This window comes from Pleurodeles waltl, chromosome 6 (assembly GCF_031143425.1).
Source record: "Pleurodeles waltl isolate 20211129_DDA chromosome 6, aPleWal1.hap1.20221129, whole genome shotgun sequence".
NCBI lineage: Eukaryota > Metazoa > Chordata > Amphibia > Caudata > Salamandridae > Pleurodeles > Pleurodeles waltl.
This window is the reverse complement of record NC_090445.1, coordinates 810,722,310-810,794,398: the sequence shown is the minus strand read 5'-3', so window position 1 is coordinate 810,794,398 and position 72,089 is coordinate 810,722,310.

The following is a 72,089-nucleotide window of genomic DNA, read 5'->3' as shown; positions in this document are numbered from 1 at the left end:
CATTTTTTGCTGTTTCTCTGCGTGCTGTATTTTGTAGCACACATGGAAAGAGCAAATCACCATATAAGATTGTTTTTGTGCAGGAAGGTGTTCTTTCCTACACAAAAACAATCCCCCTCTCAACGCAGCCATCCTTGTACTACGCTGCAAGGGTGGCTGTACTGGCGCACGGCAGCAAATTTAACACCAGCACAGGGGGAAAAACAGGGGTTTGCCGTATTCTAGTAAATACAGTGCATTGTCAAACCCTAGCTGTGCCATAATGGCCTATAGTTTTGATCTGTTCACTTTGTCGAAAGCACATGTTAGGTCCATGAAAGCAAAAAATGCACACGAATAATGAGTGTTAATTTCAAGATCTGCTCTAGTGTTCCTAGGCCCTAGCGAAACCCAGACTGGACAGCAGAAATACCTTGTGATTCTGTTACCCAATCTTCTAACTTTGCTAAAATAACTATGCCTAAAATCTTTACCGAGCTATCTAGTAAAGAGATTGGGAGATAGCAGTGAAGTTGGCCTTTGTCTCCCTTTTTAAAAATGGGGACAGTGATCACCTTCTGCCATGTCTTGACAAAAGGAACAACTATTGCAGATCTTCTTATATTAGTAATTAGTAGTCCCCAAAACTTGGATAGAATTCTGTCCGGACCCTAAGCTTTATCACACAGACTGCTTTGTATGGCCATAATGACATCAAAGACCTCAATTGACCTACTCAGATCTACTGCAAACACCAGATCTTGACCACACGACCAGCAAGGTATGTTGTGTTTAAAATAAGTCACACATTGGTGAGGGCATTCAGGACTGTCCTTTGGCATGGGAAAGCTGTGTGATAAACCAGGACAACCGCAATGAGAGTAACACAATGATTTACATCCATATGCCATGATGTTTTCATGTGAATATTGTTTTCATGTAAGTGAAGGTTAAAGATATGGCACTATTCGTGCTAACGATTGCTCCTGATATGGAATTTAACTTTCCGCTTGTTAAGTAAATGGCAAAAATGCCTTTTAACAATTCTAAGTGTACTTGACCTTATCAATGATCAGACATTTCTTCTACTCTATTGAAAAGAGTAATCTCCGCATACAGCACAAGGGTTTTGAGATATGTTTACCTAGAATGCCTACTCCATCACAATTTAGTCTGCACAAAGTAACTAACATCTCTTCCACTAAATAATATTCTATATTGTTTTTCAAGCAAGTGGAATAAGTTTGACCTTATTTCTGTCACAGATGTGATTCAGTAAAATGCCAAGCTCCACCAGTGTAATTACATTTGATAATATGTTTGGTTTATGTAAAAAGTTTTTTTTTTTTTTTTTTTATTGTTTTCTTCTTGTACTCTCTGTTGGTCACCAGCACAACAAGAATATAATCTGAGTGACATTTTAAGCTAGGTGAACCAGGAGAGGTTCTTTAAGCATCGCTATGCCTAGTGCAAGAAACAGTGGCAAGGCCTCAAGTTGATGACCCGCCTTTGACCCCAATACAGTGGCCTATCCATATTGGATGGGGACCTAAAGGCCAAGGAGCAGTGACAAGGTGGGTATATTTATTCATCTTAAAAATATGCATGCTGTCCTTAACCAATTTTTGGAAGTATTCAATTTGCAATATAGTACCACAATTCTAATGGGCTGATTTAGAGTTTCACAGATGGGTTACAGTATCACAAATGTAATGTATACCCAGTCACATTCTTACAGGTGACATAGGACATAATGCCTTTGTATTAAGGCATATGGGATATCCCCCATGTTTAGAGTAACCCCTCCACCAAACTCTAAATCAGGCTCCAAAAGTTCAAAAGAAGTACCATTGGATATATTAGATATCGCACAAGATTTAGATTTCACTGGACAGCTAATTTCATCACAAATATGACAGATATCCCATCCATATTATTACAAATGAAACTACATATAATGTACAAATAAATGCAATGAGACAGACAGGATGTCTGACACATTTCTGACTCAGTAACATAGCCGCCAAATATTAATGTGGTACAGTGGCAAAGCTATATCTAACTTTACTAATTTCATACCTTTTACTGATGGATTATGCCCTGTAGAATATTTCCAGCTTGCCCCTTTATAAAGTAGTTCATGAGGTTATCCTCTGGGGCATGTAAACAGTATTTGTGGAATTGTTCTTTTGCAAGGCTCTAGAAAATGCAATCTGGTGAGCACGAGCAAGATTTAGACTCCCCTAGCTTAATTTTCTAACACAGGCCATTGTGGTCAGAAGGCTGCTGCTCAAGTAGAATTGCTGCTACTCAAGTAGATTTTCTACTCAAGTGGCAGCAAAATCAACTTGAATAGCCATGCACCCTTGCATAAAGCAAGGTGCTGTTTGAGCTAATTATTTAGCGCTGCTCATGCTGTAGGTGCTAAACTGCAGCAGGAGCTGCATATTTTCTGGCCATTAGTGGAACTCCACAGAATCTGACAAATTTTTTAAGGTAAGTCAGTGGAATCCCTTTGAGTGAAGCTCCAATAGTTCCATTCAGCCCTACTTAGATGTATATTAAACGTGATGTATTGCCACTGCTGAGTTATAATTTAGGTTACGTGACATGAATATTATTAATTGACCAGCACTTCAGCCTGTATCTTGTATAAGACTTACAACCTGGGAAAGTGTGTGGACACCCAATTTATTAGAAAGATGGCCTAGGCAATGACATGCACCAGGTTTTTTTTTATTTGGTCAAATTAGCTGTTAAAGTGTGAGAACAGGTATGTAGAAATGTGAATGCCTGTCATGGTTAACAAGTATGCACCAAGTGCAGAACATTGCTGTCAACAATATTTCTAGAAACAAAATACCAAAATGTGCCTGAGTTTCATTTTACCAGATAGTCCTTTAAATAGATGGTAGAACAGACATAAATAATTTTCCAAGTGTACAAAAGCATATGTAAATTGTAATGCATTGACTAAAAAGTATGTAAGATTGGTAGTTTAAGCCCAGATTTAGAGGTTGACACTTTTCTCTGTTAAAAACATGGTGGATATCCTGTCTGCTTTGTTCTAAGAACATTATATGCAATGGCACTTGCGATAAGGAATAGGGGATATCTGTTATTTTTGTGATGAAGTTACCTGCCTGTCAAACTCTATTTCAAGCCCTTTATTAAATGTGACTTGACTTAAAATTAGTTAAGTAACACATATAGTGCATGATCTAGAGCTCTGCAGACGAGTAATTTGTCACAACAATGCTGGCTATTCTATCCACCTTATTATATCTGCTGCATAATATAATACACTTGGTGTTAAACTTGGCATCCTTGGCGTGGTCTCCTCTAAATTTGAGCATCTGTTTCCGAGTTTGTTGATGTATGGTGGACTCTGTTTTTTCTGTTTTTGTTACTCTGGGCACTTCTGCTGGCTCATGAGCTCAGCTTGAGAGAGCTGGATCAGAGGAGCCACTCTTGTAGGGATGGTGGCAGCAATATCACAGTGCAGCCAGACAGGAGTGTGCACAGTCCTAAAGACCCTGTGAAGGATTACAAAAAGGAGGATGACATATTCTTATTGTTCAAGGGACATGAGTCTGCTCTCCATATGAATCTGGTCTCTGAAGCTCATTGGGCGGTGGGTCTGTGGAAGCCCTTTGAGGTAGAGGGGAGGGATACTCTGACATCATTAGGGGATCCTCAAAGGGCTCACCTACTCTATCATGAAGGATGCCCTACTCACAAGATCTGGTCTCACCCCTGATCAGTATAAGGACAAGTTTAGGTCCTATAAGAGGAAGGAATCCCAAACATGGTTGGAATGTGTTGATTCTTTTTGCAGGTAACTGGATGACTGGGTGAAGGACAGTAAGGTGACAACGTATGATGTGCTTTACAATGAAATTGTTTTGGACAGTTTATGTTTTCCAGAGCTGTGCCACCATGTAATTGACAGCAAGCTGACTGACCCCTGGAAGCTTGCTCAGAAGCGGACCACTGGGAGAGCACCAGGGTCCATGAAAGGTATGGGGGAGACCCCACCAAGGGTGGGGAAGGTATCTCTCAGAAGAAAGGGGGGTAAGTGTAAACTGGGGCAGTTCTCTAAAAGGACCCAACCTAGTTCCCAGGCTAAGGATTCCCAGCCCCCAGTGAAAAGAAGTCATGGTTCTCTAAAGGGAAACCTGTGGAAGGAGGTCCCCAAATGCCCCAAGAGTACACCGGTACCCACTGGTGCTCAGTCCCAGGGTTTGGCTAGTGTAGTGCTTGGGGAGGAGTTGGTTTCAGGTGGGTATGAGCCAGATGAGATGACCCTGGTCTTTCTAGGGGACAGTGAGATGGTCCAGAGAACAAGTGCCTGAAAACACTAAAAAGTACAGGAAGTGGGTGACCATTAATGGACAGAGGGTGGAGGCTCTGAGATACACAGGAGCCAGTGAGACTACAGTGAGGAGTCACCTGGTATCTGAAGAGCAGATAGATCCCCTGTACTTCACAAAGTAGCTGCAGTGGACAACTCAGAGCACCTGTGCAGAGTGGCTCAGATTCCCTTTGAATGGGGGGGGGGGGTCTCTAGTTCCTTGAAGGTAGCTGTGAGTCCAACCATGCCTGTGAATTGTTTGCTTGGCAATGACCTGGAGGATTCCACTTGGAAGGAGGTGGAATACAGGCCACACTTAGAGATGTTGGGTCTGCCTGGGTGCATATGCATATCCACCAGGTCAATGGCAGCCTGTCAGGGTGGTCAGGAGCCCCGGGAGCCTGAAACAGTGGTCCAGGGGACCACCAAAAAGAGGAAGGGCAAGAGGCATGGGAAACTGGCCCTAGAAGTTCCCACGGTCCGAGAGGAGACGGAGCCTGAGAGTGACGCCCCAGAGCCTACAGGGGAACAGGTGGCTGAACTGGGAGAGGTCCCTGAGCTGTCACAGTGGCAGCAGGAAGGGGGAACAACCAGGGAGGCATTCTGTGAGGCACAGAGGACATGCCCTACTCTAGTGGGTTTGCAGCAGCAGGCTTCAAACCAGGCGGCTTGCAAGAAGCCAGGATCTCACCTGATTTATTGGGAGGAAGACCTCCTGTATAGTATGCCTAAGGTTGCTGAGCCTGGGTCAGCCTGTGTGCTGGTGGTACCCCATTACTTCAGAGCCTTCCTACTTGGTCTGGCTCATGATATACCTTTAGCTGGACATTTGGGGCAGGACAAGACCTTTGAACAGCTTGTCACCCACTTTTACTGGCCCCTAATGCACAGGCACTCAGATGCTCATTACAGGTCTTGCCAGATTTGTCAGGCAAGTGGCAAGAGTGGGGTGAAATGTAAGACTCCCCTCCTACCTTTTCCAGTGGTCAGTATCCCCTTTGAAAGGGTCGGTATTGACATTGTGGGGCCTCTGGAACCCAAGACAGTCATGGGCAACAGGTCCATCCTGGTGTTGGTGGACCATGCCACCTGGTACCCAGAAGCAATTCCTCTCAGGTCAATCACTTCCCCTGTGGTGGGTCATGCATTGATGGGGGTTTTACCCTCATGGGGTTCCCCAAGGAAGTGGTATCTGATAATGGGAAAAACTTCATATCTACTTATATGAAATCTCTGTGGCAGGAGTGTGGGGTAACGTATAAATTTACCACTCCTTACCACCCCCAAAGCAATGGTCTGGTTGAAAGGTTTAACCGTACCTTGAAAGGCATGATCATAGGCCTGTCGGAGCCCTTGAGGCAGGAGTGGGACGTCCTCTTGCCATGCCTTCTGTTCGCCTACAGGGAGGTGCCTCAAAAAGGGCTTTGATTAAGTCCTTTTGAGTTACTGTATGGCGACCTTGTTAGGGGACCTTTGAATCTGGTAAAGCAGGGCTTAGAGAATGCCCCCAGTAAACCTGCTTGCCTTCAGAAACCAGACTGCCCGCTTCAGAACTCTTGCACAAGAGAACCTGGAAGTGAGCCAAGCAGACATGAAATGGTGGTATGACCACAATGCCACTCTGGTCGAGTTTCAGCCTGGGCACAAAGTGTGGGTAATGGCACCAGTGGAGCCCAGAGCACTCCAGGACAAGTGGCCTGGGCCATTTGAGGTGGCAGAATGCAAGAGTGAAGTTACCTACCTGGTGGACTTGCTGACTCCCAGGAACCCCTTAAGGGTCCTGCATGTGAATCGTCTCAAACCACACTTTGAGCGGACTGAATTGTCCATGCTCCTAGCAACATATGATCTAGCAACATATGATGGGGTGGAGAAAGAGAGCAAGCCTCTTCCTGACTGCCTGACTGTGGGAGAGAAAGATGGGTCTGTGGAGGGAGTGAACCTCTCCCCCTTCCTGACCTCAGAACAGCAGAGGAACTGTCGCCAGGTATTGGGTCAGTTTTCCTCCCTGTTCTCCCTGATCCCAGGGGTCACACACTTCTGTACACATCATGTGGACTCTGAGGACAGTCCACCCATAAAACAGGAGGTTTACAGGGTGACTGATAAGGTCAGGGCCAGCAGCAAAGATTAGGGCAGTCATTATGATCAAGATGGGAAAGACCGTACTGCCAGCGGTCGCGGTAACTACCACCAACAGGCCAGTGGTGCAGACCACCAAATAAAAAAGCTTAGGAGAAACAGTCAGCGGCCCATCCACTCACCGCAATTATGGTAGCACCATCGAAGACGGCAGAGTCCATCTTCAACCCGGCGGAAAGACGCAACCGGACCACCGTATAATGAAAAACCACACCGCCGGCAGTTCAGAGGCGTGAACCACTGCCATGCAAAGCCCGGCAGAAACAACCTATATAAAGGGAAACGCTCATCTGAGGCACACAGAACATGCCAATGCCAACATGGAGCGAGAGTTGGAAATAATCACAGTGCTTCTCCTTGCTCCATTTCAAAGTCCCGGAAGGACAAATATAGCCCACACTTGACCCCTACGATGAAAAAGAAAACTCATTTGAGAATGGACATCTATGGGGTAGCCAGGCACCTCAGGGTTCAGGGGTAGGGGGTGGTGCGGGTGGGGACTCCGATTTGGAAGGGGGGGTCTTGGGCGCAGGCTCTGGAGCTGGAGAGGGTTTGGGCTTGCCCTTGGGAGGAGGAGGAGTAGGCCTGGACCGAGGGGTGGCAGAGGGACTAGGGGCAACATGGGCCTTCTTCCTCACTGGGAAAGGAACACAGGTATGGGTAGGGCAGACTGTGGAGGACTTGGATGAGGAAGGAGTGGGTTTCCGGAGGCCAAGGGAACATTTAGGCACAAGATGGGGTGGGCCAGTGGGTTCAAACAGGCCAACACTGGAGTGGAAAAGCTTTCGAGGAGCAGCTTGAGGGATCTTGGAAACAGGTTTGGGAGTGGAGGTTGAGGGAGTGGTGGTATGAGGTGTAGGTTTGCTGTGCTTGGATGCAGGTGTCTGTACAGTATGCCAATGTTTGGTGGATCTGTGTGGAGTTGATATCTGTGAGCATTTCTGTGTCCTGGGAGGAGGGAGGTGCACAGAGTGGGGGAGGTGGGTGTTGTTGTGTCTGCCTGGGAATTTTGGGTGTGTGCCTGCATGTGGTGGGATGTGTGGTGCTTGTGTTTGTCTGTCTGCTTCTTGGGTGTTGATTTGGGTGCATGGCTGTCTGCATGTGTGCTTGGGATGGGAGAAGGGAGTTGGGTGCTGGAAGGGGCGGAGGTGATGGGAAAAGGACGGAAAGACCAGGGACACTGGCTGCCGTCAAAGAGGAGGCCAGAGCCTGAAAAGATCTCTGTAGGCCAGACATGGCACAGTGAATTTCGTTCCAAGAATGCATTGCATTGCTGCTTCTCAGATTCCAGCCCCTGGCTGGCATTCACAATGGTTGCCTGACCTACAGAGATGCTCCTCAGGAGGTCACTAGCCTCCTCAGTGAGGCAGCAGGACTAACGGGGGAAGGAGATGATGTGAGTGGGCATGGGCTACTAGATGAGGAGCTACTGGGAGGGCAGTGATGGTGTGGGGGGTGGCGGAAGATGATAAACGATCGGTGGGCCCAGTAGGGTCGCCACCACCAGGGAGCTGCCATTGGAGGTGTCGGAGTCACTACCTCCAGTGGTAGTTGCCTCCACCATGGTAGCCCACTCGCCCTCCAACCCACTGGTCCCATTGGTGTCGGTGGACTCTGCCTCCTGGGAACCGTCGGCTGCAGCATCCCCACTCACCGGTGCCTCAGCACCCTCACCAGATGATTCTAAAGCACACAAGGACACAAGGGCATAGAGATGTTGAGGGGGCAAAACAAGAAAGAAGTATGTCAAATCAAGGTCAAACATACCTGTTAGCACACATACACCCGACCCATCTCAGGCACTAACCCCCAGCAGACACAATATTTGACATAAATGTGCCCCTGACTGGTAGGCATGATCCCATGGTACACTACATGTCCATCCTGGCCCTCTACTCAGATACACTTTGCAATGGGACACAATGAGAGATGATGGCAATATCACTAATCTGCAAATCCATGAGGCTACATCTAAACCAGTAGCCCAAACAGGGGAACCCTCACAGCCCTACAATCCCAGCCATATCTACCTAAGGACACAATCCCATGGATGTAGAGGGGAGCAGGACTGCAGGGACACACCTCTCTATGTGCCTGGCACTACACTGCATGCACCCCATGGCACCTGACTACACTCAGCACAATAGCATCACAATGTTGGTACTCACCCCCTTGTGTCTGCTGTGCTGCCTTTAAGTGCCCAACCAAATTGAGATAGGCCACCACCAGTATGCAGGCAAATAGGGGGGTCAGGGTCTGACGGGCACCTCTCCCACGTTGGGAGGCCGTCCCCAGCTGGCCCTCTCCGGCCTTCCTGGCCCAGTGCCGCAGGTCCTCCCACCGCTTCCTGCAGTGGGTGTTCCACCGGTTGAAGACCCCCAGGGTCTGCACTTGCTTGGCGATGGCTTGCCACAATCCTTTCTTGTGATAGGTTTTGACCTGCATGGGACACACAGAGTAAAGAAACAAACGTCAGTGTGGGTGCCCCATACACAAATGCCATGCCAGTTCAACCTGACATGGCCCATGGAGACACAACTATTGACAATAGCCAAGCAAACAACTGCCAGACACATAACGGGTAAGCATCCACACAGCCAACAAAAATGCCTACATGCATCTGCCACATTCACACACACTCATGGATGTCAAATACCAACTTACCTGAGCCTCTGATCGCCCATACAGCTTTGCATACAGGGTAGGACCCCATCCACCAGCTTCTCCAGCTCCTCTGCGGTGATGGCCGGGCAGGTTCCCCCTGTAGCATGTGCCATCTTGAGGACCAGAGTCAGGGCAGAGCAGCTCACGCAGTGGAGTTCCATCCCTCTCGAGGTGCAGGAGTCAAGTGGTAAGGGCAAACAAAATGGCGGTATTTCCCACGGCGTTGTGAACCGTCACTTCCGGGGGTGATCGTGGTTGGCCCTACTTCCTCATAGACGCCAATGATATCCAATCAATAGGTGTACGGCGGTGATCACCGTCTACCACCATGACGACTAGCACCAGCGGAATGAAGTCACTTCCTGCACTACACTACCTTACGGCAGGGGGCTGCCATTTTGGATCCACCAAGCCTTCATAGTCTGTCAGGGGTCCTAATCCATGGCTCCATTCCCTCTCCCATTCGTCGAGTACTGGTATGATCAGTGATCCTCCTCAAAGAATCATAATGGGAAGTGTGCCTACACTGTGATGCAATGACACATTCCCACCTCATCAGACTTTACCCTGACAGGATTGCAATGTTCTCTGTATCTGTGCGAGGGACAATATTGATGCATGTGCAAGATGAATGGTGGAACAATGTTATTGAAGTGTTTTTTGCAACTTAATGTGTCTCTCTTCCACCCCCATAGGTACACACCCATGTGGCGAGGGAGGGCCCCATCTGTTTACAGCCCCCTGGTTGATCTGGCCACCATGGAGGAACGTCACATCATCATCACTTACTGCCTGAATCGAGCCACAATCATGTAACTCTGTGCACAAATAGAGCTTGTTCTGATGCCAGCTAATAGGAATTCCCATGCCATACCTACAACTGTGCAGGTACTATCTGTGCTACATTTTCTGGCCATAGGCTCATTCCAAGTTATAGTCAGCATGGCAGCCGGGGTGTCTCAGCCAATGTTCAGCAGCATCCTGTCTAATTTTCTCGATTCCTTCAGTTTCCCCAAAGGGCTGATCTCACCTCCATCAAATCTGGATTATATGCTTTTGTGATAGGTACCATTGATGGTACCCACATTGCCCTCATAGAATAAATGAACAGGTGTTCAGAAATCGTAAAAGCTTTCACTCCATGAATGTCCAGTTGGTGTGTTCTGCTGATCAGTCCATTAATCAAGTCAATGCAAGGTACCTAGGATCAGTCCATGACTCCTTTGCATTGAGAAGCACAGTGTACCACAAATGATGGGACAACTACAGGGGGACAGAGCATGGCTCATCGGTGAGTGTGTATAACACTGGATCAGTTAGATAGCTGACAGGCAGGCTGTATGCAAGTAGATAGTGTGTGTTTCAACCCTCTTTCGCCCACTTTTCAAGGGGATTCTGGCTACCCAAACATGCAATGGCTCCTGACACATGTGAGGAATCCTAGCTCAAATGCAGAAACCCATTATAATGAGGCACATGATTGCACTAGACTCATTGAGCGGATCATAGGACTCCTGAAGGCAAGAGTACATTGCCTCCTTCTCTCTGAAGGATCCCTGTGCTACACCCTTGACAAGGTGTGTCAGAGAGTGGTGGCCTGCTGCATGCTGCACAACTTGGCTTTGAGGAAAGCTATCCCACTACTGCAGAGTGCAGTCCAACTACCCCTGCCACCTCAGAGGATGGATGAGAGTGATGGGGAAGAGGAGGGGAAAGACATCAACTCCAGGACTCAGATAATACGGCTATACTTCCAGTGACTCTCAGGTACTGTTCTATGATGCCCATGGGTCTACTGCATGGTTTCACAGTGACTCATGTGTAAAGTGCTGTGGTGTCACTTACCAGTGATGTGAAAACTTCATGTATGAAGGGGGAGATGTGTGTTACAGCAATGGAATGTAAAGTGTGACATACTTCAAACACTGCAATCTGTTGCACCCCCTTATGCACTGTTAACGGCATTATGATGGTTACTGACTAATGTATTCACATTTCCATTTGAGTGGTCATATTAATGAAGGACAGATATTTTGAGTGCACAGGTGTATTTATTCTCAGACAAGACATCCATGAGGGATGGGATAGTGGAAGGGAGTGAACACATGATGAACAATATCCCTGGTACATTTCCACAGCTGTTGGTAACACAGGGGCATAGTCCATGGGGCCATTGGAAAATGGTGATATGGCAGTGGCATGTCGACAAGGTAGCTCAGTGGCACACAAGGGAGACAGTTCAGGGCAAAGTCACTTCCTGGCGGTGGCTTTGGTCTTGGCTGGTATTTCAAAGGGATGTCTGAGTCTGAGGCCACATTTACAAGGGGGAAGCTGGGCTGCGGGGGAAGGGGTGCTGGTGTCCTGTGAGTCCCATGGAAGTGCCACCAGTCCACTAGCAGCTGCTGATGTGGATGGCAGGGCATTGTCCTGGCTAGTAGAAAGGACATGCAGGTGGGTGATGGACTCAGGCTGGCTGTGGTACTGGCACTGCGGCACCCCTGCAATGGAGGCCGTGGTAGCATTGAGATGGTTCTATTGTTCCATGGCCTCCTGATGGTGTTCTACATGCAGCCTCTAATTCTCCTCCAGCGTGGCCAGGATCTGGGCCATCCTGTCCTGGAAATGGTGGTATGCTCTCAGGACCTCAGCAATGGCCTCCTGGGCAGCAGCATCCCTCCTTAGGCCACCCCCTGACCCACTGCTCCCCTCCCACTGGCCCTAGCCCCCTGTGCCTGTGTCCCTTGCACTGATCTGGCAGTCCTTCTTGCACTGAGCCCTTCATCATCCTGCCTGGTGGTTGGTGGAGACTCGGGCCTCTGTACTTGTGGGCAGCCAGTCCGTGAGACACTGGTGTAAGGGCATTGTGCCAGAGCTGATAGTGGTGGCTGAGTGGTGGGGGTGTCAGTGGTGTACTGGGTGGGGCTTCTGGAGGGTGACTCTCCGGGGCTGTGGGATGGCCCAGGGATTTCTTCTGTGTCCAGGCATCCCTCTGCACTCTACTGGGTGGGGCCTTCACCTTCAGGTGGAGCACTGGCACTGCTTGACGTCTCCTTCTGGGTGGCATGGGTGGTGGTGCCTGTGTGTGAGAGAATAGAGATGTGGGTGTCCTGCACTTACTTGGTCCTTGCAGCACTGCTTAGAAGTTATTGGTGGTTCCATTCCCATGTGGTACCATGCTGGGTCCCTTCGTGTTCTTTTGGATGCGTTATGTGAGGCAGGGATGTTGCATTCTGGGTGCTGTAGTGCTCCTGCCATTTCATGCCTAGGTTGGTGACTGTGCACAGAGGGCTGGATAGTGATCTGAGGGAGTTGTGGGCATGCAGGTTACATGGATAGGAGTGTCTGGGTGTTGTGTGCTGGGTAGGGGATGGTGGCATAGTGGTAGTGAGAGGGTTGGGGTGATACATGCATTCCAGGTGTAGTTAACCTACCCAAGTCCAGTCCTCCAGGGAGTCCAGTGAGGCCCTCCGGGTGCCGAATTGCCAAGACTCTCTCCTCCCAGTTGGTATATTCGGTGGGATGTACGGTGATGTTGTGTCATGATGACATGGAACGCACCTTCCGCAGCAGGTCATTCCATCTCTTCCTGATGTCCTCCCTTGTGCGTGGATGGATTCCCACAGCTTTGCCCTTGTTAACAATCCTCTGCCATTGCTCCATCTACTTGGCCAAGGGTGTCTGCTGCACCTGTGCCCCAAATAGCTGCAGCTCGACCCTGAGTATTTCGTCCACCATGGTCCTTAGCTCCCTGTCAGTGAAGCGGGGTGGTAGGGGGTGCCATAGGGTGTGTTGTGGGTGGTGTGTTGTGGGTGTGTTGGTGACAGTACTGTTGTGTGGTTGTGAGTGTGGTCTTTGATGGTGTGTATGCTGTGTTTGATTTTTGGTGGTGGTTTTATGTGTGTGAATTGTGTGCTGGTTGTTTGAGTGTATGTGTGTTGTGGTGTTGATTTCTGTGGTGCTGTAAGCAATTCAAAGGATTGTGGGTTGTGTATGTGTGTGTTTCATGGTGTTGTGGATGTGTTTCAGGTATGTGCTATATATATTTGCCAATGTGTGCTTCTGTTGTTGGCGAGTCCCGTTTCTGAGCGCAGCGGTCATTAACGCCAATGGTCGTCTGAGATCCACTGTCCGCCGCACTGATTTGTGCATCATTGTTTGGTGAGCAGGGGTGTAGGGATGGCATTGGCGGGGTGCTGTGTCCTGACTTTCCACCGTTGTTGGCCCTGGCGGTGAGTGGAGGTTATCAGTATTTTGGCAGATTGCGTTTTTGGCTTCCTTATCGGCGTTTTGCAGTCCACCACCTTTGGCGATCTTTTGTTCACTGTCAGCACAGCGGTCAGTGGCGATTGCTGCAAAGTTCATAATGAGGGCCTAGGTGTCTAAGATGTTAGCCCTAGGGGTGATTGAGCTTTCTAGAAGTCCTTGGGCCAGCCCTGTCGCCTTGGTCCCAAAGGCTGCTGCTCCTGGTGTCACCTGAGAACTCCGGTTCTATGTGGATTTCCAAGGTCTCAATGCAACCACTAAAACTGACGCACACCCCATCCTCGAGCAGATGAACTCATAGATTGGTTGGGAGCTGCCACATAACTCAGCACGTGAGATTTGACATCTGGGTATTGGCAGATTTCCTTAACTGAGGGGGCCAAGGAGAGGTTTTTATCACCCCAGATGGATACCTCCAGTTTAAAGTGATGCCATTTGGGATGAAAAATGCCCCAGCCACATTCCAGAGGTTGGTCAACCAGCTGTTGACTGGGCTGGATGACATCAGCGCAGCATACCTGGATGACATTGCAGTGTTCAGATCCACTTGGGAGGAATACTTGCAGCACCTCTGCAGACGGTTGGAGGCCCTGCAAAAGGCAGTCCTCACTATTAAGGCAAGCAGGTGCCAAATAGGGCAGTGTTCAGTGGTGTATTTAGGACACCAGGCGGGGAGTGGCCCGGTGTCACCCCTACAGCCAAAAATAGACACCATTCTGGTTTGGGAGCCTCCAAAGACCCAGACTGAAGTGAGGGCCTTTTAGGCCTCACTGGCTAGTACTGGAGGTTTGTCAAGGGATTTGGCTCAATTGTTGCCCCCTTGAATGAGTTGACATCCAAGAAGCAATCAAAGAAGGTGATCTGGACAGAGGCTTGCCAGACAGCTTTTGATGCCCTGAAGCCTGCCATGTGCACAGCACCTGTGCTGAAGGCACCTGACTATTCCAAGGAATTTGTTGTGCAAAGAGACGCCTCAGAGCATGGTATTGGAGCAGTACTCTCACAGTTTAATGAATATGGCCTAGATCAGCCTGTAGCCTTCATTAGCAGGAGGCTACTTCCCAGGGAATGTAGGTGGAGGGCAATAGAGCATGAAGCTTTTACTGTGGTTTGAGCGCTGAAGAAGCAAAGACCCTACTTGTTTGGGACTCACTTCCGAGTTCAGACCAACCACAGGACCCTGAGATGGTTAATGCAGATGAGGGGTGAGAATCCAAAACTGTTGAGGGGGTCCATTTCCCTAGAGTGGATGGACTTTACGGTTGAACGCCGCCCTGGGACAGAACACGCCAATGCTGATGATCTGTCCAGATTCTTCCATCTTAGTGATGAGAACTCCCATGAGGTTGGGTAGTTGCTCCCCATTTTCAGCTGGGGGTGACACGTGTTAGACTTAGCATTCTTGGTTTGGTCTCCCCTAACTTTTTGCCTCTGTTTCCCAGGTTGTTGATGTATGGTGGACTCTGTTTTTGTTACTCTAGGCACTTTACCACTGCTATCCGGTGCTAAGGTGCAAGTGTTCCTATGTTAAATGTATGTGTAATTGACTTTCCACAATTGGCATATTAGATTTACTAGTAAGTCCCTAGTACGGTGCACTAGTGGTGCCCAGGGCCTGTAAATTAAATGCTACTAGTGGGCCTGCAGCACTGGTTGTGCCACCCACATTAGTAGCTCTGTAAACATGGCTCTGACCTGCCACTGCAGTGTTTATGTGTGCAGTTTTAAACTGCCAATTCGACTTGGCAAGTGTACCCACTTGCCAGGTCTCAGCCTTCCCTTTTTATACATGTAAGGCACCCCTAAGGAAGGCCCTAGGTAGCCCCATGGGCAGGATGCAGTGCATGTTAAAGGTGGAACATGTACTTATGTGTTATACATGTCCTAACAGTGACAACCTGCCTAATTCATTTTTCACTGTTGCAAGGCCTATCTCTCTCATAGGTTAACATGGGGACTGCCTTTAAATATTATTAAAGCACAGTTCCGTTTGGGGGCAGATAAACATTTGGAGTTTGGGGTCTCTGAACTCACAATTTAAACATACATATTTTAGTGAAGCTGGTTTTTAGACTGTGTATTTGAAACTACCACTTTTAGAAAGAAGACATTTTCTTGCTTAAATCATTCTGTGACTCTGCCTGTTTGTGGATTCCCTGTCTGGGTTAGTTTGATAGTTGGGCTATTTACACCTCTCTCTAGACAGTGACATAAAGGGAGCAGGGGTGTGGCCTACATATCCTGATGGGCCATCTGTGCTAGGAGAAATGGAAGGAGTGGTCACACACCTGAAAGGCTGGGGCTGCCCTCCCACAATGCAGTCACCAACCCCCTGATGTGTGTCTGGGGCCTAAGCAAGGCAGGATCTTGAAAACAACAGAGACTTCTCTTTGAACCTCTGACCTCCAGTGGTAGTTGCCTCCACCATGGTAGCCCACTCGCCCTCCAACCCACTGGTCCCATTGGTGTCGGTGGACTCTGCCTCCTGGGAACCGTCGGCTGCAGCATCCCCACTCACCGGTGCCTCAGCACCCTCGCCAGATGATTCTAAAGCACACAAGGACACAAGAGCACAGAGATGTTGAGGGGACAAAACAAGAAAGAAGTATGTCAAATCAAGGTCAAACATACCTGTTAGCACACATACACCTGACCCATCTCAGGCACTAACCCCCAGCAGACGCAATATTTGACATACATGTGCCCCTGACTGGTAGGCATGATCCCATGGTACACTACATGTCCATGCTGGCCCTCTACTCAGATACACTTTGCAATGGGATACAATGAGAGATGATGGCAATATCACTAATCTGCAAATCCATGAGGCTACATCTAAACCAGTAGCCCAAACAGGGGAACCCTCACAGCCCTACAATCCCAGCCATATCTACCTAAGGACACAATCCCATGTATGTAGAGGGGAGCAGGACTGCAGGGACACACCTGTATATGTGCCTGGCACTACACTGCATGCACCCCATGGCACCTGACTACACTCAGCACAATAGCATCACAATGTTGGTACTCACCCCCTTGTGTCTGTTGTGCTGCCTTTAAGTGCCCAACCAAATTGAGATAGGCCACCACCAGTATGCAGGCAATTAGGGGGGTCAGGGTCTGACGGGCACCTCTCCCACTTTGGGAGGCCGTCCCCAGCTGCCCCTCTCCGGCCTTCCTGGCCCAGTGCCGCAGGTCCTCCCACCGCTTCCTGTAGTGGGTGTTCCACCGGTTGAAGACCCCCAGGGTCTGCACTTGCTTGGCGATGGCTTGCCACAATCCTTTCTTGTGATAGGTTCTGACCTGCATGGGACACACAGAGTAAAGAAACAAACGTCAGTGTGGGTGCCCCATACACAAATGCCATGCCAGTTCAACCTGACATGGCCCATGGAGACACAACTATTGACAATAGCCAAGCAAACAACTGCCAGACACATAACGGGTAAGCATCCACACAGCCAACAAAAATGCCTACATGCATCTGCCACATTCACACACACTCATGGATGTCAAATACCAACTTACCTGAGCCTCTGATTGCCCATACAGCTTTGCATACAGGGTAGGACCCCATCCACCAGCTTCTCCATCTCCTCTGCGGTGATGGCCGGGCCCGTTCCCCCTGTAGCATGTGCCATCTTGAGGACCAGAGTCAGGGCAGAGCAGCTCACGCAGTGGAGTTCCATCCCTCTCGAGGTGCAGGAGTCAAGTGGTAAGGGCAAACAAAATGGCGGTATTTCCCACGGCGTTGTGAACCGTCACTTCCGGGGGTGATCGTGGTTGGCCCTACTTCCTCATAGACGCCAATGATATCCAATTAACAGGTGTACGGCGGTGATCACCGTCTACCACCATGACGACTAGCACCAGCGGAATGAAGTCACTTCCTGCACTACACTACCTTACGGCAGGGGGCTGCCATTTTGGATCCACCAAGCCTTCATAGTCTGTCAGGGGTCCTAATCCATGGCTCCATTCCCTCTCCCATTCGTCGAGTACTGGTATGATCAGTGATCCTCCTCAAAGAATCATAATGGGAAGTGTGCCTACACTGTGATGCAATGACACATTCCCACCTCATCAGACTTTACCCTGACAGGATTGCAATGTTCTCTGTATCTGTGCGAGGGACAATATTGATGCATGTGCAAGATGAATGGTGGAACAATGTTATTGAAGTGTTTTTTGCAACTTAATGTGTCTCTCTTCCACCCCCATAGGTACACACCCATGTGGCGAGGGAGGGCCCCATCTGTTTACAGCCCCCTGGTTGATCTGGCCACCATGGAGGAACGTCACATCATCATCACTTACTGCCTGAATCGAGCCACAATCATGTAACTCTGTGCACAAATAGAGCCTGTTCTGATGCCAGCTAATAGGAATTCCCATGCCATACCTACAACTGTGCAGGTACTATCTGTGCTACATTTTCTGGCCATAGGCTCATTCCAAGTTATAGTCAGCATGGCAGTCGGGGTGTCTCAGCCAATGTTCAGCAGCATCCTGTCTAATTTTCTCGATTCCTTCAGTTTCCCCAAAGGGCTGATCTCACCTCCATCAAATCTGGATTATATGCTTTTGTAATAGGTACCATTGATGGTACCCACATTGCCCTCATAGAATAAATGAACAGGTGTTCAGAAATCGTAAAAGCTTTCACTCCATGAATGTCCAGTTGGTGTGTTCTGCTGATCAGTCCATTACTCAAGTCAATGCAAGGTACCTAGGATCAGTCCATGACTCCTTTGCATTGAGAAGTACAGTGTACCACAAATGATGGGACAACTACAGGGGGACAGAGCATGGCTCATCGGTGAGTGTGTATAACACTGGATCAGTTAGATAGCTGACAGGCAGGCTGTATGCAAGTAGATAGTGTGTGTTTCAACCCTCTTTCGCCCACTTTTCAAGGGGATTCTGGCTACCCAAACATGCAATGGCTCCTGACACATGTGAGGAATCCTAGCTCAAATGCAGAAACCCATTATAATGAGGCACATGATTGCACTTGACTCATTGAGCGGATCATAGGACTCCTGAAGGCAAGAGTACATTGCCTCCTTCTCTCTGAAGGATCCCTGTGCTACACCCTTGACAAGGTGTGTCAGAGAGTGGTGGCCTGCTGCATGCTGCACAACTTGGCTTTGAGGAAAGCTATCCCACTACTGCAGAGTGCAGTCCAACTACCCCTGCCACCTCAGAGGATGGATGAGAGTGATGGGGAAGAGGAGGGGCAAGACATCAACTCCAGGACTCAGATAATACGGCTATACTTCCAGTGACTCTCAGGTACTGTTCTATGATGCCCATGGGTCTACTGCATGGTTTCACAGTGACTCATGTGTAAAGTGCTGTGGTGTCACTTACCAGTGATGTGAAAACTTCATGTATGAAGGGGGAGATGTGTGTTACAGCAATGGAATGTACAGTGTGACATACTTCAAACACTGCAATCTGTTGCACCCCCTTATGCACTGTAAACGGCATTATGATGGTTACTGGCTAATGTATTCACATTTCCATTTGAGTGGTCATATTAATGAAGGACAGATATTTTGAGTGCACAAGTGTATTTATTCTCAGACAAGACATCCATGAGGGATGGGATAGTGGAAGGGAGTGAACACATGATGAACAATATCCCTGGTACATTTCCACAGCTGTTGGTAACATAGTCCATGGGGCCATTGGAAAATGGTGATATGGCAGTGGCATGTCGACAAGGTAGCTCAGTGCCACACAAGGGAGACAGTTCAGGGCAAAGTCACTTCCTGGCGGTGGCTTTGGTCTTGGCTGGTATTTCAAAGGGATGTCTGAGTCTGAGGCCACATTTACAAGGGGGAAGCTGGGCTGCGGGGAAGGGGTGCTGGTGTCCTGTGAGTCCCATGGAAGTGCCACCAGTCCACTAGCAGCTGCTGATGTGGATGGCAGGGCATTGTCCTGGCTAGTAGAAAGGACATGCAGGTGGGTGGTGGACTCAGGCTGGCTGTGGTACTGGCACTGCGGCACCCCTGCAATGGAGGCCATGGTAGCATGGAGATGGTTCTATTGTTCCATGGCCTCCTGATGGTGTTCTACATGCAGCCTCTCATTCTCCTCCAGCGTGGCCAGGATCTGGGCCATCCTGTCCTGGAAATGGTGGTATGCTCTCAGGACCTCAGCAATGGCCTCCTGGGCAGCAGCATCCCTCCTTAGGCCACCCCCTGACCCACTGCTCCCCTCCCACTGGCCCTAGCCCCCTGTGCCTGTGTCCCTTGCACTGATCTGGCAGTGGTACTTGCACTGAGCCCTTCATCATCCTGCCTGGTGGTTGGTGGAGACTCGGGCCTCTGTACTTGTGGGCAGCCAGTCCGTGAGACACTGGTGTAGGGGCATTGTGCAAGAGCTGATAGTGGTGGCTGAGTGGTGGGGGTGTCAGTGGTGTACTGGGTGGGGCTTCTGGAGGGTGACTGTCCGGGGCTGTGGGGTGGCCCAGGGATTTCTTCTGTGTCCAGGCATCCCTCTGCACTCTACTGGGTGGGGCCTTCACCTTCAGGTGGAGCACTGGCACTCCTTGACGTCTCCTTCTGGGTGGCATGGGTGGTGGTGCCTGTGTGTGAGAGAATAGAGATGTGGGTGTCCTGCACTTACTTGGTCCTTGCAGCACTGCTTAGAAGTTATTGGTGGTTCCATTCCCATGTGGTACCATGCTGGGTCCCTTCGTGTTCTTTTGGATGCGTTATGTGAGGCAGGGATGTTGCATTCTGGGTGCTGTAGTGCTCCTGCCATTTCATGCCTAGGTTGGTGACTGTGCACAGAGGGCTGGATAGTGATCTGAGGGAGTTGTGGGCATGCAGGTTACATGGATAGGAGTGTCTGGGTGTTGTGTGCTGGGTAGGGGATGGTGGCATAGTGGTAGTGAGAGGGTTGGGGTGATACATGCATTCCAGGTGTAGTTAACCTACCCAAGTCCAGTCCTCCAGGGAGTCCAGTGAGGCCCTCCGGGTGCCGAATTGCCAAGACTCTCTCCTCCCAGTTGGTATATTCGGTGGGATGTACGGTGATGTTGTGTCATGATGACATGGAACGCACCTTCCGCAGCAGGTCATTCCATCTCTTCCTGATGTCCTCCCTTGTGCGTGGATGGATTCCCACAGCTCTGCCCTTGTTAACAATCCTCTGCCATTGCTCCATCTACTTGGCCAAGGGTGTCTGCTGCACCTGTGCCCCAAATAGCTGCAGCTCGACCCTGAGTATTTCGTCCACCATGGTCCTTAGCTCCCTGTCAGTGAAGCGGGGTGGTAGGGGGTACCATAGGGTGTGTTGTGGGTGGTGAAGAACCAGAACCTTTTGGGCCTGGCGGCGCAGGGTACGCCTAAAATCTCCTTGGATTCACCTGCCTCAACTAACAGAGACACGGGACACTCTGTCAGGCGTAAAAGATCAGATTTTATTAGCTGCAGCTAGTACAGTTGTCCAAGAAGTACACAAGGTATGTTCTCAGGAGACTGCCACTTTACTTTGTGGCGCACAATCTTATATACCGTATAAAAACATTTATTAACTACATACACTCCCAGAACACATAGAAAGGAGCCAGTAAGAATGATGTAAAGATAGAACAGAGTCAATAGAAATGTCGGAAAACAAGACAGAACAAAGTATCAAGTGACTTAAGGTTGCCTCCCCTCCAGCTGTGTTTGTCACCCCTCCCTTGAACTAATTCATTAACCGATCCACAACGAAGTTTGCATGTGGTGCGATAAGTTTGTGTGCGTTTGGAAGACAGTTGTGAAATGAGAGAATACTAGCAAAGAACAGCGAAGGCCAGACGATAAGATAAGATCGGCGGAGAATAGTGTGAGCCTACAGATAGTTGAAACAAGGATTAGAAAACCAGACAGGGATTAGTGTACTCGGTCAGACCTTAATACCAGCCTTGTAAAGATAGAGGCAGAAAGCTGTTTTGAACACCATGTTGCAGAATAAGCAGAAAAGGCAGAATGGACTTCGTTCGCTGTGCTGCCTGAGTGAAGGCAACATAAAATGGCGGCGGGCCACAAAATGGCGGGTCGATACGATCGTATTAAAAAATCGAATTTCCTCAGACCCTCCTTTTGCCAGAACTCAGGCAAGATACACAAACTCATGTTAGTCTGAGTCGATGTCTATGGCCATGAGGTCATCAAGCTGTTGCTGTACCATCATTTTGATATTCTCTGCTCTTTGTGACTTGGGTTTGGGAATACATGCAGTAGCACATAGGTTGCAGACGGCAGGACCGCAGTGCATACAAAGACAACAAGAGAATATAAAAGCTAAAATTACTCCAAAGAATGTCAATACCTTCCAACCCCATTTGGACAGTAATCCCCAAAACCACTCTGAAAAGGACCAATCTCCTTCGTCCTGATGAATCGACTCGGAGATTATGTGTAACTTAGAGATAGCTTGGTATACTGTCGGAGCGTCATTAGGTATGAAAATACAGCAACTTGATCTGATCAATTTGCATACTCCACCACGGTCCGCAAGAACAAAGTCTAAGGCAACACGGTTCTGCAAGGTCATAAGACGATCAGCCTGTAGTTCAGCTGTAATGTTACTTAAAGCTCCTACAGTGATGTCTATGGTGGTTTCTACGACACGAACCAATTGCCTTATATTTCTGCTGTTGGCCATTGGACCCCAGAAGGGAAGAAATCCTTTGAGGAAATCTCCTCCCTCTTGTCCTGCTGTGTCTTTCGAATCCACAATCCCTCTGCCATATCTATTTTTATGATGGTTCGCAGGAGCGGTGTATGTAGGGGGAAGAAGAAAGGCTATATAACAAGTACCAGAAAAATCAGCTGGCAACCATGTATAAGCCCTATCGTGGCAAACGAAGTATGTACCTTGAGATGGTACTAACGGCGGTGAATTCAGGGCTGAATAAACATATGTATGGGAACATAAACTTTCTCTTTGTCTGGTGTTTGGAGTTCTTCCATTTATTTGCAGACAGAAATTTCCTTGTTGGGGTATGACCCGTATCGGAGGAGATTTTCCTTGCTCAATCTTATCATTGAGGCTGTAAATGTAATTAGTTATGTTCCAATTGGTATATGCTTTTCTTTCATCTATGGAAGCTTCACTTTTTTCCATGATTTTAGCCATAGCTACCATTCCCTTTATCAATAAACTATGACTGAAATCTGAACCAACACTATGTGAACTGACAGGTTGTTTAATTTTACTTTGATATGCATTATTGAAAATGACAAAATAAGCCCAAGCGGAACCTTCATAGGAGAATGGAAGAACTAAATATGGCATTCCATTTTCTACTGTATGTGGTATGAGTCCACACACCCAACAGTCAGTTGTATTGATCACTAACTGATGTTGATGTAACAACTGGACGAAGGAATTGTTAAAGTATTCAGTTCTTCTGATGAGTTCATGCTGGGGAAGAGTGTGAAATAGGTGCGGAGAGATAGTAGAAGAAGATGTAGAGGTAGGAGAAGAGACAACATTTTGCTGCAGAGTAATAATGATCCAGTTTACAGATGCCAAAAGAATACACGACAATATAATGACGCATAGAGCAATACTACAACGACTACATATATTTTTTTACAATTATTCTTTACATTTTTACTTTCTCTTTTATCTAATGTAGCCTCCATCTTTCTAAGTGGATGCTCACGGCAATCTTCCTCAATCACTGTAGTCACGATTATCTACCGTCCTATGACACTGTGAGGTCCTGCAGGCCTATTGCCACTTACTCAGGTCGTGACTAAGACTCCTACCGTGACCCTGCAACCGGGATAGAGTACTACATAGGAGAGAAAGTTACAAGTTCTTTGGTCTTGGTCTCAAATTATAGCGTTCCTGTCCAGAGGCAGTCTGGTTTTGAAACAATGTTCCTGGATTTGTCGTGTTCAAGCGTCAATGCAATGGTATTGCTTCTTGAAGGATGTCGTCGTCCTCTTTCTCAGAAAGTGTTCCAATTAGACGCGCATCACTGAATGGTACAAATTGCGGAACTTTCTCACTTTCAGAGTCACTGATGCCTCTACGGACCCACTGATCGAAAGGCAAAGGCAAAGGCACTTTCTTGCAGTGCACGGCATGCACCCAGTTTTTCTTTCCTTCGACTTTAACTGCTGTTCTTGTGGTCAAAAGAACCAGGCGTGGCTCTCTCCATCTGGGCTCCAAATTTCTCTGTCGTTGGAAATTTTTCGTGCAGACCCAGTCACCTGGTCGGATGGAATGACCTGGGTCTGTGGAAGCCTCTGGTAGAGCACTCTGAACCTGTTGATGAAGAACACGCAATTTAGTTGTAAGGTCATGCAAGTAGTCAATCAACATCGGGTATGGCAAGTCTGAGTATTTCTTAGGGCGAGGAACTCCCCATACATTAGCTGGGCGACCAAATATCACTTCGTAAGGGCTAAGCCCCAAACGAGTGTGTACTGCTGTTCTGATGGACAGAAGAGCCAATGGTAAAGCATCAGGCCAATTAAGTCCTGTGCTAGCTTGCACCTTAGCAATTTTAAGCTTCAAGGTTCCATTGTAGCATTCTACTAAACCAGCCGACTGTGGGTGATTCGCCGCGTGGAACTTCTGTTTTATGCCAAGACCTGCACAAACTTTTTGCATGACTTGACCCACAAATTCGCTCCCATTGTCACTCCAGACAATGCGCGGCAAACCAAACCTAGGGAAGAATTCTTTCAAAAGTATTTTGGCAGTTGATAAAGCAGTATTGTCCTTCAGAGGGTAGGCTTCTACCCATCTAGAAAAAGCACATACTACCACCAGAACATATTTGAGGTTGTTGCATCGTTCCATGTGAATATAATCGATCTGCAACACCTCAAATGGATATATCGGAGGAGCAAAATGACCTGCTGGAGTTGGGGTTCCCTTTCCCGGATTGTACATCAAGCAAACAATGCAATGTTTTACTACATTATTTGCACACTTTGGGATCCCCTCATTTTGCCACACTGGAGCCAGAAGTTTACATATTCCTTTTGCACTTAGGTGAGCTGGACCATGTGCCATAGTAACTACAGGTAGTACATAAGCATCTGGTAACAGCCAACGTTGATGTTCTGATAATTCAACCCAACATCCCATCTCATCTAACATTCCTGTACTTTCCTTCCACTTTCTCAACTCATTCTCCGTAGCCTCTCCTTGAATTGATTTCACACTCTCTACTGTATCTTCACACATTCCCTTTTCTCTTACGCAGTTTGCGGGACCTGCAACATACATTCGACTTGTGTTGTCTCTGGCTGTCTTTTTCGCTACCTCATCTGCAAATGCATTTCCTCGACCAACATCGTCCACAATCTTTTTGTGTGCACTACACTTCACGATCGCTATCTGAGTAGGCATTGTAAGTGACTCAAGAAGTTCAGTCACTAATTGACCATGTTGTATCTTAGTACCATGGGAAGTAAAGAATCCTCTTTCCTTCCATAAACGCCCAAAGTTAAACGCTACACCAAAAGCGTATTGGCTATCAGTGTACACGTTTACTCTTTTTCCTTCGGATAACACACACGCTCTAGTTAAGGCTATCAATTCAGCTGCCTGAGCTGAATTATGTCTAATGCGTGCTGTCTCCACAATCGTATGCAAAGTAGTAATAGCGTAGGCTGAAACTGTATCTCCATTCGGGAGCTTGAAACAAGAACCATCTACCCATAGTGTTCCATCTGGATTCACCAATGGCGTGTCTTTTAGGTCAATTCTACCCTTAGTCTCTTCTTCAGTACGGAGAAAACAATCATGCTGTTCAGAGACATCTCTCTCTTCTGGAAGAGGCAACAAAGTAGCTGGATTCAGGGTATTACATCGTTTGATGTGTATGTGACTAGCCAAAAGCGTCAGCTCATATCCGGACAACCGAGCACTCGTAAGATGCTGCGTTTTTGTCCTATTTAGTAAAATATCCACTGCATGTGGCACCATAACAATGAGAGTATTATCTAGCACTACTCCAGCAGACTGTCGGATAGAAATTGCTGCTGCCGCTGTCGCCTTAAGACAACTAGGCAATGCTTTAGCTACTGGATCTAACGTAGCTGAGAAATATGCGCATGGTCGCTGTTGATCTCCAAAACGCTGCGTTAAGACTGACAATGCACAACCCTCTCTTTCGTGGACATAGAGCGTAAAGGACTTACTGTAATCAGGAGTACCCAATACAGGAGCAGAACACAAAGCAATACGCAAATCAGTAAAACTCTTCTGACACTCGTCAGTCCACGGAAGAGGCTGAGGCGTATCTTTTAAAGTTAGCGCCAACAGCGGTTTAGCCAATAAAGAGAAACTCGGAATCCACTGTCTACAATAAGAAGTAATGCCCAAAAAGGCACGTACCTCTCTTTGTGTGGATGGCACTGACATTTGTGCAATTGCCTGAATTCGTTCGGGGGTCAATCGTCGTCCCTCCTTTGACAAGAGATGACCCAAATAAGTCACCTCGCGACAGACATATTGTAATTTAGAAGGAGAAACCTTGTGATTCAGATCAAACAAATGACGCAACAGTGCAACGGTCACGTTTTTGCAAATCTCCTCTGAATCAGCGGCAACTAATAAGTCATCCATGTACTGAATGAGAGCGGCACCGGACGGTAAGGAAAAGGCATCAAGATGACATTTTAGAGCTTGACTGTAAACAGAGGGACTTTCACAATAACCTTGAGGTGCGCGTTTAAACCGGAAGCTTCGGCCTCCGAGGGAAAAACCAAAAATATCTCTACTCTCTTCGGCGATGGGAATACTAAAGAAAGCATTCTTTAAATCAACAACTGAAAACCACGTCGCTGTAGAAGGTATCATCGTCAACAGAGCAGTGATATCTGGGACTACAGGAAACTGCGGTACGACAATCTTGTTTACCTCCCGAAGATCAATTACAAAACGATAAACAGGAGGCTGAGAAGGATCAGTGCGTTTAAGAACCGGAAGAACAGGACTGTTACATGTATTTCCTCTCGTTTCCTCAACCACACCCTTCTGAATCAAATCATGGACAATTTCCAGAAGTGCTTTCTCACCTTCAGTAGAGATTCTGTATTGCGGAATACGTGGCATTTCAGCATTGGGTTTAAGAGTAACAACATAAGGTGGGATCTCAAGACAACCAACGTCATTCGGACCCGTAGCCCAAAGCGTTTCGGGAAGAGAAAGCAATTCAGGTGGGAATTGATCTTTTGATAAGTACATTGGACTAGTCATTTTCTGTCCTAGAGTGAGGTATACACCAGAAGGTGAACAATATATCGTAGCATGCATTCTTTTTAATAGATCTAAACCCAACAGATTTTCACCACAACCATTCGTCAGAAGAAGCGGAGCTTCTAAATCATAAGGGCCTATTGAAACAGGCAAAGGGCAAGAAACTGGATTGCGAACAGGGGCGCCAGAAAATCCTACAGATACATTCGTTAAGCCAGACAAAGGTGCGCCAGGGAGTTTAGAATGAATGATAGAGCTTCTCATGGCACCAGTATCTAAAAGAAATGGCTCTGAAACACCCATTGTAGTGACATTAACATAAGGTCCATTCTGATCCACTGGAATTGACGTAACCCCCTTACTTTGTCCATGGCTGTCCTATTCAAAATGAAGACTTTCATTCCCTCCTTCAATATACTGATCCTCACTGTAATACTGTGTAGACCTAACATTTTGCTGGTCAAAGTAATTTCCGGAATTTGGAGGAACAAAAGAACGCTGCCCTTGGGTTAACACACCTCGACCTCTACCTCTATTTGCTGACTGAAGACCACCACGACCTCGTGAAGCAGATGTTGCTCCATTACGCTGCAACAATGCCGGACAATTGTTCTTAAAATGACCTTCCTCCCTACAATAAGCACATTGATTGGGACCTAGCAAAGGTCTTGGAATGAATGGTTCAGGCTTTTGATACAACCTCTGAAACTGCGGAGGCTGTTGAAACTGAGGCTGAACATAACGAGGAGGATAAGCCTGTTGCAAGAGAACTTTAGTTTTTAATTCTTTCGTCTTTTTCTCTTGTTTTTCCCTTTCTTCTTTGTCTCTATTTTCATAATATTGTGCAGTAGCCAATATCTGGGCGGAAGAAGAAACTGCCCATGAACTCTCGGAGTCTTTTAGCTTGTGTGATAGTTCAGGAAGCAAGTTATATACGAACTTATCCACAAATAATCGCTGTCCCCCTTCTGTAGCCATATCTTGACCACTGTGATCAATGAATGTCTCCTCGAATCGGGTAAAGAAATCGGAAACACTTTCATCTTTCTTTTGTTTACATGCTGCTAGCTTATCCCAATTAACTCTCAAAGCAGGCATCATTGTTTTCATTAATGTAATAATCCTACCAGGGAGTTCTGAGATCAAAGCGTCGGGCTTTGCACCACCTACTTGACCTCTATCTGCGGCAATAATAGCGTTCCAATCGCCGCCTAATTCTTGAGCGTGATCCTCTCTACGAATTTTAGCCCATATTGTCTGTGGAACTACATTTCCCATCAACATGTCAATATCTGCTAAATTCATAGTACATGCATCAACTGTTTGCGACAACTCTTTATAGTAACCAGCAGGATTTTTGTGTGGATCTGGTAGTGACTGTTTAAGTGCTAAAACTTCAGACCTTTTCCAGGGGACATGTATCCATATGCGCTGAAAATGCGCAGGAATAGCTGGATTAGCACCTGCTGCTGCAACTTCTTCCTTCCATATTGGAGAAACCTCTCTCATGGGATAGTTTTTCAGTGCTGTCCTAACTGAAGGATCAGAATCAGGAAAAGTCTGTGAGAACAATAGGGATCTGAAAGAAATGAGTGTTCTGACAGCGTTTTCAACCTTAGGACCCACAATAAGTCCTTTGTCAAAGTCAGCCTGAACCTCTAACAGATCCTGTGGGACCGAACCCAAATTCATATCCTCCCATTCTTTAGCGAGAGTATCGCACATAACTTTAAAAACATATCTCTGCGTAGGTGCATTCCATTGCAGAAAGGTGGACATAATATCAGACGTACTATATTGGGGACCCTTCTTGATCCATCTACAAGCAAGTGAGTCCAATTTTTCTCGCTCTTCGGAGTCTGGGAATTGACTACGAGACTGTCTTCGAGAAAAAGCTGGAGACACGTTTAAAGCTTCAAAGAAAGGTGATAAGAGACCAGAGACAGTATCTGCAAATCGCTTACGCGTAGATGGAGAATTTGACATAAGGATAGGGGACAAGGTATTAGGTGAATTAACTAAAGGAGCATTAGGAATTGCCAAAGGAGCAGAAGGCAAAGGAGTTAAAGGCAAAGCTGGCATAGGCAATACTTGAGGAGGCAAATGTGGAAAAGCTGGAGCAGGCGGAAGCACAACTGGCGGCTGAACAGGCTGTAACATCGGGGGTGCATTAGCACCTTGTACATAGGGCGGAGGCAATTTCAATAAGTGGGACATTAAGGAATCTTCCTCAAAATCTTTTCTTTTATCAAGGGAAGAGATAGGCAACGTTGGATAGCATTTATCTATTGCCATTCGATGCTGTCTGTCTGAAATTTCCATTGCATTATCTATTTCATCATCTTTGAATTGCTGAGCAGCCTGTATAATCGTCATTCCCTGTGTTTTCCTATCTCGTTTCGCTTGTTTAATTTCTCTCTGTTTGGCTTCCTTACGCCAAAGGCGAAAAGAGTCAAACATTGCCGGCCGGGCTTTTCTTTTAAATAACGTTGCTTCTAAATTATCTAGCACATCAGTTTCGAAACTACCATTTTCTGGCCATTTTAAAACACCATCTTTCTTTGTATATCGGGTCCATGTCTTATTAAAGGCAATAGGACCAACACCATGTTTAGAATAGAGCTCATATGTGGGAGTTCCAACCGAAGGAATCGGACAGGAGTCCTCAAGCTGGGAGTCCCTATTACAACCAAAGCAACAAAGTTTTCCAAACTTAGTCAGACCGGACATCTCACGATTTTTACTGGCTGTTCACAAACATCAAGGGGGTAAAACTTTCAGTTTACACAGCACAAATGCACTTACCCCTCGGCTTTGGCCACTGCAATGGCCAAATCTAAGGACCTAAGGACAAAACAAAGACCAAAATTTGTGGGCGCGACCCACCAAATACTTAACTAAGGATGTCTTCCTACACCAACAGAGGCCCGTCTATCGTCTCGCTTTACCATACATCATCAAAGAAAGGGCCAAGGCAGGGCGGCAGTCAGGGCAGCAGTCGTCAGTAGCCGTCAGGAAGGAGTAACCGCGCTGAAAAAGACCTTCGGACCACTTCGACATACAGGGGTCGCTTGACGTGGCTCGCGATTCCTCCAGAATTTTCTTGCGGGGTTCCTCACGACCTTCAGGCAGAACCGGTACCGCTGAAGCCGCCCCACGTTGGGCGCCAGTTGAAGAACCAGAACCTTTTGGGCCTGGCGGCGCAGGGTACGCCTAAAATCTCCTTGGATTCACCTGCCTCAACTAACAGAGACACGGGACACTCTGTCAGGCGTAAAAGATCAGATTTTATTAGCTGCAGCTAGTACAGTTGTCCAAGAAGTACACAAGGTATGTTCTCAGGAGACTGCCACTTTACTTTGTGGCACACAATCTTATATACCGTATAAAAACATTTATTAACTACATACACTCCCAGAACACATAGAAAGGAGCCAGTAAGAATGATGTAAAGATAGAACAGAGTCAATAGAAATGTCGGAAAACAAGACAGAACAAAGTATCAAGTGACTTAAGGTTGCCTCCCCTCCAGCTGTGTTTGTCACCCCTCCCTTGAACTAATTCATTAACCGATCCACAACGAAGTTTGCATGTGGTGCGATAAGTTTGTGTGCGTTTGGAAGACAGTTGTGAAATGAGAGAATACTAGCAAAGAACAGCGAAGGCCAGACGATAAGATAAGATCGGCGGAGAATAGTGTGAGCCTACAGATAGTTGAAACAAGGATTAGAAAACCAGACAGGGATTAGTGTACTCGGTCAGACCTTAATACCAGCCTTGTAAAGATAGAGGCAGAAAGCTGTTTTGAACACCATGTTGCAGAATAAGCAGAAAAGGCAGAATGGACTTCGTTCGCTGTGCTGCCTGAGTGAAGGCAATATAAAATGGCGGCGGGCCACAAAATGGCGGGTCGATACGATCGTATTAAAAAATCGAATTTCCTCAGTGGTGTGTTGTGGTGTGTTGGTGACAGTACTGTTGTGTGGTTGTGAGTGTGGTCTTTGATGGTGTGTATGCTGTGTTTGATTTTTGGTGGTGGTTTTATGTGTGTGAATTGTGTGCTGGTTGTTTGAGTGTATGTGTGTTGTGGTGTTGATTTCTGTGGTGCTGTAAGCAATTCAAAGGATTGTGGGTTGTGTATGTGTGTGTTTCATGGTGTTGTGGATGTGTTTCAGGTGTGTGCTATATATATTTGCCAATGTGTGCTTCTGTTGTTGGCGAGTCCCGTTTCTGAGCGCAGCGGTCATTAACGCCAATGGTCGTCTGAGATCCACTGTCCGCCGCACTGATTTGTGCATCATTGTTTGGTGAGCAGGGGTGTAGGGATGGCATTGGCGGGGTGCTGTGTCCTGACTTTCCACCGTTGTTGGCCCTGGCGGTTAGTGGAGGTTATCAGTATTTTGGCAGATTGCGTTTTTGGCATCCTTATCGGCGTTTTGCAGTCCACCACCTTTGGCGATCTTTTTTTCGCTGTCAGCACAGCGGTCAGTGGCGATTGCTGCAAAGTTCATAATGAGGGCCTAGGTGTCTAAGATGTTAGCCCTAGGGGTGACTGAGCTTTCTAGAAGTCCTTGGGCCAGCCCTGTCGCCTTGGTCCCAAAGGCTGCTGCTCCTGGTGTCACCTGAGAACTCCGGTTCTATGTGCATTTCCAAGTTCTCAATGCAGCCACTAAAACTGATGCACACCCCATCCTCGAGCAGATGAACTCATAGATTGGTTGGGAGCTGCCACATAACTCAGCACGTGAGATTTGACATCTGGGTATTGGCAGATTTCCTTAACTGAAGGGGCCAAGGAGAGGTTTTTATCACCCCAGATGGATACCTCCAGTTTAAAGTGATGCCATTTGGGATGAAAAATGCCCCAGCCACATTCCAGAGGTTGGTCAACCAGCTGTTGACTGGGCTGGATGACATCAGCGCAGCATACCTGGATGACATTGCAGCATTCAGATCCACTTGGGAGAAATACTTGCAGCACCTCTGCAGACAGTTGGAGGCCCTGCAAAAGGCAGTGCTCACTATTAAGGCAAGCAGGTGCCAAATAGGGCAGTGTTCAGTGGTGTATTTAGGACACCAGGCGGGGAGTGGCCCGGTGTCACCCCTACAGCCAAAAATAGACACCATTCTGGCTTGGGAGCCTCCAAAGACCCAGACTGAAGTGAGGGCCTTTTAGGCCTCACTGGCTAGTACTGGAGGTTTGTCAAGGGATTTGGCTCAATTGTTGCCCCCTTGAATGAGTTGACATCCAAGAAGCAACCAAAGAAGGTGATCTGGACAGAGGCTTGCCAGACAGCTTTTGATGCCCTGAAGGCTGCCATGTGCACAGCACCTGTGCTGAAGGCACCTGACTATTCCAAGGAATTTGTTGTGCAAAGAGACGCCTCAGAGCTTGGTATTGGAGCAGTACTCTCACAGTTTAATGAATATGGCCTAGATCAGCCTGTAGCCTTCATTAGCAGGAGGCTACTTCCCAGGGAATGTAGGTGGAGGGCAATAGAGCATGAAGCTTTTACTGTGGTTTGAGCGCTGAAGAAGCAAAGACCCTACTTGTTTGGGACTCACTTCCGAGTTCAGACCAACCACAGGACCCTGAGATGGTTAATGCAGATGAGGGGTGAGAACCCAAAACTGTTGAGGGGGTCCATTTCCCTAGAGTGGATGGACTTTACGGTTGAACGCCGCCCTGGGACAGAACACGCCAATGCTGATGATCTGTCCAGATTCTTCCATCTTAGTGATGAGAACTCCCATGAGGTTGGGTAGTTGCTCCCCATTTTCAGCTGGGGGTGACACGTGTTAGACTTAGCATTCTTGGTTTGGTCTCCCCTAACTTTTTGCCTCTGTTTCCCAGGTTGTTGATGTATGGTGGACTCTGTTTTTGTTACTCTAGGCACTTTACCACTGCTATCCGGTGCTAAGGTGCAAGTGTTCCTATGTTAAATGTATGTGTAATTGACTTTCCACAATTGGCATATTAGATTTACTAGTAAGTCCCTAGTACGGTGCACTAGTGGTGCCCAGGGCCTGTAAATTAAATGCTACTAGTGGGCCTGCAGCACTGGTTGTGCCACCCACATTAGTAGCTCTGTAAACATGGCTCTGACCTGCCACTGCAGTGTTTATGTGTGCAGTTTTAAACTGCCAATTCGACTTGGCAAGTGTACCCACTTGCCAGGTCTCAGCCTTCCCTTTTTATACATGTAAGGCACCCCTAAGGAAGGCCCTAGGTAGCCCCATGGGCAGGATGCAGTGCATGTTAAAGGTGGAACATGTACTTATGTGTTATACATGTCCTAACAGTGACAACCTGCCTAATTCATTTTTCACTGTTGCAAGGCCTATCTCTCTCATAGGTTAACATGGGGGCTGCCTTTAAATATTATTAAAGCACAGATTCCGTTTGGGGGCAGATAAACATTTGGAGTTTGGGGTCTCTGAACTCACAATTTAAACATACATATTTTAGTGAAGTTGGTTTTTAGACTGTGTATTTGAAACTACCACTTTTAGAAAGTAGACATTTTCTTGCTTAAATCATTCTGTGACTCTGCCTGTTTGTGGATTCCCTGTCTGGGTTAGTTTGATAGTTGGGCTATTTACACCTCTCTCTAGACAGTGACATAAAGGGAGCAGGGGTGTGGCCTACATATCCTGATGGGCCATCTGTGCTAGGAGAAATGGAAGGAGTGGTCACACACCTGAAAGGCTGGGGCTGCCCTCACACAATGCAGTCACCAACCCCCTGATGTGTGTCTGGGGCCTAAGCAAGGCAGGATCTTGAAAACAACAGAGACTTCTCTTTGAACCTCTGACAAGGAGAAGAGCTGAAGAGCCGAGAAGTGCTACCCCTTGCTGTGACTGTGTTTTGTTGGGCTATCCTGCAGTTGCTGCTTCTGCCGGTGAAAGGGACAAAGACTGAACTTTGTTGTGCATTCCTGCTCGAGAAGAATCTCTTCTGAGTTAGCAAGACCGGTTACTTTTTCACACGTCACTGAAATCCTATGCTCATTATTTCAAGTGTTACAAAAGGGGTCTTTGGTTGGCAGTCAGGTTACCCCCTGTCCAAACAAGGACCCTCACTCTAGTCAGGGTAAAGGAAAATCATCCTCAGTTAACCCCGGTCACCCCCTTGGTGGCTTGGCACGAGCAGGCAGGCTTAATTTCAGAAGCAATGTGTAAAGTATTTGTACCAACACACACAGTAACTCAGTGAAACCCACTACAAAAAACACAACACAGGTTTAGAAAAATAGGTAATATATATCTAAACAAAACAAAGACCAAAACAACAAAAATCCAACATACATAAGTCAAGTTATGAATTTAAAAAGCAAAAGAGTCTTCAATCCTTCAGAAAACAGTGAGAACATTGTTAGTGTACAAAAGTACCTGGGTTACTTCAAAATAAAGCTGCATGGGTGAGTGTGTGTCGGAAAAGGGCCAGCGATGCGTCAATTTCTCACTTGCAAGCGAGAACGTTTGTCAATCCTCCTCCGGTAGGGTCGGTGTGCTTTGTTTCTTCTCTCCCGCAAGAGAGCGATGCGCCGATCCAGACAGGCACCTCGGGTCTGGGCAGGCTTTGCATTGATTTTCCGGGCCCTGCGACATTGCGTCGCAATTCAGTTGCACGGTGTCAAGAAACCGCGCTGCGTTGGGGCTTGCATCGTTAACCTCAGCCACTGCTGGTGTTGTGCATCATTTCTCCAGCCGCATTGCGTTGAACTTCCAGCCACAATGCAGGTGGAGCATCGATGTTAGCCGCGAGGCCGCCAGTGTATTGTTTTTCAGCCAAGAGACCAGAGGTACTTCGAAAGCTTTTCCACACGACGGTCTTTGCATGCATTTCTATCCTTTTCCACCAGCTTCACCTTTCCAGGGCCCAGAGACAGGTTAGGATACCATTTGGCAGGCAGGACTCTCAACAGACAGCCCAGGTGCAGGCAGAGAGAAGTCTTTGAGGACCCTGAGACTTCATCATCAGGACGCAAGCTCAGTTCAAGCCCTTGGAGATTCTTCACCAGTGGGAATTCACACACAAGTCAATCTTTGTCCTCTCTCAGGCAGAAGCAGCTACTGTAGGCTAACCCCTCAAAGCACATTCACAGGCAAAGGGGCAGTACTCCTCCTCCAGCTTCCAGCTCTTCTCCTTGGCAGAGGTTCCTCTTGGTTCCAGAAGTAATCTGATTTTCAGGGGTTTTGGGTGCCCTTTGCATACCCCTTTCTGCCTTTGAAGTAGTCCTACTTCAAAGATAAGTCTCTGTTGTTTTCAAGATCCTGCCTTGCCCAAGCCAGGCCCCAGATACACACCAGGGTGTTGGAGACTGCATTGTGTGAGGGCAGGCACAGCCCTTTCAGGTGTGAGTGAGCACTCCTCCCCTCAGCCCAGATGGACCATCAGGATATGCAGGCTACACCCCATCTCCCTTTATATCACTGTCAAGGAAAGAGGTGCTAACAGCCCAACTGTCAAACTGACCCAGACAGGAAATCGACAAACAAGCAGAGTCACAGAAGGGTTTATGCAAGAAAATGCCTACTTTTTAAAGTGGAATTTTCAAACACACGAGCTAAAAACCAACTTCACTAAAAGATGTATTTCAAATTGTGAGTTCAGAGACCGCTAACTCCACATGTCTATCTGCTCCAAAAGGGAATCTGCACCTTAATAATATTTAAAGGCAGCCCCCATGTTAACCTATGAGAAGGATAGGCCTCGCAACAGTGAGAACCGAATTTCGCAGTATTTCACTGTCAGGACATGTAAAACACATAAGTACATGTCCCACCTTTAACATACACTGCACCCTGCCCATGGGGCTACCTAGGGCCTACCTTAGCGTGACTTACATGTTTAAAGAGGGAAGGTACAGGCCTGACAAGTAGGTACACTTGCCAAGTCGAATTAGCAGTTTAAAACTGCACTCACAGACACTGTAGTGGCTGGTCTGAGCCATGATTACAGGGCTACTAATGTGGGTGGCACAACCAGTGCTGCAGACTCACTAGTTGCATTCGATTTACAGGTCCTGGGCACCTCTAATGCACTTTTCTATGAACTTACTAGTAAATCAAATATGACAATCATGGATAAGCCAATATACACATATAATTTATACAGGGAACACTTACACTTTAGCACTGGTCAGCAGTGGTAAAGTGTCCAGAGCAAACAAAACAGCAAAAACAAAGTCCAGCACACAGAAACAACCTGGGAAGTAGAGGCAAAAAGTTAGGGGAGACTATGTCAATGATGCCAAGTCTAACAATCCTTAAAAAAGCACCACATCCTAAAAGGTGGCTTTTCAGCCTACCACCTTCTCCAGAAGGACAGAGAGCTCCCTGAGGACAATATTTCTACAAATGTTGGAATACAAGCAAAATGCCTGGGGCTAATTGTGAATAGACAGTGATATGACCATATTTTTTCTGGGGGCCCACCCACAGACTTTGATTTATATTTATTTTACCTTAAAAGACAGTTAGGCCCTCATGACGAGTCCGGCGGTCTTCTGACCACCAGACTTGCAGTGGCGGTCCCATTCCAACGGGCTGGCGGTGGGACTGCCAGATTATGACTGCGGCAGAGCTGCCACGGTCAGACCTCTGATACCACCAGGCTGCCACAAGCCTTGTGGTCCCGGTGGTTGCAATCCACCAGGGCAGAGCTACAAGCAGTGCTACCCAGGGGATTACAAATCCCAATACCACCAGTCTTTCAATGGTGGTTCCACTTCCATGGAAAGGCTGGCGGAATGGGGGCATCGGGGGCCCCTCCACTGCCCATGTAGGGGCACCCATTGTGCATTTCACTGCCCGAATTATGGGCAGTGGAATGCGCAAGGGATGCTGCTGCACCCGCCACACCGACACATTGCCACCTGCTCAATTATGAGCCGGCTGCCATGTGAAGGCCCTGTTCATGCGGTCAGGTGGCGTGTCTAGCTGAGGCCACCCACCAAACTCATAATGAGGACCTTAAAGACCAATGCAGATAAGATTTTAGGTTTCCCTTTATTCTTTAAAATAGTTTTGATTGGAAACTTTTGTGTCTTTCTTATAGATATACTTAATAGTTAATGTGTTATAATACTTGCCACATGCGATTGTGTACTCCTGCATATTACATATGTTAACCATTTAATTACATTTCCAGGTCTTGAGAATTCCAGTGTGTTGTATTTCTCTTCTGTGGTAAAAAAAAGTGTTGTGAAGGCCTAGTTTCTAATCAAAAGCGGTAGTGTATGTTTAACCCAAAGTACTTTTGTAATTAAATGCATGAATGCCTTGTGATAGTGTAGTTTACATATAGTCCAATACATAACTTATGTATGCCTACACCTAGGTTAAGGATATGAGTGCAATGTCTAACATATGAATTGTGTTGAGTTGTTGTTCATCCGGCACTGCCAAATAGAGCCCTGGGCCTTGGAGTAGCAAGGACTTGTTGCTAGAGTAGACATGAGTCCTGTTTTCATTTGAAGATTCTAATAATTTGAAACGTTTGGTTGCCATACAATACCAACTTACTATTAATCACAACCCACACAATTAGCTGCTCAAAAAAGCTAGCAGGGAAATATATTTATGGCTTGAATGCATATTTTCTTTTCCCACTACTTTGAGTGACAGTAATATGAAATGAAGTGAATGATCATTTAAATTCTGACTTTATTGTAATAATGTTCATAAATGTAATCATTTGATTAAATGTTTTATATGAACACTGTTAAAAACGATATGCTTTATAGACTGAAGATAATTTAATAAAAAGCCTTTAACCAATCAGTTGGGAACCATTGCTTAATATGACTTTCAATTATTGATGGGGGAATCATCTTGACATATGCATCAAGGCTTTCATATTTATTGTTCCTGTTTTATACACTGCAGATGTGGTTTATGCTAACATGCTCACTGTACTTTTAGATCAATATGATGCATTGTATGACTACAGAGCTTAGAAATCAAGCTATCTTGATTGTGCAGCTAATTAATATGTGCTTGAATAGCCTTGATTGTCTTTTTTTTAAGGTAAATCAGCTTTATTAAAATCAAGATACATATAGGTCTCATAATAACAATACAAGATATCTGACACAATGATAATGATATAATTTTGAAGGAATTGTAAAAGCTGTTTAACATTTTAAAGTATAAATTAGGGGAAAAACAATAAAAACGTAACAAGACCAATTAAAATAAGAAAGATACAGTGGGTATTAAAAAGCTAAAAACTGTGATATTCAATAAAGCATAAAGTTGAGCTAAATTTAAATTCAGTCAAGAACAGAGAAAATAGACAATTCGTGGTGGCTTAAAATTCTCAGATAATGTACAATTAGTAGAATTGCAAGCAACAGCATTAAGATAATTAGTCAAAGGTAACCAATACAGATCTCTATTAATGGAGGGGCAGCATGAAGAGGTAAAAGCAATATCTAGTCTATGGTAGTGGCAAGCATTATACCACCAAGCCTTATAGGAAATGTTGGATTAATTTTTCTAACTAAGGGTAATTTGTTGAAAGGCTAAAGCTAACATGAGATCCAACAGCTTTAAATTATCATCATCTGAAACAATGTCAGGAGAGAGGCTACCTAGAAAATGCACTGAGAGCGATAATTGGGATCGCAAATGAAAAATGGAGGTAAGCTGATGCCAAACTTTTCTCCAAAAAGAGACAGTGGGAGGACATTCAAAAAGGATATGCATAAGGTCTCCCTTTGGGCTATCGCAGGACCAACAGTTTTAAATGGAGGATAAAGAAAGTTTTACTATAGTAGAAGGGGTAAAATAAAGTCTGTGGTAAAGAAAGAAAAGTGACTGTGTGGTAGAAGCTGATCTTGATATTTTATAAGATCGATGCCGTATCTTATTCCAGAAGGAAACAGTCCAGGTACATCCCAAATCCAATTCCCATTGAGATAAAAATTTTAGATTTAGGATGTGTCAAAACAGGAGAATAAAAAAGTTTATAAATATTTGATGCCTTAGGAAATGAGGTAAGAAAGGAGGACAAGGAATAGGGTAATTCCGAAGAAGAAGGAGGGGAAGGCAAAGAAAAAAGTACATCAAGAATAATATTAATAATAATAAGATATTTAGGCATAAATGAATTGGGACAATAAATTAGAAGTTGGAATTGTGAAAAAGAAAGTGGAGTATCATTTTGAAAATAAATCTTTGACCCACGCTATATTTCTTTGTCTCCAGGATTTCCAAAATAAAGGTTTTTTATTAATAGTGATGAGACGATTATGCCAAATAGGGGAATTAAGAATTCAGAAAAGTGGAATAAGTGACGGATGGAGGTAAATAGTGAGAACGCAGAAGAGCACAAGTATGTTTAAGAAGCGGGGAGGAGATAAGTGAAATATTATAAGAAAAGGATACCACCTCATGAGGAGAAAAAGGTAGAAGAAAAGAACATTCAATATCCAACCACAAGGGAGTGAACATAGAGCCTGAGAAGGAGATCCATCTAGAAGCTTGATGCAAACAGAAGGATTTGTGCTATAGTCTGAAATCAGGAAAATTGGCTCCCCCCTCCTGTTTAGAATAGCAAAGGTGACTAAGGGAAATTCTAGATTTCTTATTGTTCCAGGGGAATTTAGACAATCTGGAGTCTAGTTGTTTAAAAATGTAACAGGTAGAGGAATCGGAATCATGGATAGGATATATAAAATGTTAGGAGAAATCATCATTTCAGTCAAGGGGACCCCACCAGGATAAAAATAATGGATTCCATGACAAAAGGGATCTATCAACCTTTTCTAAAGCATCCAAGATGTTTACTTCAGTGGACTTTTTAATGGATGAGGTGAACCAAATACCTAAATATTTAATCTTGGAAGAATTCCAGTGAAAGCCAGTAATATCAAACGATGGTCTAAAACAAAATTGTGTTAGAGGAAGGAGATCAGTTTTATCCGAATTTATCTTATAACCTGAAATCGAAGAAAAGTCTTCAATCTTTGAAGTAGAGACGGAATCGAGAGTTCAGGGTTTGAGATATATAAAAGTATATCATCTGCGTATGCCATCAATTTTAAGTGTTTTTCACCATATTGGAAACCCTCAATTTTAATGTTATATCTAATACCGGATACAAAGGGCTCTAGAGCTAGAATAAATAGGAGTGCAGAGAGTGGACACCCTTGACGTACACCTCGACGTAATGCAAAGTATCTGGAGAATCTCCCATTCACCAATATCGATGCCATTGGGGATTGATAAAGCAAAGAGATAATGAAATGAAATGAGGCCCTAAACAATGCCAGGCTAAAGTTTTTAATAGAAAAGACCAGTCTAACTGATCAAACGCTTTCTCAGCATCTATGGAAATTGCTGCTAAGGAGTACGAAAGAGCGGGAGCTTTGCTGAGTACATTTGAAGAATGTTCCAGAGTTGTCAGAAGCAAGTCTACATTTGATAACACCTATTTGATCCTTACTTATCAGTGCAGGTAAATGGGTATCAAGACATAAGGCTAATAAGTTAGCAAAGATTTTACAATCTGTATTGAGGAGAGATTGGTTTAATTTTTACAGAAAGTATGATCCTTACCTTCCTCTGGAATTAAACAAATCAAAGCTTCTTGAAATGTTCCCCCTGCACAACCAGAGCCCGTGAAGAATTGAAAAAGCTGTAAAAATTTGGGAAGTAAAATGTTAGAAAAATGTAGAAAAAATTCCACTGTAAATCCATCCGGACCAGGAGTTTTACCTTTTTTTAGAGATTGAAGGGCTTTAAAAATTTCGGATGAAGAAATATCTACTTCAAGTGAAGAAACATCAACAAGCGTCTTACTAGGGTTTGGAATGGTCTTTCATCAATCTGTAAGGAGGTCGGAACTGATTCAAGAGTATAAAGTGTCTATTAATCATTAACAAATTCAGCTAAGATATCATCGTCATCTTTAAAAAGGGACTCACCAGTATATGTAACTATAGACTTCACTGTGTGATGTTGCTTTCATACTTTTAAATAATTAGCCAGCAGTTTCCCCGATCTATTTCGACCTCCATAATAGCGGGCGCTATTACGTACAAGAAAAGAGGAGGCATTATCCATCGAGATTTTGTTAAATTGCAATTTTGCTTGAATAAGTTCCTGTAAATTAAAATTAGAAGAGGCAGAATAATATTGATGTTCTAACCGTTTAATTTTAAGAAGCAGAGATTGATGATGTGCATTAAAAGTTTTATTTATGACCACGAGCCGTAGCCTTAAACAAATCCCATAACAATTGTGGGGAAACATGAGAGTCATCATTAAATCGGAAAAATTCATCCGCACAGGCAACAAAGAAAGTGGAAAATTTAGAATCAAGCAACAAGGAATTATTAAATCGCCACCTATTCGATTTGGGATGTACCAGGAGCAAATAAAAATCTGTGATGACTGGAGCATGATCAGATGTTACCATAGGTTCAATGGAGGAATTAATAAGATTTTGGGATAGTGATTTTGAAACAAAAATATGGTCAAGGCTAGATAAGGAGCCATGTGGTGGAGAATAAAATGAAAAATCCCTACTATCAGGATTACAGGTTCTCCATGAATCAATTAGATTACATTGTGAGAGAAATGCCTGAAATTGTTTATGCATTTTATGAGGAGAAGATTTATTTACAGATTGCCGATCTATAAAAGGATCAATAATTTGATTGCAGTCCCCTCCAAGAAGAAAAAAGTAATCCTTATAATGCTAAAATTGTTTAGTAACATTAGGCCAGAAGAGATAATCTGAGTGATTAGGACCATAAATATTACCAATAGTCATTATAATCCCATTAATACTTAGCTTCACAAAGAGCCATCTACCCTCGGAATCTGAGTCTTGTGAAACAACATTAACTGATAATTTTTTATGGAAGAGCACAAGTACACCATGTTTCTTTGTAGATGAAGGAGAAGTAAAAACATTGCCCACCCAACCTCTTTTAAATTTCAGAGCTTCAGAATCCGTCAAATGGGTCTCTTATAAAAGAACCAAGTCTGGATTATATTTAGGTAAATGGGATAAAATTATCTTCCTTTTTATTGGTTTAATAAATCCTTTGACATTTCAAGAAATAACAAAGAGAGAGAAGAGTAAAGGGGAAACAACAAGAAAAAAGATGGAAAATATTCAAGAAAAAAAGAAGACACAGTACATGTCAAATAAAGAGGACTGCAAAAACATACCTGAGATGAATGAACAATAGGAGAGGGGTGGTGACAGCACAGACTGAAGACGGCACAGCAAGGAAACGGAACGTGTTAACGAAAAAATGTTACGAGCAAAAATAATGATTATAGAACACCAGGAACCTGTGGAAAGAAAACAATGCATAAACAAAGAGGACCTATAGTCACATCTATATAATAGAATGTATAAACTGCATATGAAGAATCAACTGCATCATAATAGTAATGAACAAGGGCATAATAGATTAAGAAGCATATATAGTCAACGTTTAGAAAGACCAGCTGTTCCCATAGGGTTTGTAGAGTGTAGTCTTAGAATATCACCAAGAGCTGCAGGGGAGGTATAGGAAGTGATCTTATTTTGATATATCACTTTGAACAAACACGGATGGAATAATCCAAAAACGAGCTCCCAAGTCATGAAGCTGTGGATGAAGATCCAAAAATTCTTTCCCCCTGTTTGCTGTAGCTTTGGACACATCCTGTGAGCTGAAGATTTTACTTCCCTGCTAAGAGATTTGTTTTTTGGCTTTGCAGCATTAAGAACTCTCAATAGATTAGTAAATTCAAGAAAGAAAATAATCACGCATCTCAGTTTAGATGTGGAGGAATGCAGAGGATGATGAACAATGCGGTGTGCCTTTTGGATGTTCAATACTGTAGAAGATGGTAGGTCCAATAACTGTAGAAAGAATGAAGCAAAAAATGAAATTGGGTCACTCCATTCAAGACCCTCCAGTAATCCATAAAGGTGAAGATTATTGAGTCTGTTTCTGTTTCCCAAATCCTCTGCAGGTGTCTTCAAAGTTACCACTTCCTTCTCCAAACTAGTAATTTTATGTGTTTCATCCTGCACGTCACTGACGCTTTGCTACAAAACAGAAACTCTCACTTCCATTTGAGACCATTCAGTATCAAGATTTTGTATCCGAGAATTAGTTTCTTCGATCAAAGGATGCAATGCGCGTATCTCGTCAAGTACAAGTTCAAGAGAGATCGGTAAGGGAGATTTTACTGGTGAAGGTGGGTCCTGTTTGACCCTCTTATGAGTAGTTGTAGAAACATTCTGAGAAACTTTAGGCGAAGAAGATGAGGAAGACATCTTTGCCGTGAAAGAAGAAGAAGCTGCAGCAGAAGTATCCAATTGTAAAAACTGTGAAAGTTTGTCAGTTGAGGAGAACTGATGCAACAGACATTTTATTTTCTTTAGTTTGCCCATATAAAAATAAAAGCCTTCAATAAGGAAACAAGTGGCACAGGAACTCCAAATATATGTTGATGAGACAGCAAAAATAAATTACACGGCTTGTGCAAAAACTGCAAGCAAAGCCATCAAATATCCAAAGAAAAAACAAATAAGTACCTTACATTGGTGAGCAGAAATTATTCAAAATGACCGCTCTTATGAGGCGAAATGTAAAAACATAATTTAAAAGTCAGTAAAGAAGCTAGGCGACATTAAAAACATTAAAAAGACTCACCAAAATATCCAACAGCTATTGTGAGCAAAGCACCATTAGAAAAAAAGAAAAAAAATGGCTCTGGCTTTAAAAATGTGTCTGACAATGCGCGGAGCTCTGAGATCAGACAGCCATATTTGCTGGCGGCTTGCACGCGCTCCAGCCTTGATTGTCTTGATTTGTGCTTAGCAAAAACAGCGAAGCATGAGTTTCATTCTCCGGTACACACACCTTCCTTAAATGCTGTATCTGTAATTTTTCTAGATTTTTCTAGATTTAACCCCTTGGTCACCAAGGACGTAATGGCTACGTCCGGCGGCACAGTGCTCAGGTGCCATGGACGTAACCATTATGTCCTGGGACCGGCCCATAGGGGGGAGCACTAGCCTCCCACCCACCCCCCTGGGGCAGGGATGAAAGGGGAATTGTTTCCCCTTCATCCCAGCCCCTCCCGCCTCCCTTTGTGACATCTGATGACGTAAGTGCTCGATCGCGCAGTGACCTCACCAGTGGCCGCCCCCCATGATTGGAAGAGAAATCAATGGAAGTGATGGGGCTGCAGAAATGCCCACTAGACACCAGGGACTTTTATTTACATAAAGTAAATAATAAAGGGGAGCAGCCCCTTTGCAAAGGGGGGGCATTTTTTTAAAAGACCTTTTCTGCCTTCTCTGGGGGAACATCAGCCTATTTTAATTGGCAGATCCGCCCCTAAAACGGCAGAAACCACTAGACACCAGGGATTTTTTTCCCCACCAATTTCACTCAAGTGAAGCGACCCCTTAGGCAAGGGTCACTCCCCTGGGGCCAAATTTATTTTAGGCCATTTCTGCCCCCCTTGGGGGCAGATCAGCCTATTTTAATTAGGTCAATCTGCCCCCAAGGGGGACAGAACCCACTAGGCACAAGGGATTTTTATTTTCTTTAGTTTTTTACAGATGGGGAGTGACTCCTTAGGCAAGGGCCGCTCCCCTTGGGGGCAAATTTATTTTAGACCATTTCTGCCTCCATTGGGGGCAGATCGGCCTATTTCTATTAGGCCCATCTCCCCCAAGGGGGGCAGAAACCACTTAGGCACCAGGGATTGGTGTGTGTGTGTTTGGGGGGCAGCCCCATGGACAAGGGTCGCTCTGTATGGGGGCACATTACTGTAGGACATTTCTGCCCCCCTTGGGGGCAGATCAGCCTATTTTTGTAAGGACCAACTGTCCCCAAGGGGGGCAGAGAGTCCACCAGACACCAGGGAACACTTTTTTCAAAAAAACATGGCCAAATAAATAGGGACAAAGTTGTTCTGCCCACCAGTGAGCGATGAGGCAATTACCCCTGATCCACTCCCCGGGGGGGGGACAGAAAGCCTACTAGATGCCAGGGAATTAAAAAAAGATAAAAAATAGACGGGTGGTGGCTACCAACCAGTATGGACATGGTTATGCCCCCACCTCAACTGAAGGGGGTAGCACTCTTTCAGCTCTCCCCCGCACACTAAACGATTTTATCCCAATGGCAAGCAAGACATCACATTTGTGTGATAGAACCTTCCGGAATCTTCAGGAATCCACAAAATTCCTACCACCCATCATTGTCGCATCTCTACCGATTGAAAGTCTGCTCCACTTGCCAGCCTAAAAATGTTTTTTTTTCAAACTGCCCTTTTGGACCCGCTTTGGTTTCCCCTCATATTCAACATATTTTTGGCTCCTCCCTGTCACAGGCAGTTGGCCCACCTACACAAGAGAGGTATCATTTTTATTGGGAGACTGAGGGGAATGTTGCGTTGTAAGAATTTGTGCTGATGCGGTGACCCCACACAGGAATGTGGGGAAAATTTTATTTTTTAGCTAAATTGGAGGTTTTGCTGAGGATTCTGGGTAAGAAAACACTGGGGGATCCACGCAAGTCACACTTCCATGGAATTCATCGAGTGTCTAGTTTTCAGAAATGTCTGGGTTTGGTAGGTTTTCGTAGATGGCTGCTGAGCCCAGGACCAAAAATGCAGGTTCCCATCCCCTTCAAAAACAGGTAGTTTTGTATTTGATAATTTTGTTGTGTCCACATAGTGTTTTGGGGCCTTTCCTGTCACAGGCACTGGGCCTAACCACATGAGTGAAGTACCATTTTTATTGGGAAATGTGGGGGAATGCTAGGTAGAAGGAAGTTTGTGGCTCCTTTCAGATTCCAGAACTTCGCAGCACTGAAACTTGAGGAAAAAGTGCTTTTTCTGCTGAATTTTGAGGTTTGCTAAGGATTCTGGGTAACTGAACCTGGTGAGAGTGCCACAGGTTACCCTATCCTGTATTCCCCTAGGTGTCTTTTTTTCAGAAATATCCAGGTTTGTTAGGTTTTCCTAGGTGCCGGATGAGCTAGAGGCCAAAATCCACAGCTAGGCACTTTGGAAAAAACAGGTTAGTTTTCTTTGGGAAAATGTGATGTGTCCATGTTGTGTTTGAGACATTTCCTGTTGTGGGCGCTAGGCCTATCCACACAAGTGAGGTACCATTTGTATCAGGAGACTTTGGGTAATGCTGAGTGGAAGGAAATTTGTGGCTCCTCTCAGATTCCAGAACTTTCTATCACCGAAATTTGAGGGAAAAGTGTGTTTTTGCCAAATTTTTAGGTTTGCAAACTATTCTTGGTAACAGAACCTGTTAAGAGCGCCAAAAGTTACCCCATCCTGGGTTCCCCTAGGTGTCTAGTTTTCAAAAATGCACTTTCCCAAAAACACGTCATTTGTCAATGTAAAAATTTGATGTGTCCATGTTGCATTTTGGCTGTTTCCTGCCGTGGACACAAGGCCTACCCACACTAGTGAGGCACCATTTTTATCAAGAGACTTGGGGGAATGCTGAGTGGAAGTAAATTTGTGGCTCCTCTCAGATTCCTGAACTTTCTGTCACCGAAATGTGAGGAAAACTTGTTTTTTGTCAAATGTTGAGGTTTGCGCAGCATTCTGGGTAACAGAACCTGGCAAAACCCCACAAATCCCCCCATCCTGGATTCCCCTAGGTACCTAGTTTAAAAAAAAAAAAATGCACAGGATCGGTGGATTTCCCAAGGTGCCAGCTGAGCTAGAGGCCAAAATCCACAGCTACACTCTTTCCACAGAACATATCAGATTTCAATGTAAAAATGTGATGAGTCCATGTTGAATTTCCTGTCGCAGGCATTTGGCCTACCCACACAAGTGAGGTACCATTTTTATCAGGAGACTTGGGGGAACGCAGAATAGAAGAACAAGTGTTAATGCCCCTGTCTTTCTTTCCATTTTTTCCTTCCAAATGTAAGACAGTGTGTAAAAAAGACATCTATTTGAGAAATGCTCTGTAATTCACATGCTAGTATGGGGACCCCAGAATTCAGAGATATGCAAATAACCACTGCTTCTCAACACCTTCCGATGAGTAGCTGTGTCCATGTTGGAAATACAAAGGTTTCCTTGATACCTATTGTTCACTCTTCATATTTCATCAAATGAATTGATATATACACTGTATACAATGAAAAGCCATTGCAAAGTGCAACTCATTTGTTGGCTCTGGGTAACTACAGTTCTTGATAAACCTACCAGCCCTATATATCCCCGCAAGCAGACATAACGGTATATTGCTTTAAAAAATCTGTCACAGCTTGAAAAAGATATAGAAGAAAATGTGGACAGAAATGGCTCTTTTTTCACCTCAATTTCAATATTCTTTTATTTTAGCTGTCACTTTCTGTAAGAAAACCTTCAAGGATCTACACAAATGACCTCTTGCTAAATTCAGAATTGTATCTACTTTTCAGAAATGTTTAGCTGTCCGGGATCCAGTATTCGTTTCACACCCATTTCTGTCACTAACTGGAAGGGGGTTGAAAGTACAAAAAGCAGTAAAAATGGGGAATGTCCCAGTAAAATGCCAAAATTATGTTAAAATATTTGGTTTTCTGATTCAAGTCAGCCTCTTTCTGAAGTCTGGGAAGATAGTGATTTTAGCACCACAAACCATTTGTTGGTACCATTTTCAGGAGAAAAAATCACAAGCTTCCTTCTGCAGTCCTTTTTTCCCATTTAAAAAAAAAGAAAGAAATTAGCTTTATTTTGGCTAATTTCTTGGTCTCCTCCAGGGGAACCCACAAACTCGCACAGGAGGGGGGAAATGCCTGGCAGCAAAGGAGTTAAAGACGTCCTTGTTGTTTCTAAACGAAAATCATTGGCCAGATAACATATGTAATACCACTGGAACCGTGCACAAGACAATCCTGCCTTGCTACTTAGAACACCATGATTTAGAAAGGTATTTAAGGTACCGGTTCACGGGCAGGGTTAAAAACAGGGTGCACTTGCTGAGATGCCAAATTCAGACATCACAATAAAGTACATCCGTAGGCATTATGTGACTGCATATTGTGACAAATATATACAACCATAATGTTAGACAGCTGGTTATAACTTACGTCGTTTAAGGACTTATAGGGTAGAACTGTGTGATAAAACATGGTCAGTGCTTTTAACTTTTGCCATAAGTTGTAAAGTTATTGCTGATCTAATCATTCAAATACACATGACTTGTAGACAAAACGTTTATGATTAATAATCTGTAGTGAGAAATGCCATTTATTACGTGTGTATACTGCTTAATGGTGTTGCTTTACATATACCACCATGCAAATGAGAGATTCTCTGACAAGTTTATCTGAACCCCACCTGCTAGAGATGAACTCAGTAGAGGGAGAGACCAGACACCTGGCAGTTCCCATTTTAACAAAGTGTCACTGTTATTTTGGGGGCTTAGATGATTTACTGAGTATGGTCTCAATATTTGGGTGAAAGAAAACAATCTGTAGGACTGAATGAATATTTGTTCTTCATGGATGGTTGATTTTTTTCAAGCAGAGGTCCGTTTGTTTATTTATCTCAGTTGTGTTATGCTCACAGATTCGGGTTCTGACACGAACCTGTCGGCATCTATACTTAAACGAGTTGGTGGAAGGGCAATAGCTTCCTGATAGTGGCTCTAAACTGTGGAAATAAGATGGTATTACAAAGAAAGTGTTATGAAGAAACACCACAGTAATCACATTGAATTAAGTCCACTCGACTCTATTATGTCTACATTTGAATACACAGGATACTGCATACAGTGTGCAAATGTCATATTAAAAAACACAAATGATAGCACTAATCAGGTTTGTACATACTTAAATGCTCGTTTCGTCAGATTTCAGTTCATTTTCGGAAACTGATATGGCAACCTACGTATCAAACCGTAACCATTATTTTTATGGCAGGAAACCGAGCCTCTGGTGACTTATTGACTGATAGTTCAGTACACGAGCACTCTGAAAAGGTTTACCTTGCGTGCAAAAAATATAAATAATCCATGGAGAGTGTTTAGCTAAATGCATTACCAATCTTTAATTGAATACAAATGTACTGCCTGGTGGAACTTAAGCCACCATATCTTCAAATATAAAAACAATCAAGTTGAAATTTAATGAGAGGGGCGTAAAAACGAATTGCCGTTGAGACAGTCGAACATTCCTCATCCCTTTTCTCTGCACATACCTAGACTCTATATAGTTAATGAAGATCATTTCTTAAGTTGGCTTGCACTTTTAGAAAATGTTTCACTTTCCATATGCATTACAACCAAGTGGGTAGAATCGCCTTTGATTTTCCTAGTGGAAAATATTTTGGGCACATTACTCTTCCATATCATCCCCATAAACACACTAACAAGATCAACATATCAGTTTGTTATGAAGAGCACAAAGAACAAACAAAAACGAAAGAAAGAGGAACACAATTAATAGATTGTTGTGTAAGGCAGGAGTAAATTAATTGCCTGCTTTTTGCTTCTTATTTCTTGCATTCTCGGATTGAACGACACGCACTAGGAGAGTATGTGTTTTTTGTTCTAACAACGTTGATGATTATGTTGTTCCAAGAGCATTCGCCTGTTAGAAATGGCAAGCACATTTTCAATGCAAAGTGATTCTGCATTGACACATTTAGATTTTTTACAATATTCAACAGCACATGTACATCAAAGTAAGTTTAGCTGATAACAAAGTACATTTGACAAGTCTGAGAAAGAATGATCTCAATTTACATTTGGGCCCTAGGTAAAGAACAATATTAAACGATGGGTATGTTATCATGGCTTAATTTTTATGAATGCTAATGTCGAAGAGAACACAGTCATAGCGAATGATGTACTTAGAAACACATCCAAAGCTTTAACTTATGAAAAAAATGTATTCAATTGGTTATAGCATGTAATGGAGTTTTGTATAGAGCGGCATTCACCAATTCTTTTAGCATTTGTATTTTTTAGAGAAACAGAGACAGCCATTTGCGAGTGGATGGTATTACTTTCAAGGAAGCTCTTTTGTGAGGAGCCAGAAGTAAGAGCAGGTCGCTCCATCTTCCACTGATCTGTGTGAGTTTCGTCATTGTCACTTGTAGATTGTGCGCCTCATGTCCTCTTTTCTTATGTTCAGACCTCTCATTGTCCCCTTCGCCATGTGATTTCCTGTTTCAGTGCATGCTTATCCTCGAACTCCGTTTTATACCCCTCTCTATACTTCTCTGTATTTCTTTCTGTCCTCCTCAATAACGTTCTCTTTAAAATTGGCATGTAAGATTCTTCCCCTTTCTGCTTTAAAAGTTCCCAAATGGCCACAAGCATGAGAGCTCAGTCTCCTATCCTAAACATCCTTCACCTCTGAGCTTGCAGCTTGTGACAAAGTGTACCCTTGATGATCAAGGAGTTAGACTTTTTTATTGTTTCATAAATGGCAGTGGTAGTGAAATAACTATGCCATGACCTACATTTGACATATGTTTGGCCAACCCTCACTGGGGCAGCTGAGAAGCTAATTGAACTTAGGGCCTCATTATGAGTTTGGCGGTCTGACCGTTGGACTGACAAACTCAAAGGGATGAGGCTGCCATCATACCGTCAGCCTCATCCCCAGCTGACCGGTGAAAACACCATATTACGATATGTCTGAGAGTCAACACCGGCAGAAACAGTGTAACAGCATTGGCTGAGGCCTATGCCATCATGCTGTTGCACAATACATCCTCGGAATTCGCACTGCCTGCATAGCAGATAGTGCGCTTTCCGAGGTTGCTGGCAGGGGGATCCTGCATTGCCCATGCCATGGGAATGGGCAGTGCAGGTGCCCCCCTGTGGCCTCCAGTACTGGCTTTCTTCCAGCTTTTCCATGGCAGTTACACCACCATGAAAAGGCTGGTAGAAAGTGGATTCGTGATCAGCACAGCGGTGCAAACATGGGCACCAGCGTAGCTGACCATGACTTAGACGACCACTACAACATGGGGATCTGTGATCCCGGTGGTGGTGGCGGTCCCCTGGTGGCCCGACCACTAGGTTTGTAATCTGGAAGTCGGACCGCCAGGAGTGCGTCAGTCTGACCTCCACTGTGAGTTTGGCAGTGATAAGACCACCACACTCATAATGAGGCCCTTAGTCTTGGTAAATACGCTCTTATTTTCTATCTTCTTCCCAATAACTGGCTTAATGTATTGTTTTAGGGTTTGAATTCCTCACATTGTTGATTTATTGAACCTCTAACTTTAAGCAGGAACTCCAGATCATCTCTTGTTTTTGGAAAAAACAGAATTGGACCTACATTGGTCAGGAAACTACTAACAGAAGGGCAACACAGGGATCCTCAGTTTCACTGGCCCAGACCCTCTCATAAAATGACAGTTCAGAGAAACTCCTGTGCATGTGAGCTATACACGTTGCCATAGCATGACATAACATGACATGACATAACATAACATAACATAACATGACATGACATGACATGATATGACATGACATAACATAACGTAACATAACTTAAATAACATTACAACATAGCACAACAGAACATAACAGGGCACAACACAGCACTACACAACATAACATAACATAACATAACATTATGACTCTCTAAAGGGTCACATTTATACCTATCCTTCACGAAAATGAAACAGCAATACATTGTAAGTGAGGTGCTGTTGTAGGCAGGAAGAGTCACATTTCAGAGTGGGACACACAAGATCACATGAGACATTTCTGTAGTGAAGAGAAAACTTCCTAGTCAAAATCCACATAGCTCAACACTTCAAACTGTATAGAGTTTTAGGCCACACATTAAGAGTTGGTGGGCAGGTCCCACATTGGCTGAAGTAGTGAAAGCACCATTCTGGCTGCAGCTGAGCAGACATGGCAGGAACACCATCAGTGAAAACATACAATTCCTGCCAGCCAGCTGGCCATGCCATAGTGACACGATGAACTGACAGCATTAATTTAAAAGCATCTAATGAATGTTGGGGGCTTGTTTTAGAAAAATGTAGAATCCATTTCCTAGCTGCAGGTGGAATATTAATGTTTTTTTTTTCACTTATCATGACATGTGCCAGCAGAACAACACATAGTCAAAATGGTTGTGGAAAACCTGCCCTAAACAGAGTATGCTTACATATGCCAGTGAGTCTAATTTCTTTATTTATGTTTTTTGCTAATTCATTATGAGTACACATAGAACAGCAGAAAAGCCGGCAATATATGACTAAAAACCTATATGAAATGAAGTCTAGTTGTGACACCAATAATAGCCAGCCATAAGGAAATGATGTGTCAACTCTACTGTAATATCTATTAAACTTGATTGGTGATGTTGCAATCCCTCCATCAGAATCACCATCCACCACAAAGCTTCTCAGCTCTTCTAAACTACTTTTGCCGGAAAATAAGGAGTCACTGGCAGAAAGGGACACATTATGGCAGTTTGTGTATTTGTTAGCCAGCAGCTGATGAGGGCAATGATGCATGACAGGAGGATGGGGAAGAACAAAACTCTGCCACTGGAGCACACAGAAGGGACAATATTGTGCACTTCTTCTTCACTTAGAGACTGGACTAATCATCACTGAGCACAATTTTTTAAATAAATCACTTGAACAAAGTTTTGTCTCAGAGTACTATTTTAACCTTCACATGCCTCATCAAGTCACCCACACCTTGGAAAGCATTTTTTAGCCACAACATTTGGAAAATCAATTAGGAACACACCCGGGAACTCCAAACAACTACACATAATACACTAATAAATTAATTTATGTGTGGGTATAATGTATGCATAGCTTGTGGCTCAATTCATACTACGTAGCAACACACATCACACTGGTTGACATTTGACAGCAGCCACATGGAAAAAAAACATGTGATGACTGCTGTTCAGATGTCTGGCCTAAGTAGTACAAGAGTAGTCAGTATCTATAGCAGTGGTCAGTATCTGCGATGTAACAACTCAGTGTCTGAATGTCACAGTCACAGGTGCCAACATACCCCTCAATGGCACTCACATGTATGATTAATAGAGAGTCTACCACAGAGGACAATGCACCTGAATGTTTAGGTCTGTTAAACTCAAATCAGTTGGTAACTTGCCTGCATGTCAAGCAATGTCATAGCAAGTCAATAAACCTTGGCAAACTGTACATGGGAACAAGGACATTTAGAAATATGCATTTTCTACTCACAGCTGTCAGGAGTATTCCCACAATCTAAACACACTTGTAGTGCATGTGAGGAAGGATTACAAATACAGCTATGTGTGAATGTTCATGACCAACAAATAAATGTGTCACTCCTCAACCTAACTTTGCCAGACAATATGTGGTGGTGACTCCGACAGTACAAAAGTGCTGTGGCTGGTGTTGAGAGATGTGTGGGGGGTCAGTAACCTCATTTTGCAAGCTATGGATTTGGTATGGCAAATTTTGCTCAGCCTCTAGAAAGAGCAATGTCCGTTGGTAAAGCCCACATGTAAAAATTACCATGACATGCATGAAGGACTGGACAGTGATGATGAGGAAGATGCGTGACAAGGAAAATCTGCACAAAATGTGCCAGCAACGTTGACCTAGAAGCCTACAGTATACACAGTCTGGCTTAAAAGAGTGGGAATGATCACACAATGTCAAATTCTCACTTTGTAAAACAAAATTGTAACCATGTAAGTCAATAGACATAATCACAGACACTGTGTAGGTCATCAAATATCCCAGTCACATTGCCAGCAACTCCACCTGTGTGCTTGGCCAGCACAAACAAGTGCGAGTGATGCAAGTAGAACATGACACCATCTGTATCCTGGGTCAGCACACATGATCCTGTTTAACCATCGACCAAAGACCTAGCAATGCATTGCTGTGGAACAAATACCAAATAAGATAGAATAGTCATGTCAATCCCTAGTATATGATAAGACAAGTCTAACACAACCATCTTGTAAGTCCCCAGTACATAATAGGACAAGGCTGACACCCACAACCTGAAAGTCCCTAGTAGTAAATAGGGCAAGGCTGACATTAATAACCTGAAAGTCACTGGTATGTAATAGTGCAAGGCTGACATCAACAACCTCTAAATCCCTAGTACATAATAGGGCAAGGCTGACATCAACAACCTGATAGTGCAAGGCTGAGATCAACAACCAGTTAATCCCTCATGCATAATATGGCAAGGCTGACATCAAAAACGTTAAGTCCCTAGTACATAATTGGGCAAGGCTGGCATCAACAATCTGAAAGTCCCCAGTACATTATAGTGCAAGGCTGAAACAAACAACCTGTTAGTTCCTAGTACGTAATAGTGCAAGGCTGACATAAACAACCTTTGAGTCCCTAGTACATAATAGATCAGGGGACTTCAGTTGTGCAGTTGGATGTTTGCAGTTGACTGTGCACTGCAGTGGGATAACAAAATTTTAGGATGCCCACAACCCCGTAAAATCCCCTGAGAGGGGCTACATCCAATCTGTACACAGTCAGGGGCCTGCCGCACGTGCACAGAGAACTGTGCTGAGGGGACACCATGAGCTCGAGAACACAGCAGCACCAAGGGGGCTGTGGAGATGTTTGAAATGCCACTGGTGAACTGATGAGTTGACTGCCACTCCGTCTGACAGCAGCCCTGCCATGCAGAGTATGTGCTAATAGGGAAGTCCCTCAAAAACTACATGTTGAGGAATTGTGCAGTCAAAGAGTATGTGCAAACAAAATTGATACTAAACGCATCCTAAATGTACCCCGTAGGTGCACCATCCTTTGCGTGGCCTGTAGCCTCACACATTGACAGATGGCATGGTGTATGTGAAAACAACCTCTGGACATGTAAACACAATACACATTTATCTAAATAGGGCAACATGATTGACACTGATATGAGCAAAGATTTGTTTCTGATGGTGCACAATTACTCATGAAGGGTAATAAAGTTAGTAGGGGCTAAATCCATAAACACACTACTGTAGTAAGCATCATATATAACACATGAAGAACATACACCACCCACTGGCATGTCACAAATGGACCAACCATGCCACATGTCAGTCCACCATATCCAAAAACCTGCATGCATAAGGAACAGTAATTTACATGTGTTGCATTACATCATGATGTCTGGCCCTCAGGCCACACCATAGATTGTCACACACATGCACTTACATCAGTCTTCGTTAGTGGACCACATAACAGGCCAAGTCACCAGCATCCCCATGTATGCAGTTGTCAAGGGTATCATGTGCATGAATATGTTTCGAACATAGGCCAGCTAACCTAAGCTGTGTGGCTAAATAAACAAAGAAAATGTGAAAAATGTCAACAATACAAGTGTTGACACAAATGTACACTCGTAGTACACACATTGTACACATGTGAAGACCAGAATGTTGGCAAAAGTGTCATACACATGCACACTTGCCGTACATATCACTCTTCATGTATCCCACAGACATCATACATAATCAAACACATTTCACCGTTTGCATCAAAAAAACGATGCATGCAGTCATTTTCTGACATCGCTTATGAAAAAAATGACGCATCACACCTCCGTGTCAAAATTAAGACAGGGTGCCCTGTCAGCCAGACAGTCAAAAAAACACACATGGCTGTCATGCATCAAAAAAACAACACATTAAATTAAAACATGATGCAGATGCCAAGGAAGTGATGCAAATGAACTTTCTTGCTGCAAACATGGTAAAGTGAAGTTACTTTCACCTTCCCTTTATGATCTTTTAGTCTGTGCTTGTGTGAGGTTGTATGGTGCTGGTGGTGGTGTGAAGAGTGGTATTTAGTGAGTCTGTTGTGCTGTCTGAGTTATATCCCAAACGTCTTCTGTGTTGTGTTTTTTTGTCTTTTTGTGTTGTTATTAACAGTGTTTTGTGGGGTGTCTATCTCTGGGATTGATTAGTTTGTTAGGGTAGTTTGGGGTATTGATTTAGGTTTGTGGGTTGTAGTGGGGTTTGGGTGGGACATGTTGGGGAAGGGAAGGACTGCAGATGAGCTGGGGGTTTCATTTGGCTTGTCTGCCACTGCCTCACCAATACGGTGGCCGTGGGTGACTGTGTTATCCTTTGCTATAGGACGGAGGAACGGAAGTTGTGATGGGACAAGGTACACTACCAGCTCAACCGCATATATGATGTTGAGCACACAGCCCGCTAGATGAAGCACAGGTGGACAGACCTAATTGCCCGGGAACAGGACCTTTTAGACTACCTGGGAATCGAGGTTGATGATACTGTGGATAAGTACACCTTATATGAGATTGATTCCAACTTTGCTTTTTCATATCTGTTGGCTATATGTTCTACTTTACTATGTCATGACAAAGGCCAGGACTGCAAGTAGTGTGTCTGTGCCAACCCGCATCCATGACAAGGGCAGCAATGCAACATCAGTCAGACAATGGCACATTCCTGTTTTTGTTCCCTGAGTTCAGCCAGGAGATTTTGAAGTGCACCAAAGCCAACACATGAGTCATAGTGCAAGGGTACAGGTAACCAAGGGCAAATGTCTATGTCCATTAAGGGCCTGACCACTGTAGTAAGTTGCATGATTCTGTACATGAGATGGCAAGAATGATGTAGGCGTATGGGGAGTCATGGATGAGTGTGTTCCCTGAATCATGTGTGTGCAGAGTGACACAGCAATGTGCTATGCTTATGAGAATTGTCAGCGGAATGTCCCCTGCAAAATGTGACCAATGAAGCTGAGACCTGTATATACGGTACCAGCACATATCTGCCTATATTGGCCTGGCCTTCCTGTGGCTGTCACAGAGATGTGTTCAGGGCTAACTAGAATATTTTCTGAACTAACTGTTCTATCTCCATCTGCAAAACATGTGTAATGTATAACATTTGTTCATGATGGTAACTGTACAATATTCACAGTGCTATGTCTCATGTCATGTCTTGCAGGTGGACCTGCCCCCTACACCATTGGAGAGGTAGCAAGCTTTTCATGCCCCGATGCTGCCAGTAAGGGGGTTATTACAACTTTGGAGGAGGTGTTAATCCGTCCCAAAAGTGACGGTAAAGTGACGGATATACCACCAGCCGTATTACGAGTCCATTATATCCTATGGAACTCGTAATACGGCTGGTGGTATATCCGTCACTTTACCGTCACTTTTGGGACGGATTAATACCTCCTCCAAAGTTGTAATAACCCCCTATGTGTCTTCCTGTTTGTGTAATGTGTAGCGCAAGGGTTGTGTGTGAAATTGTATGATGTCTCCAATGCCATTTAAAAATTGCATGTATGCAATTTAAACTCCATTATCCATCCTTGGATATGGACAGTATGTCAGATGCTAAGGCCAGGATGGGGAGTACATCTAAATGACACACTGGTGGCAATGTGTGCTGCAAGAACCTTGTGATTCCTGGACACAGTATAAGTGTGGACAAACACACTGTTGACAGTCAAGACATGTGCCAGTAGTACTGGTTTCAAAACTTGTATGTAGGCTGGCAATATCCTGGCCATAGTACATGTTCCTGATCTGTTTTTGACTTTGAAAAATGGCACACCAGCAGCACAAGTGGCTCGTGAATAAGCACCTCACTTAGGCAGGACATAGCTCTACATACCACATATGAACACTGCATTTGATTTCCCTCCCTCACATGTTGTTCATACCCCAAACTCCAAGTTGGATGTGGCAACACTGGCAAGCCATATCATCCGCATTGTTCTTGACATGTGCGTATGACATGAGGGATGTCCATGCAACATTGTCATAGGGTATGCCTGTATACAGTACAGCTTCAGATAGTTCAGGTCCTGAGAGTGTCCATGAAGTGATGCAAATAGCTTCACACAACGAACACTATTACTCAGTGCTGTTGCTTGATCACTGTGCAAATAAGATGTGAGGCATGCATGTCCCCACATATGAGATGGTGTGCCGAGTGTTGTACAACATGCTGACCTGAACTTACTTACACTTATACAGGCATTGGGCAACATAGTGTGATACATTAGGTTGCTTTCGGACTATATATGTTGTCATGACACAGCCCAACATGTATTGAGCTAAGTGGATATTGGAGTAGATTCATACATCTCTGTATCACATGAGTGGGTATTCCACCCTACATTATCACATATAGGCCCATATTTATACTTTTTGACGCAAAACTGCGCTAACGCAGTTTTGCGTCAAAACAATTAGCGCCGGCTAACGCCATTCTGAAGCGCCATGCGGGTGCCGTATTTATCGAATGACGTTAGCCGGCGTTAGCCGCCGGCGCCGTCTGGTGTGCGTTAAAAAAAACGACGTACACCAGACAGCGCCGGCGTAGGGGGATATGGGGCTTGGGCGTCAAGAAATGGGGCAAGTCAGGTTGAGGCAATTTTTTCGCCTCAACCCGATTTGCGCCATGACTCCTGTCTTAGCAAAGACAGGAGTCATGCCCCCTTGCCCAATGGCCATGCCCAGGGGACCTCTGTCCCCTGGGCATGGTCATTGGGCATAGTGGCATGTAGGGGGGCACAAATCAGGCCCCCATATGCCACAAAAAAAAAAAAAAAAAACACTTACCTGAACTTACCTTAATGTCCCTGGGATGGGTCCCTCCAGCCTTGGGTGTCCTCCTGGGGTGGGCATGGGTGACGGGGGGTCCCTGGGGGCATGGGAGGGCACCTCTGGGCTCCTTCAGAGTACTGGTGTAACAAATCAGACACACAATTATTAAGAATATGCTGTCTCAGGATTAAGTTATACAGGCTTTCATAGTCAGAAACTTTACTGCCATGTAACCACCCCTCCAAGGCCTTCACTGAATGGTCAACAAAGTCTACCCAGTCTTGTGAAGATTCCTTTTTGGTTTCTCTGAACTTGATCCTGTACTGTTCAGTGGTTAAGCCATAACCATCAAGGAGTGCATTCTTAAGAACTGTAAAAACATTGGCATCACTTTCCTTAACAGTAAGGAGCCTATCCCTACCCTTTCCACTGAAAGATAGCCATAGGATAGCAGCCTTTGAGGGACCCCCTGTACATTACAGGCCCTCTCAAGTGCAGGAAACCACTTGTTAATGTCATCCCCCTCCTTGTAAGGGGGAACTATCTTGTGCAGATTCCTAGAATCATGCTCTGTAATACTGCTGCTGCCACCATGGGGTCCAAACCCCAACCTCTGTCTTTCTTTTTCTAAGTCAAATGCTTGTCTATCTAAATCCAGCTGTTGCTTCTTGAGCTTCAGCCTGGATTCTTCCACTCTCAATCTACTGAGCTCCCTTTCTAACACTCTGTATTCAGGGAGGGTGGGTTGGGCATGCCTTGACACAGAAGAATGGTGTGAATGAACAGAGGGAGACCTGTCCCTAACAGATGGCACTCTAACATTCTGGCCTACAGAAGTAACACTCCTACTGTGATGAGAACTCACATTAGTACCAGCCATGCTAGGTGGCCTGCTAAGGGGCAGGTTGGGAAGGTTCCCTTCTAACACTTTCACTGGGGGTGCCCCAGAATCAGAGTGGGACCCATCAGCTAATCTCTCACCAGAAGTGCCAACTAAGGTCTTATCTTGTTCAATGAGCATATTAACTAACAGTTCTCTAGAGGGATTCCCTACCCCTAAACCTCTTTCAATGCAGAGACTCCTTGCTCCTTTCCAGCTAAGGTGATCATAAGCAAGTTTGGTCAGATCAACAGTTTGACCTGTGCCAGACATTATAGAAAAGGTTTAAGGGACAGAAAAAGAAAGAAAAGGTTTATGGGACAGAAAAAGAAAGAAAAAGTTTCAGAACTTTTTAAAGAACAGAAAAAAACTTTTACAACTTTTTAAGAACTTTTTGAAAGTTTTAGAGGTACTGTTCACCAAAAACAGCAGACTGAATGACACAGGGGTCTTAGAAGGAAGTAGGGGTGACCATGATGCAGGAGAAACAGTATGGTGGACACAGGACAGGGATCTACAAATATAACAGCTTAGAGAAGACCAGAAGTGCTACCATTAATGAAAACTCTATGGCTCCTGAAGTGCCACAACAGGGAATCATCAAGAGCTTCCGCAACTTGCCCACCCCGAAAAGGTGCATAATGTGATGAGTCCTCACCACCAATACTCAGTGCAGCAGGTGGGTGAGCCTCTCCCAGAAAACAATACTAACTCCACACTACACATCCAGGGACAACATGTCAATTCTTAATAAGACAAACATCTGAAAACTGCTACAACATACACCATTACTGGCAGCAACAAATAGTAAGGAAATAATCTGGGTACAGTTTGTCACAATCACCCTGGATTCAGGAAGAGAATCAACTATCGTCACTTGGCATGGAGCTAATATGGCCACTAGGGTCTTCGCAGAAGATGCCCAGCTCTCTGAATGGGGAATCCAAGTGAAGTGAATGGTCAAAGAAAAATAACTGCACACCCTACGGAAAGTGCCCAAAAGCAGTCCGAAGAAGAGCATCCTAAATAGGACAAAAACACAAAAGGTCTAAAGTAGGTATGAGAATTTTAACATACACTGTCAGTAAATGACCCCCCCAAATCACTGCTGCCCACAACAGCCCCTATTCTCGGATGCTGCCTATTGTGTCTGGGTTCCGGCAAGCCTGGCCCAAAGGAACTCAAAATATACCTAGCACAGCGCGCATGAAAGCCCAGGGCACGGCACGTCACACCACCACCTTGAACATTGTGTCACGGAACGTGGCCAGGATTGCCAGGCTCCTTCAGAGTGATGCAGCGCTGGCACTTCTTGACAAAGCGGAAATCATCTGCCTACAGGAGACATGGACAATAACCCCAAGGCTGCCATTAGGTAATGCTGAATTTCATAGGCCAGCGAAAAAATAAACACACTTGTTTGGAAGACCTTCAGGTGGAATCTCTACCTATATCAAACATTCATTAAAATTGTCATATTTGGATCTAAATAGCTTCACGGAAATGTTTCAAGTGGGCATCGTAAAAGGCCTCATGGGACAAACCGGTCATCTTTCCATAATTGTAATCAACATCTTCTTTAATACTCACGGCACGACCACCTCTGAAAATTGGATCATTACACGTTGACTTTTGATTATTTCACCTTGCTTTAAGAACATTATATATATATATATATATATATATACATATATATATATATATATATATGACATGATATCCATGACATATATATATATCATATATATATTATGTTCATACCTCAATGTACAACAATCAAAAGACAGTGTATAATAATCATAATGTGAAGTGTGCAAACGTGAATCAACAGTGCAGATGATCCAGTGCTCACATACAAGTAGGGATGCAAACAAGACATTACACACTGTACATTGCCCAATGGTAATCACAAAGTAGCAAGTTTGTTGGGTAGTCAGTATACCAAGGGTAGTCTTTTTTATCAAAAATAGTCCTTAACCATATGGGACAATATTTCCAATTAGATTGAAACTAAAAGTAATTGATTAAATAATATTGCAGAGCTCGCAGAATTATTTAATAACAGCTCTGCCTAAATAAGTTCCACATGACACATTTTATATATTGATTGTATTTACCCCCATCCCGTGGCCATACTGGGTGGTTCTTGTTGTATAAATAAAGGGGATCTGCTTTAAGCCAGTGATGATCTGAGGTACAGGATCTTATTTAGAATTTGATGGAGGGTGTACTCTTTCAAAAAGTGACATATATAGAGTCATCCAATTACTAGCCCCAAAGACAATAATGAACTTGCAATACAGCAGATACAACATCCACCATGTTTGTTTTTTAGTATCCCATCTCCTAAACTCAAAATCAGTACTATTGATCCTAAGGTGTAAGGGGTATGAGGGATATATCCAGGCTGAAGGATACTGACATTGACATCAAGAAGACTTACATACTTTTTCTGTCTCCTATAGATGTAAAATGTATACACTCTTACCCAGATAACCTCACCAACACCCACATGCACCAACCTTTCCCAACAGTCAATACATTTGTAGTTTTTATTAACCTTTCTTCTTCACCTCTACTACATTTTATGGCCTGGCTATGAGTGCTGTCCCCTGCTCAACATTGCATTTCTTGGGTTTAGAAGCTTGCTCCTTCATCTGAAGACCACATACTGGCAGTTGGTGTGTTTCAACTTTGTGAAAGGCAGACCTGGGACTGAATTTGCAAGTGCAGGAAGACATTCAAGGTTCTTCTGCTTAGATGATGAAAACTGAGAATGACTGAGTTGATCCTCTCCTTTCATCTGAAGGGGTCGGGGATTTAGGAAAATGCCTCTTTTTGAATGCCCACTTCCATTATTTTTTGCTTTGGGCTGATACTGCTGGTTTTTTGAGTCTTCACTGGGACTCTGGTAACCAGGTTTCAGTGCCTTTGTTATGACCCCTCAAACACATTCGAATTGGCTACTCTCGTACTTACCAGGTTTAACTTACCTACAATTTCCAAGTATGTAGTGCAAAGTGTATTAAGGGCCTGTAAGTTAAATGTCACTAATGGGTTGCTGCTCCCACTGTGCCACCCTACAGTGATTTCTGGCCTACTACTGAAGCCTGCTTGTGGTGTGTTAAAACCACAGATTGGTCCTGCCAAAATAACTAATTTTGACAGGCCTAAACATTCCTTTTTATTATTACTAACTCACCCCTATTTAGGCCTTAATGACCATAAGGGAGGTTGCAGGGTGTTTAAAAGTAGGACATATAAACATTCAATGTTGAGTGTAATGAGCCCTGGTGAAGCACCAGCCACATCCCCTTGTAGGTTGAACAACAAAGCATCACTAATTTAACCTTTGCTTAACCCTGCAAAGCTTAGCACAAAAAACAACAAGGCTTATATTAGGTGCAATCTGTAAAGTATGTATGCAGCACACAAACAGTAGTAAAGTGAAAATACAACACAAGAAAAATCCCACACCAATTTAGAAAAAGAAAGTACATTTTAAGAAAGTATTTAACACCTAAGTGACAAAACTCTAATTGGCAGAAGCAGAGTTATGCATGTTTAAAGTTTTTAGTAAATCAGCAAGATTGAAATTGCACTACCAAGAACCACATCTGCTTCCCTTTCCTTGCACATTATAAACCCAACATGGTCTGGAACAAATTCTTTATTACGAACATTTAACTGTCTACTTACCTTCTAGCCCTGACCACCTCTTCAGTAATCAAAGAATATAGCTAGGACATCTCACCTTAGTGGGCACAACTGACTAATACCACTAGGGTGAGGCCCCATATTATCTAAAACTGGGTCAATCATACCACTCATGATAATAAAACAAAGCCATCCAAAGGGCCATGCAAACTGTCACTCAGTAATGAATCTCCCATTTCAAGCAAAACCCTGGAAAGTTGCATTGTATCTCAACTGAGGCATCACATGAAGGGGGACAACTGCTAGAATACTTTTCATCAAGCTTCAGACTGGGGTATAACATGGAAACAGGTATTCTGCTGACAGTGGCTGATGCCTTGTGACGCTTGGAACAAGGAGACTTCTGATTGCTTATGCTCTGGATCTGTCCTCTACCTTCAACACAAAACCACAAAATCCTCAAAGAGAAAATGAAGATAGAAGGAATGGTTCTTAGAAGGTTTGACTTCTATTTATACAATCGCACGAGTAAGACAATTTGGAAAAGTATCTTATAGAATTGATCCACAACACTCATGGAGTACCTCAAGGCTCCATTCTCTCATCCCTTTCTCTTCCACCTCTACATAAAACCTCTAACCACCGGCCTAAAATAATCAAACCTCTCATATCACATCGACATCAATGACATATGACTTTTCCCCAGAGTTGCACCTCTGGGCAATATTCTTCAACTTAACCAAATCCTCATCTATATCAAACTTGACTGCCTGCTAGTCAACTGAAACTAAACCCTCTTAAGACAGAATTTCTCTTCATCTCCCCCAGTCCCAGTGTCTCTAGCCCAACCTAAAAATGACTTGCCTGGTTACATACTTTACACTGCGACTAAAAATTCATTTAATGCTCTAAATCTGTCTAGTTCAACCTCAACAAGAACTTTAATCTTCATGTACATGTGAATAACATAACTAACTATTCCGAAGCCCAAAGAAGGCTGATAAAACACATTAACCTTTTCATCCCAGTCACAGACCTGAAACAGGTAGTGCAAGCCCTAATCATCTCTGGGTGGAATCATGGTAATGTCCTCCTTTCAGGCATTCCTAAGTTACACCTGGCACGCATGAAAGCACATCTGTGCTCTTCTGCTAAACTTATTTCAAGAGCAAGTCACTTAAATCGTTTCTCCGCAGAACTCATTGCCTATGCTGGCTATCTATTGTAGTAGTACACATCTTCAAAGTTGCAAGTATTGCTCCCAACACCCTGCATAACTCCACTCCACAGTATCTAGCTTAGAAAAACACACCATCTGGGAAATGTCATGCTACGTGAAGTGTAACCAAACTCCTGAAAGAGCAACAGTGATTCAAGAAACATAAAGCAATCTCTTGCTTCTTCTTTAGAACTGCTCACAAAATATGGAACTCCATCCTGACAGATATCAGGGCCAACCCATCATTTGAATCTTTCAAAATAGAGCAGAAAACCCTTGTGATCCAGAGATACCCTATGAGGTAAGCTCATTCGGAAAGCTGAATCTCTTGTATACGTGGTCCCTTATAATTCATTAACTAGTAAATTCGCAAGCATGCTACGGCCAGGGGAATGCTACATATTTGAATCTCTCAAAGAAAACTGGTCGTTGCTTGATAATTATGACATACACAACGAACACCGATACCACCATCACTACTTCTACCTCAAACACTATCAGTGCCTTACCACTACTTTATGTTTATGCATATGGATTTGCTATTTTTATAATGCAACCCTAGCTGAAAGACAGCAAAACATTGTACAGGGCCAAAGGCAATGATGTAGATGGATTCAGAGAATGAAAGAAGACTTTTCTTCCATTAAAATATAGGGGGTCATTACGACCTTGGCGGTCGGAGACCGCCAGGGCTAAAGTGGCTTCCGTACCGCCAACAGGCTGGCGGTACGGAGACCCTTGCCGCGGTCGCACCACCGGGGCCGGTGGTTTCCCGCCGTTTTAGCCCCGGCGCTGATAATCCGCCAAGGTAGCGCTGGGGATTATGACTCCCCTACCGCCAGCCTGTTTCTGGCGGTTTGCACCGCCAGGAAGAGGCTGGCGGCAAGGGGAGTCCTGGGGCCCCTGGCGGCCCCTGCACTGCCCATGCCACCGGCATGTGCAGTGCAGGGGCCCCCTAACAGGGCCCCGTGCAGCTTTTCACTGTCTGCATAGCAGACAGTAAAAAGCGCGACGGGTGCTACTGTACCCGTCGCACGGCCGCAACACCGCCGGCTCCATTAGGAGCCGGCTCCCATGTTGTGGCCGCATCCCCGCTGGGCCGGCGGGCATAAACTAGGTTTGCACCTGCCGGCCCAGCGGGAATGTTGTAATGGGGACCCCGGGAGTGCGGCCACATTGGCGGCCGCACGGCGGTTACAGATTGGCGGGCGGAGGAAGCCTCCCGCCAATGTTGTAATGACCCCCATAGTGTTCTTTTAATATCTGTTTCTTCAGCTATTTCATAAATCAGAGTCGGAGCAGTCAATAAATATGGTAATGTAGTTCCAGATCCTGTGTACGTAGCAGAGGTTGTGTTGCTTTCTTTTCTTTTTTTTGCAATTCATCTTCAAGAGTCTGATGGAGTCCTGGGTGTGTTTAATGAGAAATGTCTCAGTACACTGGATGGTCTTCGTGAGGGCCAGATTTGAATATGGGAGGGCCAGAGCTTTTTCATCCTTCGCAGGAATTTATGCTCAATGTAGTCAACAGATCTTTGGACCCTGCATAGGATGTGGTACAACCATACAACAACATTTTAATACAAACCAATTAGGCTTTGCAACATAACCAATTAGGCTGTGCAACATGACCAATGTGGCCATACAAGGGAAACTCTAGTCAAGAATAAAGTTAAGTGACTTATTACAAACTTAAGCTCAAAGTCATGTAAATTATTTGCAAGACAACGTTTTAAAGGCACAGAATCACCAAGGGTTACGGAAGGAGACTAAATAAGTTCAAACAAACTAGCATTAATAAAACTAAGCTTTCCACAAGGACAATACAATACATCAACAAGATTATCTGAGATACAGAAAATAAACATTGCTCAGTTTTGCAATAATACAATTCAAATCATCAAAGTTCAATTTAGCGAGGCACAGGAAAACCCTACTATAAGGCAAATCAGGGAAAAACGTGCGGGGAGGAACACATGCGAGCAAAAGACAAAAAGGGCGCAGAGAATTTGGAAATAGGTAATCTCCGGCAACAGGTTACTAACTAAGGTGGACAAAGGATAGGTAAAAAGGGAGAGAGTTTGCATGTCAGAAGCTCGGTCAAAAGTCATTTGCAAGGGTTAGGAAGAACATTTCTAAATCTCAGTAAGGCATTTCAAAGGGGCGAAAGGCAGAGATGAAGATACCTCTGACTAGAGTCCAACCAGTCATCAGTATATCAAAGATCATATGGCAATTTGATTCATTCAGGACAACTGTTCATTTTACTTTGAAGGGGCATCATCCAATAGAAATCAATCACACAACTCCAACTTGAAACAATCTCATTTCTTCCCAGGTCTATCATGAGAACATCAACCATCCATGGAGTTCCATACAAGTTCAAAACAAATGTGGCTAAGGACGCCTTCATACCAGGGGGCCTGCTTCCTGAATGAAATGCAAATGTGCTCTAAGAGCTGATCTGCAAATGTAAAGGGCACTCTGCAACTGTAAAGGATGTTTGGGAGCTCCTCAAATCACCCAAAGCTTTATGATGACAGACAGTTATTCTTTTTAGGGTAGTGCAAAGAATTAAGAAGTGTGTGTCCTTTTAATTGTAGTTTCATAACGCTTACGTCACCTGGAGGTGTTAAAGGAACAGCTATTAAAAACAAGCATTTGCAATGCAATGGGTCTCGCGTTTGCTCATGTTAGAGCTAGTAGCGTTGTAAATTCCTAACTGGACTTTTCTTGCCATTTCAATTGAAAATAAAAAGTAAAGCAGTTGGCATACTGTGTGCGTGGCTAAAAGCCCACAGATAGATTACCACAGGCCAGAGTGCTTGCGTGCTCAACCTAAAAAAGGGAGTGGAGTAGAAATCAACAGTTGAAAGAATGAGCAAAACTGTGAACATGTGGATTTTAAGAACTGGAAAGAGAAAAGTGGGGGAGAAACAAAACATCGAGAGTAAACAGAGTAAAGGAAAGAACGGAGTTAGATAGGTGAAAGAGACCCTCCCAAATAAAGATGGCAGCTAAGGATAGTTTTAATTGGCTCCCCCACATCCTCAAACAGAAGTCAGAGTGTGAAACAGCAGGGAGCACTGCAGAACAGCAGGAGGTATATTTGCAGAGTTGTATGTGAACCCAAATACAGCAATATTGGGGCGCTTCAGATCAAGATTGGGGGTATAGACAGAGCTGTGTCCCACCCAGTGCTGGAATAACTGAAAGGCAGCAGGTGAGGGATGAGAAACGGAGCGCCATGTAATTCCTGGTATTGGAATAATGGGGCACTGCAGGTTAGGGCTTAGGTGCACTGACAGAGTTGTATGTGGGCTGCAGTACTGGAATACTAACTAGCACACAAGGTCAGAAGTGAGGTATGTTAATGGAGCTCTGTGTGGAACCTAGTAATGGCGTGCCAGTGTTACCGAGTGTTACCCTGGAGATGCCCTGGTGAAGCTGCGAGTGGGGCCCAGTATGGAAGTGGCATTGCCTCTGAACCACAGAGGCGAGTGGACCTGAAGTGTGTGTGAGCCTTAGTACTGAGAAGAAATGTGCACTGAATGTTAGAATTTATGGATTCTGGCGGAGCAGTGGTGGTTCCCATCAACAGTGGCATTGGATGTTAGACTTGAGGTGCACTGGCTGAGCTGTGTTTTGCTCTTTTGGGTCCAGTATTGGTTTGGAACTGGGCCTGAATATTAGAATTGAGCAAAATCACAAAAAAAAAAAAAATGGTGGACGGAGTGTTGAAACTTTTCAAACACCCACCCCCAGTCAGAGATCTGGGTTTAATCCATTGTTATTTTGCTTGCCACGTCACCCCAGTTTGGACCCAGCTATTTGCAAATCAGTCTTGACCCTGCTCCCCAATGGGAGCAGTCCAGCCTGAATTGAGCTGCTGTAATGCAACTGCATGTGAGTGAAGTCCCAGTAAAGGAAAGGTAGTGACCTTGCCGGGGTAGAACTGAGGTGCAATGATGGAGCTGCACTCGAGGTCCCAGTCCTGGAACAGCAGACTGTACTGACTGTAAGAACTGAGGTGCCGTGGCAGACGGCATGAGTGTGGATCTGGAACGGGCATGGCTGAGGAGCTTAGAGTATGTGAACTGAGGTGCAATGATATAGCTGCGCCCGAGGTCACAGTACTGGAACTGCAGTGTCTATTGACTGTAAGAACTGAGTTGCTCGGGCAGACAGTGTGTGTGGGGTTCTGGTACAGCTGAGGGCTTGGAGTGTGTTAACTGAGGTGCACTGATGGAGCTGCGCCTATGTCCCAGTACTGGAACAGCAGTGTGTACTGACTGCAAGAACTGATGTGCTCTGGCAGACAGCATGTGTGTGGTTCTGGCCCGGCTGAGGGACTTGGAGTGTGTGAAGTGCAATGCACTGATGAAGCTCTGCCCGAGGTCCCAGTACTGAAGCAACAGTGTACAGACTGTGAGAACTGGGGTGCTCTGGCAGACAGCGTATGTGGGGTTACTGGCACGGCTGAGGGCTTGGAGTATGTGAACTGCAGTGCACTGATGGAGCGGTGCACTGATAGAGCTGCGCCCGAGGTTCCAGTACTGGATAAGCAGAGTGTACTGACTGCGAGAACTGAGGTGATCTGGCAGACAGCATCTGTGGGGTTCCTGGCACTGGCATGGCTGAGGGTCTGGAGTGTGTGAACTGCGGTGCACTGATGAAACTGCGCCCGAGGTCCCAGTACTGAAGCAGCAGAGTGTACTGACTGTGAGAACTGAGGTGCTCTGGCAGACAGTGTTTTTTGGGTTCCTGGCCCTGGCACAGCTGAGGGCTTGAGTGTGTGAACTGAGGTGCACTGATGAAGCTGTGAATTGGATCCCAGTATGGAGCAGAAGTGGGCACTGACTCTAAGGATTGCGGAGCCCTGGTAGAGCTGGGCACCTATGTTATAAGCAATTACAAGCGATCCTCTGGCCTTGCTCTCAGCGCACAGGCTGGCACACTTGGTAAACGAAAATCCAAGCCAAGGAAGGGCAGGAGCCAGGCAGCTGAGAGAGAGTGCAGAGAGCCCACAAAGACCAAATATGACCAAGATAACAGCCTGATTCATGACCTTGTTTACAGCTAAGCTCAGAAAAAGTATGCTCTGCAAATGAAAAGGGATGCTTCCCTGGACAGGAGCAGGAAACAAAGTAAAATAAAGTACCCTACAGACCAAATAAACAAGACAAAGCATAATTATACGGTAGTTGGTCCTTGCTCCCACACAGAGGGAGGAGGGACATAGAGGCATGTCTGAACACTAGCAAGCAATGCTTTTTAAATTACACTGAAACTAACAAATGAAATAGCTGGAAGCCCACAGAAGAAGTATATTTAAAACAATACAAGAGGTTGTACGCTTCCGCTCAACCTAAAAATGGCCTATGAAGGATCCATTCTCTTGCAGTCCCCTCTTTGTTAGGATAAGCTATAACTCAGGGAGATAAGATAAAAGCCTCATGCCCTATTGAAAACCACAAATCTCTGTGCCAGTCCAGATGGTTTCCCATAATGACAAACATTTTAAGAATACATTAAATTTCAAATGAATATAGCCTTGTTGTAGCAGGACTAAATCCAAACTGGGCTGAAGCAAACTGAAAAAGGTAGCCGACCTGACAGGCAGCCACCTGACTGACATGTGGTTTCAGACACCATGATTTTCGAGCACAGGAAGGCCTGCTTTTGCTACTTCTCAGTAGTAGGGATTATAAAATGCTGTGCAAAATTTGTGTCAACGTCCTGGACTATATGGTCAATAAAGAAATAAGGCTCTTGTGGTTGATGACTAAGTTCTCTGATACAGTCTCTCACCTAGACATGACAGATGCAGCACTGGAAAGGGTGGAAGGGGTAAGGCAGCAAGTGGTAAATGTTTGGATTTCCCTACAATTGAACACTGGCATTGTCACATATATTTTTAACTTTAGGATGGTGGATACAGCTCAACTTGTTTAAGCTGATCAACTATTTCTTGCCAATAGCCCCTGGTGGTAGACTGGGTAATGCCTGCGTAATGTTAACTTGTGGTTTCTTCAGCAGCACGTTTTTTATCACCTGGCTCAGAGATCCTAGGCTGATGCCAGGGAACAAAGCGGGCTGCAGGAAACCAAAAATGTAGGGCATCAGAAAACTGAGGGCATTCTCAAGAGGTCACGCAGGCCAAAGATGTCAAACATTTTGTCAAAGAAAGAAGAGCAGAGGTTATTGGAAGAAAGAAACCATCTGTCCTGAAAGGAAATATTAAAGAATACAAGCATCCTGGGGACATAAATAGATAAGAGCGCCATCTACTGGGTGCCGTCCTTGCTCCACCTTCCATGTCCTCAGATGCCAAAGCTAAGATTGACCTTAACTTCTGCTAAGAGCCCCTTTACTTAAGAGTCACTCTGTTTGGTGCCTGCCCTTAAAATGGCTAGGACTGAAGTCCAAACAAAAACACTAGCCAAATTGAAGTAAATGCTAGCCGCAATGGTAGAACTGTCGCAATGGGCACTGCAGGGGCCCCTAACAGGGCCCCACAAAGATTTTCAGTGTCAGCGTGGCAGACACTGAAAATCGCGACGGGTGCAACTGCACCCGTCGCACCCCTTCCACTCTGCCGGCTCCATTCGGAGCTGGCATCCTCGTGGAAGGGGGTTTCCCGCTGGGCGGGCGGGGGGCCTTCTGGCGGTCGCCCGCCAGCCCAGCGGGAAACTCAGAATGTTTCCCGCTGTTTTCCGCTGTGCGGTCATTCGGCGGCTCCCGCCGGGCGTGTGGTTACCGCCGCCGGCAGGAGTCAGAATGACCCCCATTGTCTGGAACAGGTAGTCACACAAACTTCGGCAACAGATGTCACAGCTGAAGTGAGTAGGACACCAACAGTGGAACTGTTCAATCAGGCTTTTACTAGGGTGTAGAAATTCCTTGGGTGTACAGTAGTCAATAGTGTGGCCTGTGAGTCACAGGGCCGGGAAGTGACTGCCTCTGATCTCTTTAGGATCCACAGGAGCCTGAAAGAACAGGGAGTACGAAAAGGCCTGGGCGTGTAACGAGGGAGCTGAGTGAGACCACGGACACTGGGGGAGAAACAGGACCCCGCACAGAGCGAAAGGTGAGGAGGGCTGGTATAGAACTGGGGAAGGATAGAACACAGTGTTATGAGCCAATGATTTGTGACTTAAGTTCTCACCTGGGGGGAGGGGGGATATGTGGGGGCTCTGGTGTAAACAGTAAGAAACAAGAGGTCGAACAGAGGAAAGACGTCGGAATCCTTCAAGCCAAAGGGTAAAAGAATGCAAATAGAATAATTCACTCTGTGGAGAGATGGTTTTGGCATTGCAAAATAGAAGGCACGTGTTTGTTTACAGTGCGTGCCTTATTTACACTTTGTTACACAGTCCCTTGTGCTTCACTGCACAGAAGGACGGGACAGAGTACAGGCAGTTCCAAACCCGGTGCTACCTTAAATGGATATTCAGTATGCATATCTTTTTAAAAAATATATTTTGAAGGTTTGTATAGCTCGAACTCAATCCAAAAGTATTAGAGACCTTTACATGGGCACCTGTCATATTATACAAGGTCACATTCATTTTTTTAGGCACAAAGTGATGTGCGCAGAATCAAAGAAAGTTTAGCCGACTCCAAGACTCGAACCTGGTTCTACAGATTCAAAGTGAGCAACTCTGACCATGATACATGGATGAATCACGACTCCGCTGTATTAGATAGAAGTCTTGTACAAAAACGTCACTGAACCATGGCATGCAGTAGCGCCCCACAGAGAGTTCCTAAGTGCAGTATAAATGTGGCAATATAATACGACGCCTTAGATGGCTGTACAGCCTGCGTCTATCAATGCCTGCGCTGCCATCACTGACTGCCTGTACTTGTTACAGTTCATGCGCTGGCATCTGCATGGAGGTCGTTCCGCTCTGTCCTTGTTAAGAAATAGCACAGGCAAGATGCCCAGTGAGGGTAACTCGTTCCTTCACAGAGTGCAGGTCATCACTTCAAACAGAGCAACAACCACTATTAAAGCAAGCGAGATCGCGCTGCGAACAAAAGATAAAAAGTAGTCCACAAACCAGACGGGAAACAGCGAGCCTCGCATGTTTTCAGTACTTGGTCGCTCCGCTCGAGGAGGGCTCACCACCAGAAAAGGCATGACGTAT